Source organism: Marmota monax, unplaced genomic scaffold (genome assembly GCF_021218885.2).
Source record: "Marmota monax isolate L192 unplaced genomic scaffold, Marmota_monax_Labrador192_F-V1.1 WCK01_AAM20220418_F8-fsc00001, whole genome shotgun sequence".
Classification (NCBI taxonomy): Eukaryota; Metazoa; Chordata; class Mammalia; order Rodentia; family Sciuridae; genus Marmota; species Marmota monax.
In genome coordinates, this window is record NW_026693777.1 from 10,838,679 (window position 1) to 10,910,767 (window position 72,089).

Here is a 72,089-nt window from a genome sequence, read left to right on the forward strand (position 1 = left end):
TTGCCATTGTAGTGATGAGCTTGACTTGCAGGAGTAGCTGACATCCTTCATCATATTGCTGAAAACACAATGTCCCAGGAATCACTGAAGCTGAGAAAAAATGGCTAAGAGTTGAGAGAGTTGCCAATTGGCTGCTGATTTCCACCAACAAGGTGGGCTATGTGGTCCAAGTCAATGTATGTGAGTTGCAACATGACTTGACCCTACATCAATCTTCAAAGAATAATTATGGCTTCTGCTTTGCTTCTTCCTTCCAAAACTCACACAAAAATTCCATGTGGCCACTTCTAACAAAAAACCACAGGAAGAAACAGATTCTTGGATGCATAGTTCTGACTTAGCTAAATTGCCCATAATACAAAACCCCAAAGGAAGGAAACTGTGTAGAACCAGAGCTAGTGAAATTTTCTGGGCTGTTGCTGAGTGTGTCTCTGGAGAGGGCTACCATGTCTGAGGAGATGAACACTATCCATTTTAATTCTGATTGGTAATTGAATATTGGATTCAGTGTAATTGTTGAAGAAGCAGAGGCCTGCCTGATGGGTTGTTAATGGGATTTTACAAGCTGTGTCCTTAAACTTGATAGAATATAATAGTAAATTAATTAATTTGCTATTTATTAATAGTAAACATAGTAGAACTACATGGCATAGAATAATTTATGAAGCAGAGGAAATCTCCCAAAGTCAGTGGATAGGGATCTTTTCATGGGAAATATTTGGTTAGAATTTAGAAGCCTAAATTTGGGTATCAAGAAACATGAGTCTTTTTGTCTTCTATCCATTGGCTCTATGATCCTCACAAAACTTTGAGCTGCTCATTTTCTCAATGCCTGGATCTATCATAATGTAAATGAGGAAAACAAATACTGTTTAGTGTTTTTTTGCTGTAAGAATCAAATGAATACTCTGTACAAAGTACTTAGAACTGAGTTCCTGACCTCTGAAAGCAATACAATAGATTGAAATTTTCAGTTGCATTACTATTAAGACAGGAAACTAAATTTTAAAGAAGGGAATACAGAATGGGTGCATACAGAGTATGAAAACATTTAAAATGAAGTTTTATAAGATTTTTCTGGGTTTAGCTCAGAAACACATTAACACATCTCAGGCCTGAAGGGAATGAGAGAGACTTAAGAATTTTTGGCCTTTTTGAATATTTTGTGTAAAATGAGTATAATAATATCTGATTCTTGGTTTTGTTTGAGACACTAGAAATCAAAATACAATGTTTTTCCGTATCTTAGATATTTCTATAATTGTGACTTCTTTGTCATTAAATAATACTTGATAGAACAAATACTCAAGTTGAATTTTAAAAAATGGTTACTCATTCTTGAAGTCAGGAAGTTAATTTAAATAGCTTCTAGATCATATGATTTTACTTTAAAATATATTGTAAAATAGTTGCATTAAAATGTATGACTCTATTTTCACTTTTGTAATACTTTCTCTTTTGCCCTGAGGTATCCCGATGAACAGTTATTCAAATATGAAGGCAATTCTAGCAAATACTAGGAAAATTTATAAATTTGTTTGAACATATTTGAAAGATAATAAGAAGCAATACTAGATTTTAGTGTTATTTTTTAATTCTAGAGTTTTTTTCTTATGAAAGTGACTACTGAAATTGTGCTGTCACGTAAAGCTGCAAAATTCACATGTATCTGGTCGTCTTCAGAAAAAAAAAATTAGAATCTAAAAAGTTCACTTAGAAGAGTGACTATAATCATATACTGAACTACAACTATGAATGAAGAACTATGCTTGCCTTTGTTAGGATAGAGAATGGAGCTGAAATATTCTCTGTATTACAAATGATCTTCCAAGTGACTAACATTTTTTGGAAAAATATTAAAATTAGTATTTTCTAACCCAGAAACAATTAGTCTGTTTACTTATTGCAGCAGTTAATGTAAGTCTGCAATACTTAGTGAATCAAACTGTTCAAGTATCTAAAATATAGAAAACCTTATAATTTGTAAAGAGACTTGATTAAAAACTTAAATACCTTCACTTGGATTTATTAAAAGTATATTTATTGAAGAAAAATTGCCTTTCTTCTGTCAATAATTGATAATAAAATAATAAATAGTTGACTTTATGCATATCTTCAGATCAAAAAGGCAATTAAGAAAATGGCCTTAAAATGAATGGCATGATAATTACTTTTATGATTATCATAAATATTCTCTGATGATTGAATTTTATAGCATTATAATCATATTATAAATGAAGCTGATATTGGAATTAGAAATTGTATTTGTAACTAATTTTCTTTTTCTCAATACTACTGTTAACCCAATAAAACCATCATTAAACTTTTGACATAATTAATAAATGTAATCATCTTTATAAGAAGGAAAAAATGGTGTGTATTATGCAGAACCCAGCATTAAATTCCATGGGAATAGCTTAATTTTTTTTTAAGCTAAAACACTACCCAGAACACCCCAAATCCACTCTCCATGAACAGCTAGTGAGGTCACATGACTTACCTGTTTAAAATACTCTGACACTTTCCTCTTTCAAGTTTTATTCACTTTTAATATAATTTCACTTAGTTTATTTGTTAAATTCAGCAAAGTCATCAAATTAGATGCATGTGTTTCTTAGGGTTCTATGTTAAGACAAAAATAAAAAGCAATAATCAACCGGTTCAGCTATGCTCAATTTAGGTTTTCAAATCCACATCAAAGGAAGAGCATGGTCCTCAGGGCACGTTGCACACACACGTGCGCATGCTCTTTGACTCCCCTGTGGCCTGTATTTATTTCCCCTCTGTCTGGCTGCATCTCTGTGGATTGTGTTATCCTCAAAGGAGCTCTGCTGCTCTTCCTGCCTGGGCCTAAGCTGCTGTCGTCTGTCACTGCTGCTGCCAAATCACTGACTGCCAGCACTGCAGGCACAGACTAGCCTGTGCCAAGTCACAGTTGAGCATGTCTAATGCATCACTCTTGTGGCTTCTGGCATCCTGCAGGGGCCAGCGTATTCACCCTGCTTTGTAAAGCCTGGGAGAAATCCCTCACCCCTTTGTGTAGTGTTGCTGTCCCCTAATTTCCCAGGTAGAGCTGCTTGGGTTCTCACCATCTCACAGGGGTTTCTTTCATTATGTGGTTTGATTTTAATATCATATTGTGTGCATTTTAAAAGCCATTCTCCCTCTGATTTTTGTTGATAGTCTCTCTGAAGGATTCAGACATAAATTCATGACGGATGTGCCAGGTGGCAGAATAACTTGAGGGAGTCTCTTCTACTCTCTTTCCTTCAGGGATAATTCTAAACCAAATTTGTATGGTTGTTTGTTTTCCTTCCATTGAACCCCGTATCCAGTAAGACCCCAGGGCAGTCCAACTCAAACCAGAGCTCTGGTATCATTAATTCCTTAGGAACAAGATGATTTTGAATGCTGAGATAAAGGCTGCTTGATTTCAAATTGAGATTTTTGCTCTCTTCAAGGGGCTTATTTAGTTAAAACAAAGTTTTCTGTATTTTTTTTATCACTGCAATCCACTTTAAACACTTGCTTTATGACAAAACTTATAAATAGCATTCATTTAGGCAAGGGCCCTGCCCTCAGGGATATTTGCATTCATCCAGTCAATGAACGAATTAGGAAAAGAATTAAACATGTAGTTAATGTCATAAAGGAAATACACAAATTATATAATACTTTTTCACTTTGTTTAAGTTATATTTTATTCTGGGCCTGCGGATAAAGAAGTTTCTTTTAAGACATTTTGGGCTATCTTGTAATTTACTAGTCATATAAACTTCAACACTCTCTTAAATTCACTTATAACTAATATAAGATTCTCTTCTTGTATAGCGTAAGGCTATTTTGAGACTTAACAATTTTTTTAAAATCTATTTTTAAAGAACAATGCAAATTTTAGGTTTTATACATTATTTATCTTTTAGACCCAAAATTACAGAGATTTTCCTTTTTATTGGTGGACTACCCACACTTCTTAGAGTTCTCTGGTGAAGATTCTGAGGCTGAGAAGGGATCAATGGGGATGAGTGCCATTATTGATTAGTAATTATCTGACACTGATAAAAGAAGAGCACCAAGAAAAAGGGGGTTTGGCAATCCAAATAGCGTTATGAGAACAGTACATGCTATTCACAAGAGAAAACAGATTTCCTGCCATCAGTTTACAGTCTGATATGGCTAATTGGAAATACATCATGTGTGTCATGGATCGTTTTGGGGAATAGCCAAATAGCTTATAAGGATGTAGGAATAAACCAGACTATTTGGCCAAGAAAATGACTGGATTTACTTTATTATCTTTAATCATAAATTTGTTGTCATATGATTCAGTCCAAGTGAAGGGCCAATCAAAATTCAGTTTTCCAAAGCTTATTCATTGCTTCATTCCAATGCTTATTCATATCCCAGTTATCCCATCTCAGCAGGTTCTTCTCAGCTTGCTGCCAATCCTCATAGCAAAAACCAGTACAAATAGACAATATAAATTTAGGTCCTAATGAAATCTATAGTGCCCAGTTATAAAATCCTAAGTGACCTGTGCTTTTTGTCACTAACAGGCACATCTCATGCTTTCTAATATCTCAAGTTTTTTTTTTTTTTTTTTTTAAATTTTACTCTAAGAAAATGGTTTCCACAGGGAAGAGGAGGACAATTTTATACCCCGGAGGACATTAGGCAACATAGGGAGACATTTTGCATTGTTACAACTTAGGAGAAGTTTGAAAAGGGGTGATACTTGACTCTACAGAGGCCAAAAATGCTGTCAAACATTCTACAATGCATGGGGCAGTTCCAAAAACCTAAAAATTATCCAGTCCAAAGATGTTAACATTAAAAACCTAATTTTAGGGGGAAGTTTGCTTGAAAGCAAATTTGTTGAAATTCTGTTTACATTTCTTCTCCATTCCCCAATTACTGGTGAGTAGAAAAGAACAAAAAGAAGTCATGCAAGACTAGCCACATACATTCTTTTTTTTGCCTTAAGAATACTGGAAGAGGAACAGTGAATGTAAAGTTATCTATTTGAAATTATCTACAAATCTACTTTAATATTATTTCTCTGTATGTGCAATATCCGGCCACTATATGACTGTGAATTTAAGTGCTTTAATAAATGCAAAGCACATGGCAAGTCCAGTGATAGGTTGTATTCCTTCCACAATTCTGTGAATGGTCTTGACTCTTAATTCCAGTATTAAGTTTGAAAGATAGAAAACCTAAATATATTTTAATTTATAAAGACTTGACCCTTGCCTTTCCTCAAATTATTCCCTGTGTGATTTGGTTCTATAGTTATTTGCAAGTCAACCTTGGTGACCTCTCATTCCTGCATGATTAGAAATAAAAGTGATACAAGCTTATATGAATATCATTACATTCAAATTCTATGTGATAATTAAAATGTAATGAAAAGGATTTATTTTTCTTCAAATCACTGTGACATCTTGGTTCAAGAAAATGATTCTATAACATTTCTTAAGTTAGGCTAATAACACTCTTGTCACTGGGAACCAAAATAAGTATGACAATATTAGAGCATACAAATTTGTTTTTAATCAATATATAAAAGTGCATAAATATAAAAATATTCAACATGAATTATTATTTTTTAATTGATTTTAATTTAGTTCCTTATTTGAAGTAAATCAGCTCAGGATAAGGGTTTATTTATTTTCTTCTTGACTTTCTCTCTTTCTTTTTTTACAAAGTTCCAACTTGGTTTTATTATTTAGGGTTATTTAATGATTCCTTTCACATACCAAGATAAAAGTAGTGAAAAATTCAATACCTTTAACTTCGCCCTGATTATATTTCCTCCTTTTAAATAAATTATGTCTAGAATAAATGTTGAATTGTTTTTCTGATATATAAGTTTGATATTTTTTTCTATAAGATATCTATTTAAACACTAGTATTTTGAACCCTTGGATAGATTTCACCTGACATTCCTACAACTATTTATAAAGATTTTACTTAAAAAAAAATTATCAGTGAAGCAGTTGCTTTGTTTGATGACTGAGGAACCCAGAGAATTCCAAGGACCTTTCAAAAGTGCATAAATTCAAATGTACATATTCATAAAAGATCCATTAAAGAATAAGATATCCCATATTAATATATTTATTATCACCTTAAGTTAGATTACCCAATTGATTTGGAATATTTTCTCTCTTCTTCATTACCATACCTGCTGCTATTGTTAAACTTTCTGCCAGTTTAATAATTTTCTGATACTATTTTCTCAATATTCTTTAATTTCTCACTGATTGCCTCCTCAAACTCCAAACTATGAATAATGTGTTCAAGACTCTTTAGACATTTGCTAATACCATACTACAAGTGCAAATCCCTGTTTCAAAGCAATTACCACATTTTAAGTTTTTGTTATGACAACTCTAATTTTGTTTCCAAATCTTTTTTAGTTCTTTATTGTTGGGTAACAAATCACCCTAAACTTCATGGCTTTGAGCAGCAAATAAAAATAAAGCAAAAAATCTCACAGTGTTTCAGGAATTGTTCCTGAGGTCAGGGGCAAAGGGGCAATTTAGGAGGACCTAAAGAATCTTCCTGGCGCCTGGGTTGTGACTCAGTCGTATGGCGCTTGTCTAGCATGCATGAGGCCCTGGTTTCGATCCCTGGCACCATGTAAAAATAAAATTAAAGTATTATATCCATCTACAACTAAAAAGTATTTTAAAATAAAATAAAAGAATCTTCCTAAGAAATATAGGAGAACCTTAGCTGGATGCTAGTGTTCTAGTCTCTTATAAAATTGTTATAAAGATGTTGCCTGAGCTACTGTCATCTGAAAGTTAAATCATTCTGAGTGATCATTATCCAAGGTAACTCACCTAAGTCTGTTGGAAAATTGACTCAGATTCTTGCTATGTGGACCTTTCACTAGGCTGCCTGAGTTTCATCATGGTGTGACTGATAACCATAGTGCAGTAAATCATAGGATGAGTGATCCTAGATAGAGAGAGAAGAGACCAAGAGGGAGCTCAAGATGGAAGCCGCAATCTTTCATAATTTAATCCAGGAAATGGTACAGTATTACTTATTCCATGTCCTACTGGTCACACAGACCAAGTTGATAAATAGAGGAGGAGATTACACAAGAGTTTAAATACCTGAAGCAGGGATTTTTGAGGGCCATCTGGAGGCTGATTTCTTTGCAATTCAATTGCCCCTCTGCCTGACTCTAGGAACCACTGATTTACTTTCTATCAATACAAACTAGTTTGTACTTTTTAGCATTTTCTATAAATTGGTATGTATTATTTGGCATTTCGCTTCTGTTGCTTGGCAATATGATAAGATTTATCTATTTGATGAGTTTATCACTTATTTCCCCCTTTTTACTGCTAAAAGATTTCCATTGAACAATTGTTCAACATTTTGTTAATCTATTACGTTGTTTATTGGCATTAGAGCTATTTTTTTCTGACTTGCTCTTCTTTAGGATACTTATTTTTGTCAATTTCCAGGAGCTTTGGTCACTTAGTTAGCTGGTTAATTATGCTAGAAATACAGTGAAATTTATAATAGAGGTTGAGTCACCTTACGTCATGCCTCAGTTATGGCCAGCCCTCAATCCAGCCTAAAATAATTGGAAACTCAACTATGCTGATTCTTTCTTCTATGTTTGGACACCTCTGCAAAATCAGCCCTTTTTTTTATTGTCTAGAACCTCAGAACCTCTGATACTTTTCTTCTTCCATTTCATCTTTCTTCCTTTTTTTCTTTTTTATATTTTAGCCTGAGCTATATTTTTTTATCTACTGTAGGCTTTTCTTAGGGATATATACAATATAGGAAGCACAAATGCAACTCTTGCTTTGCACTTGAGCCTTTGATTGATTGATTGATTTACTTTGGCAGTGCTGGGGATTGAACCTATGGCCCTGTGCATGCAAGGCAGGCTCTCTACTCACTGAGCTATATCCCTAGCCCCTGAGACTTTGATTTAATAATGCATTTCTGGAAGATAATAAAATGAAAATTGAGGTTGGAAGACATTTTCTGCTTCTTAGTATTAGGAATTTAGGGGACTCAGTATCAAATACCACTTGAAATTTATATTTAAGATCTATGATCTTCTAAAATTCTTCCAAGATAAGTGGTTGAATAGATTTGAAGGTTGACTTGGGAATCCTGATTTAGTTTTGTGTCCTGTTATGAGTGAAATGTGTTTGTGTAGGTGTAGGTCCAGACACTCGGAGAAGGAGAAGCAAAGGAACAGAGTTACTTTATTGGAGAGGAGAGTATCTGAGAATTTTGACTATGACTCCAAGGCAACAGACAATGAGACTTAGGTGTAGTGTATGTAAGGCAATAATGATAATGGCAGGAGAAATAGCCGTAATATTTTAGGCTAATAATTTTGTCTTTTGTGCATCAGACATTGTGTGAGGTGATTTGTGTATTTTTTAAAAAAGATTACCATCACAAAAATGTCATAAGAAAAAGGTCTATCCTTATTTCAGTTTTACAAATGAGGAAACTCAGGTGTGGAGAGATAAACTAATTTACCTGTTATCTTAAAATTCATAGAGGGCAGGAATTTGAGCCCCATTTTGAGTTTTAATTATTTTTAAGTATTATTGCCATAGATCAGAGGTTTGACTCTGTACCTCCTTGCAGTGCTCACCCAACAAACCAATTTTCATGTATTTCTATTACTGGTATTTATCTAGATTGGTATTCCTCTATTTACTATTAGCCCGTATTGTCAGATAATACATTGTAATCATGTCTAAAAAGAAAGTTTAGTCATTCATTCATGGACACTTAAGATTTTTTTCAGGGTTTTTTTTTAATGTAATTCTCTGAAAACCTTGTCAATAAAAATAGCTATTTTTGTGTTAGCTCAAGTGCAAAATCTATGTGGTAGGTGTTGGCCTTGTTAAATTGCTGGTGAAAACATGTTTTTGTCAGCTTCTGGAGAAAACTTCTGAGGTGGTGCCTTTGGTTTGACAATTAACTTTAATGCTATAAATTGGTGTATAAAAGGAAAAACACACCATACAAAAGCAAGCTATGTTTTACAAATATTCAATGTGAAATAGCAGTACCAGGGTTTCTGAAAACAAAGAGTAAATAAATACTATGAATTAATTGATACAGTCCACTTTGAAAATTCAGACTTTTTAAAGAAAAAGAAAATGTAAGCTAGAGAACCACTGTTAGTAAATAAAGGTTTTTGAATAAATTTTTCTCCTTTTCTACTTTGCAAATTAGAGTTAATATGTCCACTGCACCTGAAGGTGACCTTGGTACTCACTGGTGTGTGAAATTCTCTTCTGCTCTTTTCTCAACTGCAAGTTCACCTTGTTTGTTTTTCCCTCTAGCATGAAGAATGTGTGACCAACTGCCAAAAAATTATTTTGGATGATTAAAAGAAATATTTTCTTTTTAAGAGGAAATATAATTTTTGTTGTTGCTATTGGCTTGTGTTTGGGCAATGCTTACAATTATTTTTATTATACATAGATCATTCTTTTTCCTTCATCTTTTTTGTTGGGATGAATATGGTATATTTCAAGAAACTGAATAATCTGTCTCAGAATAAAATGTTTAAAGTTATCTAACAATTTTAAGGACTCTTTCAAAAAAAAGCAAACAAAAAATGCTTTATACAGTGGATTTTTTAATTAGGCAGAATGTTGTTGCTTCTAAGTATCTATTTACATCATTGAAGAATAACACATAAAGATCTATTTAAGATTCTGAATGAAGAAAAAGCATTCTTTGCCTGTTATGATTTTTAGATTCTTTTCTCTGATAATATATTTGAAAAAGAGGCAGACTTTCAGATGGACACACATGAAAAATCCAATGCATTCATTTTCTGAACTTTTAAATTTGCATATGAGTAGGGGTTATTATTATGTGTGGCAAGTTGGAAGAAGGGGTGGTGAAAATACTTAAAGCAGTTTCTGTTGTCACAGTGAAGTCTGACTTACAGTTGTAAATCCCCAAGTTATGGAAAAGTGCTCTCTGAAGGATAACCTCAGCATTTGTTTCCTCCTGAGCAACTTAACTTCATGTGTAAGCTGAAAAGGAATAATCCATGCAGTGATGAAGTGTGCCCCCAAACAAAAGACTAAGGATATATAGCACTTTGATGACAATGAAATCAACTGGCAGGTTTGGGGGTCTAGAATTGACTACTAACTTTGTGACATCTTTGAGTCTGAGAATCTGCATCTGTAAAATGCAAGATGGTTTAATACAAATAATTGACTCATAGGATACTGTATTTCATTATATAGTCATCACAGATTTTATGTCAGTTTTTTTGCATAAAATTGGGGAGTGATCATTATATCAAAGTTGTTTTTTCTTTTAATTGTGCTATTTTACTTAAAAATCATTTATTACTAAATAGGGGCAAGATTAGAGTGAATGGAATACTTGCAACTATATTTTAAATTTGAATAGTCCAAATAGATGCACATAATTTCTTTGTGACAATTTAGCAAACATTTTTCCAGTCTGAAAAGGAAAAGTTAACACATTAGTTGTTATTGATTTGTGCATTATAGTCAAAATATAACACTGTTGAGATTAAAGAAGATAATTCATGTAAAATATTTGGACTACCACCTCACATTCGGTAAGCAGTTAGTAAATACTGACTGTTATAAATTCTGCACTGCTTTGTTTTCAGACTGAAGGTTCTTATATAAAATTCCAAATACCTGCAATATTTACCCAGGTTCTCAGAGTTACAGTCAGTGGAAAATGTGCTCCCCTCCAGTTGCTTCTCCCATAATCCAAATGCATAAAAGTTGCAAAACTGAGTGGATTGGAGGATTCCACTGTTGAGTTTAACAGGGTGTGCATTAGTTGGCATTTTGTTACTGTAAACAAAATATCTGATGAGAACAACTTGGAGGAGGAGAAATTCATTTTGAATAACAGTTTCAGAGGTAACAGTCAATGACTAGTCAACCCCATTGCTCTGAGCCTGTGGTGAAGCAGAATTTCATAGCAGAAATGTGTGACAAGGTGAAGAAAGCAACCTGGCTTATGGCAGCTGGAAAGCACAGAGAGGGATAGAAGGGGAAGAAAGAGGAGCCACAGACAGTGACAAGTTGTTGTCTCCATGCTCACATCCCCAGAGACCTATGCTTTTCAGTCACATCCATTTTTTTAGTTATCACCCAGTAGTCCAATTAATTATTAATCCATCCAATGAACTAACCCACCTATGAAATTATGGCTCTCATTATCAATCATTTCATCTCTGATCATTCCTGCCTTGCCTGAGACAAGCTTGGTCATGACATTCCTAGACCCAAATCATGACAGGGTGAGATGAGAATCTGGAGATTTAACGTGGCAACAGAAGACTACTTGACCAAGTAATAGAAACCTCCCGGGTAGAGAGAAGAGGAGAGGAACAAGGAAGAGGAGAAGAGGAGGGAAGGAGGGTCGAGATAAGAAAGGAAAGGAAAAGGAAAAGAGGAAAAGGCATTCTAGCAATGATTACTGGAATACTATAGGAAGCGAGATAGTCAAAATCTAGTGAGAATACAAATACTGTGGGAAAGAAAATATTTATGATACTGTTAAAATAAAATATCCAATATTAAACTTTTGGCAAGTAATAATGGCAAAACATTTCCTTCCTCTAAAAAATATCAGTACTCTAAATTTATATCACTGATATTAACAACAGATATGTCATAGAGCAGACATCTCTTGTCATTTGCATCATTTCAGAGATTTCAGTGGGGTTGACTAGTCATTGACTGTTACCTGTTACCTGTTACAGTGTTGATGTGTTTAACTATTGATTTCCTACTTCACTTTAAAACAGATAATTTTCATCAAAATAATTAAATTCAGTGAATATGGTTTTGTACAATTAAAAAAAGATTTCACTGAAATCAGTCTGTGATGGACCCAATATATTCTTTACTTAAAGACATACAGAGATGCTAGTATTCTTTTGCATCATGATTCAGAGACAGGGTTGTCTGTGTCCAAGTGAAAATTGTACCAGGTATAGTTAAACAGGCAAGGAAGGCTTTGCCCAGGCTATTGCAATGGGGGGGGGGAGAGAGAGAGAGAGAGAGAGAGAGATCAGGATGAAGTCTGAACTCACTCATGGGGACAAAGGGCTATGATTGATTTAGAGCTGGGGTTGGGGAGCAGTGTGGGCTATCTGTGTCTCTTTATTGCTCTTAAAAGAAACTTTCTGCTATAATTTATGACAGGAAGTAGTTTCAAAATTGTTAAAAGTTATATACTGAATTAGGCTGCTACCTTCCCACAGAAACTATGGGAAATGGGTGCAATCTTTCTTAATGACTACATTTCAAAGGGATGGTTCCTAGGTCCTTGAGAAAGGCTATTGTTGTAAAAGTTGTAAAAATGAGAAGAGGCTCTTTAAAACTATTTACATATAAAAGAGTCAGAGAAAGATTTATAATAACAAAATTTGTTTTAAGTAAAATGCACTAAGAAATAAGAGGAGGAAAACCTACATGGTTAGTCCATCTAGATTCTGTAAGGATCATGAGAGGAAGGCCAGAGGCCTTAAGGCCAGAAACCTCTCTACGATTTACTGGAACATTGAGTCTATCTTGTTCAGTAGAGAGGTATGGTGCTACCAAATGTTAAAAGGGAGGAGTAACAGAATTTCTGTAGAATCCAGAATATTAGGAGGTGAGGGGAAAGGGAAAAAAAAAAGAATATTAGGTCTTTGACATTATCTATATTTCTGTATTTAATTGACCTTAAAATATTCAGTCAAATATATTTTGAAAATTGTTAGACATTTTTTAAACATCAAATTCAAATTAATGTAAAATAGCAGATACGAAGAGTTCTAGAACATTAACTTAGAAGAATGGGGAATAAATGATGAATTAAAATATGTATTATTTAATTGCTTTGTGGAAAAAAATAATGCCCCAATAATAGAAAAAATCAAAATGAGTTCATATTCATAGGAACTTTCAGGTCTAATTATACAAAAAGGATTACATTTATATCTGTCAAATACAGTTACATATTTGCTCAGTCTGTTGCAGCGTCACTTCTCTCATCTCCCCCAGCATGTGCTACCTTTCCCTATACATCTTCCTGCTGACCCTCCTCTGTGTCATTCAGAGCTCCTTCCTCTGATGTGTGCTTTTTGTCTTAATGCTATGGAAGCCCCACCAAAACTGGAGCCTCAAATTCATCTGGTGTCCTGAGCCAACAATCCAGATTGCAATGGCATTCAGTATATATCTTGTGTACCTTTTAAGAACCAGAACTTGAATAGAGGACATCCTAGTTTTCTTTGCTTGGCGATCTCCTCATACATGACACACTATTTAGTTCCTTTTTTCTCTGATTAGTTAGTACAGAGACAGACCATCATGTTGCAACCCTCAAAAGATACCCAACATAGAACAAAATGCTACTTGCATTTTCTTTTAGGGATACATAATCTTTATAAGTGATTCTCTTGGAGTCTGCTTCTATTAGTTTTAGGAGTCTGGGATATAGCTATTAATTACAGAATTCTACCAAAAGTCAATATCATCCTTAATTTTCAGTCCTCTCCTTATATTGACTAGAATAATACTAGATAGGATGTACTACACTTCTGAGTTTAGTACTATTTTGAATAGTCCTGCTGGAATTTGGCTTATTTTGACTGAAAGTGTGGAGAAGGTGGTGCTTTTTTGTCTCATTTCAGGGTTTAGCTAAATTACTGAAAGGTAGGAGGAAAGGTCATGAGATATATGATTGCATGCAAAACATTTTCTCATGGCATTTTATTGAATGTATTAAATGAAATACTGTGTGTTAGGGCAGTATTTTGGAATATTCTAGACATTCAATGAAAGTTTCAATGATCATGTTTCCCTTTTCCATCTTTTTTTCACCCTTTTCTTCTAGAAATTATTTTTTTACTCTGGTTTTTGTCACATGGTCCTATTCATATTATTTTACTTATCTCAATTTTGCATTTACTATTTCCTCTGTCATCAATTTATAGATACGTACTAACATGTATGCCTTCATATGTCTTGTCTATAGATTTTGTAGGCCATTTCTTTCAAGCGCCCAGCTCATGTAGCAAACTGTCACTAGAGGATTTCTCTATGTCCCTAGAGGATTTCAGCCTGTTCTCATCTTCAAAACCCCATTTACAATCTAACCAGAACTATTTATTTTTCACCATGACTTCTATCATTTCTGTCTTTGACAATGTTTCATCTTTCTAATCACTTAAGAAAAAAGCTTTCCAAATTTTCTGTTAAACTTCCTCTTCTGTAAAGAATTTAGCCCCATAATGCATTTTATCAATTTTATTATGAAACAAATAAAACTCTTGATTATTTTTGCTTGTCCTTGCAAATGGCAAAGGCACCGTCTTGTAACCTGGTGGATGGCCATGGTGAAAACCCATGAACTACTTTCCCTTGGATAGATTATTCCCATCTCCAATTCATACTGTCCAATATGTCTCTAACAAATCTACATTTATTAATCACTGTTTTCACAAAACCGCTTTCTTATTAAAAAGGAAACTCCAATAACTCCTTTTTCTTTCAAAATAAGTTCAAACATCTTGGTACGACATTCATAGATTCAAATATCCCTAAGTAAGCCTCTAAAATCCCATCTGGAATTCTCTGCTTGAGCTAAACAGTTCTATTTAATTTCCAAAATGTAACTTGCTCATCTATATATATTCAAGAATATATTCTTGTTTTCCTTTTTGCTTAACTAAAGTCTATTATTTTAATAACTACCATGAATTTTATGTTTTCAGTGAAATGTTCTAGACAACACTATCCTTTAAATCCACACCATCCTTTATCTGATTTATTCCTTTTTTATTTAATAACATTGAAATTTCTGAGAGCTTATTATATTGTAGATTCTCATTATTTGTTTTGTATCCATTATTTCATTTAACACTTTCAAAGTTATTAAGGAAGGAGTATTACATCCACATTTTTCAGATGGAAACTTAGGCTTAAGGATGTTTCAAAATACATTCAAGTTTCTTTATATGGCAGTTTCAGGATCCAAACAATGAAGTACTGATTGCAAAATCCTTTTATTTTCATTGTCACATGTTGAGGTATTTGAAAGTTCTAAATTAATGGGGATGAAAAAAAGGAGTTTTGATTTCATGATTAAAACAATTTTTCAAAGGACTATTGAGAACTGAGGGCAGACTGAAAGTGCTAAGGAGTAAATGGGTACTAATAAAATAAGGTAATGAAGTTGCTTAATCATTTTTGTATTATTTCCTTTATAGAATTTTTTAAAAGACCTAAAAGACCTAAATGGTTTCCACGTAGTTGCCTAATGATTTAAAGGAAAAAGAAAAATAAAGAGTGGGAAAGGAAGGTGAAATAACTTTACAAATAAAATAAAACTATGATGAAAAGTCTTCTTTGGATAGCCATTTTCATGAAGGACGTTATATAGTTAAGATGTATTCTCATTGAGGTAGCATCAAATAGCTGCATGCTACAGATAATGTCACATATGTCCATAAAATTTTAAGCTAAAGATATGCTTATTTGTTATGACCTTTGTTTTACATTGTCTTTTTTTTGCCATAGAATCATTAATAAGTATGATGAAGAGGGAATTGAAATTCATGCAAGTGTGGCTAAATTATTTCTAGAAAATCAAAAAGTGCCACAGCCATTAGGGTTTAAAATTAATGTGTGCATTTTTCTTATTAATAATTATACCCATTTAAGACAACCATTACTCCCATAATGTGAATTTAATGAGGAAAATATATGAGAATATTATACATTTTCTTTTTGTTGAAATAACAAGCTCTTTTCCTGACATCTAATGTAGGTGTCATTAATAGGGAAAAATCAATTGAAGTCAAACACAAAATTAATGAAAACTGAAAAATAACACATACAGCAGAATATTAGAAAATAGACTATAGACTTCAAAATAGACTATAGGCTTCAAAATAGACCATAGGCATCTATAGTTTTGCATCTATTTCTATGCCATTTCCTAAAAAGCCAACAAACCATTAAGAAGCTATTGTTGAGCAATATTTTAGTTAGTTAAAATTTTGAAATAATAACAAAACAGAAAAACCATAAAGATAATACAAATAAGTCCTATGTAACTGTCATTCAGCTTCTCCAAGCATTAATATTTTAATACATTTACACTTTTATTCTCTCTCTCTATGCACATACAGTATTTTCTAAATGGATTTAGTAAATTACAGCCATAATACCCTTAACACCTCATTGTATATTATCTAATAATAAGATTATTCTTATACCCAATCAGGTTGCAAAATCAAAATCAGACTTCTGATATTATTATACAAAAATCAGACTCCTGATATTATTCCTGTTTTATCCAATATGCAAACATATTTTTATTTTGTCATTTTTTAATTTTTTGGTACCAGGGATTGAACCCTGGTGCACTTAACCAAACCACAGAGCCACATCACCAGCCCTTTTTGTATGTTATTTAGAGACAAGGTCTCACTGTGTTGCTTAGGACCTCTCTAAGATGTTGAAGCTGGCTTTGAACTTGCAATACTCCTGCTTCATCCTCCTGAGCAGCTGGGATTACAGGCATGCAAATTATCCTTAGCAATATTTTTAAGAAACAACATTGTATGTGATTTCATATATTTTTATGTTTCTGGGAAATTTTAAAGCATCAAAATTCCAGATTTTTAAAATTTTACTTTCATTTTACCTTCTTTTCTGAGAAGCTCTTAGAGTAAGCTCCTGAGAGTAATTTTAATTTTCTTTTTCCTGACTTATAGTTTGATTTATATAATTCATAATCCTGATTCCTATATAAGTCATTCATTCATGGTTCTTCCCCCAAATCCAGAGAACTTCCAAATGCAAAGATAGTGCCCTGAACATGCACATGCTGACATCTAAAAGCAAACAGGAATAAATAATGCATACATGCCAAGCATGTTTAATTTACAAAGTTAGGACTGTATTTGTTAGGTTGTGGGCCTGCTGACATTCCCACTACTAATTTTTAATGAGATGGTGAGAAGCCTGGAAACTACATCAGATTCCTGAGAACAGAGGTGCAAATGTAAGATGGAATATGTTCAATATAGCACATTATGTATTCTCAGAAGGCTTGCCCTGAAGTACTATAGACATGGAATACAGGATACATACTAAAGAAGAAAACCACATAGTGAAAGTGTTTTGCAGGAGTAAATTTCAGCAATTTTTTTTTAAAAAATAGGAAGAAAGGCATTTATATTTTAATATACTTTTACTGGGTACTTCTCAGAGACTGTGCAGCAATTAGAGCTTACTGTCTTAAAATACAGATAAATGTAGATACTCAGATGAAGAGAAAACTAATTTAATTGTTCTTTAATAGTCTGGGGGGGGACTTTCTAAAAAGCTTCAGTTTAAGTTACTTAAAGTAGATCTTTAAAAATAACAAGCGATAAAAATATCAAAAATACTTTTCATATTATATCTTTAAAAATCACCTGCATATTCCACATTTGAGGGAAATCTTTTAAAAATATTTGTTTTCATTAGTATGTACTACATAGTATATTTAATCTACTTAAAAACATGTATAAAGTAAAAAATGTGAATTATATTTAAATATATGCAATTTTATGTTAATATTGAACCATTCAGAGAGTATACAAATAAGTTATAAAATATACTCATTTTTTTGCAATTGCCAGGTTACTACATGATCGCAACAATCTTTTAAAGAAATTAAAATGATATATCTCAAACATTTTCTAGATCTACAGTTATTAAAACAGAAGTAATTGTTTTCAGGTCAAAACTTTTACAACTTTTTCAATGTAGAATACTCTTGACATAAAAAAAAAATGTTTTCTACCCCTTCTTAAGGAATCCATTTCTGTAGGTCTCTGTTGATTTTGAACTCTTTGGTGACTTACTTAAATGCAAGAAACATTTTTGTGTGTGTGCTGAGATTTGGAGGGTGGAAATAAAGTAGTAGTTATTGGGTTTACACTCAAAATGTTGAAGCAGGTGCCCCTGTGGCTCTCACACATTGAACTTGCCTGGGACAGCAGTGGGGCTGACCACTCCTCCACCTGCTGGTGGAGCTCCACTGATTTCTGGGTCAGGCTATGCTTAAGACTGTGTTGAAGGGCGGCAGCTTTTCTTGCAGGATACCTTTGATGTTTGTCTCCTATCATTCAAAATCTAGTTGCAAATTCACAAAGTACTCTAGGTATTGTCAGTAGAGATAATGTAGTACAGGGACTGGTTGAACGGGTGTTGAAATGCTGAAAACAAACTACAACACCGATTGAACTCAAAAAGTAGATGCTATTCTAAGTACAAAAATGTTTGCTTTATTTAGTGCCTCAGCAGATAAGAGGAGAAACCTTACAGATGAAGGACTCACTTATCTGAGATGCACACCTGGCTGGCTGGCCCTTATGGACTAAAATATTTTGTTAAAAATATTTTATATTATAACTTCATTTACCCTTTCACAAAATGTTTAATCGTAAGCTACAACAGATTTTCTTCATATCACATATAAATAGAGAATTACGATGTGACCTTTATTTAAATGGTTAACAAGACACAGTACTGGGATGAAGTAGAGTAGATTATCTTTGCCATATTGCATGTGACCATAATATATGATCTTAAGATTTAGTAATGATTTTTCCCTTCCAGATTCCATTGTCAGAATTTATGTATGTGCTGATTTTTTGTTCAGCCAGTGATTCACTTTTTAAATTTCTTGGTTGCCCTTTGTTCCAGCAGCATGAACATATGCCAGTGTTTACTCTTTCTTCACAATGATTGAAACTGAATAATTATTCAATCGGAAAGTTTTCTTTGAGAGTATTCCTCTCTAAATAAGTAAATTATTGCATAAAAATTTAAGTATGAGACTATAATAGCATTAATTTTCTACTAAGAAAACATCATTCAAAAGTCCAGATGACTTAAATTTCACACTGGATGATTATTTACCTTGTTGGAGCCAATTGCTATTTTTTTGTACTTGTTATTTCTAGCAGATATTTTTTCATGTGAAAAGTCTATATTTTAACACTTTTTCAAGGTATTATTTTATGAGTAGTTGCATCTGACCTTTGTGTCAAGTGACCTATTGGGATATCTAGGTGTGACATGCTATCTCTAGGATATTTATAAATCAGAGAGGGATAAATGTATTTTTTCATTGAATATTCACCTTTCTAGAAAGGAATTCTGATCACTTCAGCATATGTGTGTGCATATGTGTGTGTTTATAAAAGAAAGAAGGAAGGGTGGGGAGGAAGGGGGAAGGGGGAAGTGACTGTGGAAGTAAAAAGAAAATGTCAATTTACCCTGGGCCCTGAGAAACAATCTTTTAAAAATTCAAGCATGCCCATATTAAAAAGCATTGAATTTTAAATGGTATAGACTGTTAGTAATATATGTACACTTAATTCTGACTCTTTTTCTTGGTAATTAGATTTTAGGCTTGGGCTCATAAATGGTCAAAATCTTACAAATCAAATTCTTCCAATTGTGCATCTTGCTTCCTGGATTACAAAACTGTTCAAAGCTTTTCAAAAGATGTCTCAAAGAGGAAAGATCAATGTTTAAAGCAGCCATCGAAGTAAAAGAAAAGTTTCATAAAGAAATTCAGATAAGAAGTGCAGACCAGTTGGGCCTGAAGTTAGCTATTTAAATAGTTAATAATTCATTTGTCCCAGATTTATTTGTTCTCTCTCTCTCTCTCTCTCTCTCTCTCTGTGAGTATAAGAAACAGACAGTATCTACTGACATCTCCAACATTACATGGTCTTCAGTTCTCATAATTCCATAAGAGACTTTTACTCCTAACTCCCAACTAGTATATGTCAACTTTCAGTGAGGAACTAGGATTGGCTCTGTTTGGATCAAGTGACTTCTTCTTGGAGCAATCACTATTAACTTGGGAACAGACATTTTGTTTGGCAAAGTCTTCACTATGTATCTTCTCTGAGGTCAAAGTACATATAACCTCTCTATCCATATTGACTTTTCTAATGGGGCACAGATTTAATATTACCCACATAGCAACACATAGCTTTATATTGCCTTGAGTGACTGAGAAAAATAATCAACTTTTGTATTAATAAATGAAGTGAGTTAATTCACTTCATTTAATAAATGAATGAAGTGAGTTATTCCTTTGTTTTTTTTTTTTTTTTTTTTTTTTTTTTTTTGGTGGTACTGGGGATTGAACCCTAGGGTGCTTTACCACTGAATTACATCCCCTGCCTTTTTCCTTTTTTATTTTGAAACAGTCTCCTTAAGTTGCCCAAACTGGTTTTGAACTAGCAATCCTCCTGTTTCGGCCTCTGTGTGCTATCATGCAAAACTCAGTTATTATATTTAAAATGAATTGTCTCATTTTTCCCAAGTTTGTAGCTCTCATATAACAAACCTACTAAATCTGTGAGTAAAGGGTAATTCTGCTTAATGTTTCCATTTATACTAACTGAAATAATATTTTATAATTTTATAAAAAAGGCATGAGCTGATGAAGTGTAAGACTTCTAATACCTATTATTCCATTTTATGAATGTGACTGAACAATTTTGTGCTATACCTTCAGCATAGCCCAGCTGACACTCTTAACACATGATTCAGAACTTCACATAATCTAGATGGTCCCATTCATAAATTACTCATCTGGAAATATTTCACATAAGGAAAAATGAACCTATTTAAGTGATATGTAAGAGTCAGTGGAAATCCAGCCATATTATAAAGATTTTCAATCATTGAAGTTAGAAAAACAGTTATTGCCAACTCTAAATTCCTTCAGTACTTATCATGTGAACCATTGATTTAGTCTTAAAATAACTGTTATATATGTTATACACAGTAGCTTTATTTAAACTATAAAATTCCAAAATTGTGTATGTTTAAGTACTAACCATAGTAGGCCCTAACATATGTTAGTCAAATATTGTGGTTTTCACTGTCCTCTCTTGTACAGAATATGTTGGAGATGAGTTACATGCTTAACTCCATCACATTATCCCTATCTACTCCACCATTAGATGTTGTCTTTCACCCCTGGAAAATATTGAAGAGAGTTGCCATGTTTGTTCCATAGGTGATTGGAACACTCATCAACTGTTTTGTAGTCTTTTCACTTTTCACATAAGTGAGATTGACATCAAAGTCCTTAGGTACCAAAGACTTTGTCATTGGATAAACTGTGGGAGAGGATCTCTATATTTTCCAGGGGCAACTCCTATAGGTGTCAGAATATTTCAAGAATCTCATGTTCCACTTTGAAATTGTACAGTAGGGTTAGCATTCTATAATTCTCTTCAACAAAATCTTAAATGGCATACTAAATAGATTTTACAGTTACAAAGTTTAATGACATCAGTTGTAATATTTGACTTTATGATAGTTTTAAGGAATCTGGGTCACTGTTTATTGAATATATAGGAATATGGAATATTTTTTTCTCAAAACTAGGGTGAATTGCCCTTGTGTTTATGTTAGAGTGAGAGTCTGTATATATACCTGCAAAATACATTTATAAACTTACTTATTTTAATTCCAAATACAAAGTACTCAATGTATTATTCAATGTAATGATTTAAATAAAAATATTTCTATAAGGAATTAAAACAACCCTGTCATATCCCAAATTGATACTTTTATGAATTTGCTAACTTTCCTATATATTTCAAATAATGTAAAATTGAAAAAAAAATAAAAGAGCATTTGACATTTAATCAAATGCCGAAATACTCAAAACAGAAATAGCTACTAGAAAATCTATTATGTTCATTTCCGCATTGCAAAGAAAACTGTCCCTGATCTGAACCTTGAGTCCACTGCCAGAGATTTCCTCCAAATCAGTACATAACAAGTGGATTTATCTTTGCAAATGTTAAATCCCAACTCATTTTCTTTAGAATCAACCAGCCTCACAGCTTTTCCTCTCTTGATGTCAATGGTAGGGTTGTGAAAGCAAACAGCTGTCCCTCTATTGCTTTTTTTTCATTACATGCTACAGACTGTCAGTAGCTCTTATAAATTCAGATTGAACTGAACAGGCTGAAGAAGTTCAGTTCGGGGTCAAGTTCCCTGAAATAGCATGAAATTGTGTGTGGCTGGAAATAGAGGGTTTAATCTTTGTGGCAAGGGTTGTGAAATAGGATCATCTGTTCTTTTAACCATTACTCTTCTTGGACTTTTTGTAACTTTTGCTGATTGAAAGTAGAAACCACCAATTGGTTAAGAGATAGGGGGATGCTATAACCTACCTATGGATGTGGGCCTGACTGAAGTTCTGCTTCACTGATATATTCAATAAATTATAATTAGTCTTCATAGACTTAATATTCTCAAATCCAGGGTTACTGGATTGTGCTGTGGAAGATTCATTCATGCAAACTAGGGCAATATATTGATGCACATTTGGTACACACTTTAGTGAAATTATTTCTGTTTGATTTGCTGTTCCTTCTGTACATCAATATTTCAGAAAATCTAAAAATGTCCTCTTTGTAATTAACAACATAAAAACTCTTTTGCAATATCAAGCATAAATGCAACAATGTATGCTTCAAGATAACCAAGAAGATATTGTGAAACTAAATTACACTACCGTAACTTTTGACAGACTTTGTAGATGGTGGTAATTTATAATTATTTATTCATTCAGCAAGCATTCTTAAGGGACTGGTTAGAACTTTCCATATCCAAACAAAGTCATGTCCAATTAATTTATTTTTGAAGTAACTAGGAGAAAATAATATACATTATGCAAGGAAGGTGAGGCATATAGAATTGCTCTAGATGCTGATAACATTTTAAAAACTATTTTAAACTGTACCATTTGGCATTCTTCTAAAGAAGTGTCACTCTAAAAATTAAAAGCTCATCTGTTTTCTATTTAAGTGATTGCATGTAATCACCCCAAAACTGTGATTTTTAAGAACATATTAGTCCCCTATGACATTGAAAGGGAAATTAAAATTTTCTTGGTAAGGAGAGCTACTGTGACAATTTAGATGCTAATCAGTGAATTTTTTCTTTAGTATTCCTAGAGTTGCTGATACTCATTCTGTATAAATACTAACAAAAACAAACTGATCTAGTATCAAGCAAACAAAATAATATATGATGAGTTGCTTATTATGACTGCAAGTTTATTTCTTTGCTAGATCACTATATGTAAAAATTTGCTTAAATTTGGATTTTATAATTCTAAGTTTTTAGAAATAAAATCCTTAGATGTAAGATGTAAATATCTTTAAACTAAATAAGTTGAAGAGTTTATCAATTAAATTGGAAGGTTCTAATTTCAGTTATACATACACTATGAAGTAATTTTAGCTGTTGCTTGACTGTTCTGGGATAGTTCAAATGGACTAATGATATTCATTATAGAATCTTGATCCAAAGTTTATCTTCATGGAGTTCCAAGTTCATATCATTCCTTCTGAAATACTCTCCCAAATTCCCCACAGAAATCTGGATAAATTTATAGGTTACCCACTAGTTTCCTGCGCTGTTTTTTTATTGTGCTTTATTTTATTCTCTATAAAGGCACACAATATATATAAGTTGTTTATAATTAAATCTCATATAGTTTTTGAGGAAAATGTGATAATCAAATATTACATTTTATATTTAAATTTATATTCTTTAATAACACTGAGTTACAGGACTTCTCATTTTTTATAAAAGTTTCATTTGATTATAAATTAATGAAATACTCTAATGCTATTTAATGTACACCTAATTATATGCAATGAACTTTACAAAATTAAAATTTGTTATACTTTACATACAGCATAAAGATCCCTAAAAGCAATAAGGATATTGACAGGGAAAGTTACTTTACAAATACAGCACTATTCAGTTTTCATTCTTTTATGGATTATTCCTGTTTAAAAATATTGGCATTTATAGATGCTGTATTATATTAAAATAAATCTTAAAATGCCAGGAGTCTCAAATAATTATATACTATGCAAAACCAAAGACCAAATCCCATGCAGAAAAGTATTCAGAAAGATTGAGTATGGCCTGGTATCATAGCATGTCTGTAATTCCAGTGGCTCAGGAGGCTGAGGCAGGAGGATCCAAGTTTAAGGCAGCCTAAGCAACTTTGTGAGGCCCTTAGCAACTCAGGGAGACTCTGAATCAAAACAACAACAACAAAAAGTTTAAAAAGGCTGAGGATGTGGTTCACTGGTTAAGCACCCCTGGGTTCAATCCTTGGAACAAGAACAACAACAACAAAAAATAGTATATAAACCCATGTTAATAAATATCTGGATCTTCAATAAAGAAAAGCTCTGTGAAGAGATTCTAGGCATCTGGATCAGACAATAAGGGTTCGCTGCAGTCAGTAGATAGGTGACTGACTCCAGATCAGCAAGGGTAGAATGAAGAACAGGTATGTTTATGATGAAATTCTAGAGATTCAGAACCACTCCTATGTTAAACAGACAACAATCCACTCATCACTAACTTTGATAATTGTGATTGCCATTATGGAATACGATTAGCACATTGATTATTATTATTATGCAGTTCAGCAAAGTCTCTTTCAAATCCACCTGCTTCTTCCTTGTGTACATCTGTAGCCAGACTTTCTGGGTTTGTAATCAGACTTGAACCCTTACTGTATGACATTAAACTCACTATGCTCAATGTCCTTTTCTATAAAACAACAACAACAAAAAAGTCATAAGGATAGTATCAATACCTTAGGTTTATAATGAATATTAAATGAATTTATTTAAGTAAAGCTCTTATAAGAAGGAAGCCTGGCAGGTAGAAAATACAGTGTTATTTCCCCACTGGAAGTGCCTTAGTTTAACTTTGTAGACTCTACAAGGCCTGCTTCGGAGGATTTGTGCTTTAGTACATGCATGACATACATATGCACACGATCTTAGAGTTACAATTTTAAATGTCTAGAATGGCATGTGTTTCCTATCATTTTTTTTAGCAACAAGGGATTTTTGTAATGTGTTAATAGCCTAATTCTTTCTCAGAGAAATATCTGGGAGTATATTAACAAAATCTAGAAATTTTATTTGTTGATATCTTTAATGTAATGTTGCCTCCATTTTGGTACACAAATCACATTTTCTTGCATATTTGATACACACTGTTTGTTTGTCAGCAGCAGCAGAAGAATTCTGACACATGTTTGAACTGAGAAATGATTGAATACCATTAATGATAAACTTCCTGTTACTGAAACAAACAAAAAATGATCCCTTTCAAAAAACTATATAATGGAGTCACCATGGGTGACAGTATCACAATGCCAGGTCCACATTTATTTCCCATATCATATTCTGGGTAACAAAAGATTGAATTTTCATAACTGCATTGTAATTTTAAGAATAGTAACACAAAATAAAATGAAAAGCTGAAGGAGTTACCTGGATCCTTCTACTGAGAATAGATGTTTAGTTATAAGAATCTTTTTTTAGAGTTAGTAATTTCCTCCTAGCTAAATTTTGCCATCAACAAACCATAAGTAAAAATGATCCAAGAGTTTTGAAGGCAGGGAATGTATCCAAGTAAATTCTGAAGCTAATTGATTAGCATCCATCCTCCAAAGAATAGCATTATCCCATGACTGTATCATTAAAATAATATTATCTGTCTTACTACCTGTAACATTTGAACATTATTCCTTTACTTTTCCTTTGGGATATTTAAAAACTTTCAGAAGTCTGTAACCTAAAGGAAATTTGTAAAAACAGTACAGTTTTAAATATCTACATTCTCTTCACCTGGATCCACCAGTCAAAAATATTTAATGAATCAATCTCTCTCCCCTCACCCCTCTCTCTTTCTGTATTTTCTAAATTATTTGGTATTTAGTTGCACACTTAGTGAAAATTCTCCCATAAAAAATCATTTTTAAAAGAATTAGATATTCTCTTGTTTAACTACAATACAGTTATCATTCACCAATAAAATATTATCTGATATTTAGTTCATATTTATATTTCCCCAGTTGTCATATTTTTTATAGTAGCATTCTATCCTTCTACTAGATGTAGTCAAGAAAAAACTATGGGTTTTGTTTTAATGTTTTCAACTACATCATTCTCATGTCTGCTAGAGAAATCTTTTTTGAAGCCTGAAATTCATGATGTTATCCACTTGAATCTGTCTTACAATGAAATACAAAACTCTCCTTTGCTTTCAAGTTCCATACCACTTCAAATTATTTTTCAATAATATTGAATTAAATTATTTTTTTCAAAAATCATTATGACTTCTCATATGCATAGCTTTGTGAACAATTTTCCTTTATTAAAATATTCTTCAGCCTTAATTTTTGAGGATTCTTAATTCCTCTCTTCACTGGCTAACTCAGCTGCCTTCTGTAGATCACAACTAAGGCATCAGTGCCAATGAAAAACCTCATCTGCTAATTTCAGGTAAAAATCCTCTGCTGGCTGTTTCTAGAGGGTATAACACTGAATTGTATTTACCTGTTTACTTCCTTGAATCCATATCTGTACTAATAGGTTTCTTAAAAAGGAACGTACATCTTGCTCACCATTGTATTCCTTCATTCTGTTTAGTGTTTTTCACATAGTTGGTTTGGTGAATGCTGAGAAATAGGACACATTAAATCATAACTGCTACTTTAAATCCTGGGGCTCACTATATAATTATGATTGAGTGATCTGTGTGGGTCTTGGGCTATTTCCAAGTTAGAGACAGGTAGCAAAATTCCTATTATTTGGGCTCTGAAATTATTTTCACAATTCAGTTTATTTCCCTTTTAAATGATTATTTGTGTGTTGCATTTATTGTTACCCTAAACTATAAGGGACTTGGGGAGGTTAATCAATACATATAAAATTGTACCTAGATAGGAAGAACAAGTTCTGGTGGTCTGTTGTATAGTGGGGTAACCATAATAATAATAATCAATATTTCAAAATAAAGGAAAGGATTTTAAATATTCTTATGATGAAGAAAAGATAAATATTTGTAGTTAATAATGTGCTAATTGGCTGGATTTGATCATTATATCATGCATACCTGTATTAAAACATCACAGTGTACACCATAAACATGTAAAATTACTATGTTATTAAAAGTACAATAAAACTTATAATAATAATTGAAGTCTACAGTTCAGGATATGAAGTCTCTCTTGAATTTTCCAACTATCAGAATTTCAAATTAGGATTGAATGATTAATTTTAGAATGAAAACTTATCACCAAAGTAAAATATTTCTAGAAAAATATGTTATCATTACTGGTAACATTGGCGTGTGGCCAAAAACTCCATTTAGTTGCTGTTTCTAGTTTATGGTTTTTCTAATAAAATGATTCTTTTCTAAACATTTATCCAATATATTAGTAACTACTACAGAAAACCTGTAGCTCTACCCTCAAAGGTAAGCAATTCTAAAAATTTTTATCTTTCTACTTTTTTAGCAAAAATATTCAGATTCATAAGATCTGTAAAAACCTTAAAACACATTCTACTCCTCCATTTCCTCTCCAATAAGGTCCATGTATGCAGTGTTTCAGATACTAATTTTTACTATGTTATTAAGAAACACAGGAAGGAAGGCTTCCTCTAGCCCGCCATCTTGAGTCTCCAAAACACAGAATTGAGAGAAACAATTATTTTTTACTGTTATTGTTGCATCACAGACCCATAACTATTTGTATTACAGGATCTCATATCTGTAAGGAATTCAGAAGATTATGATTAAAGAAATTTGATGACTCCAATCACTTTGGTCTATATAGAAAAATGAGATTTTATCCCTTCAAGGTTGATGCAAATTAAGTGAAATAGTATTGTACCTCCCCCATCCTTGGCTATGACAATGACGATATACACAGAGAGAGACTGAAAAATAGCAAACAACTACAACTTTGATTTTAGATGGACTTATACTGTCATTTGCCAATTAAAGAACATAACAGAAAAACTGAAAATTAAGTATCACTGTTGGAAGATTGACCTGTACAATTCACAGACTCTCTATGATTTGGGATAGCAACAAACACATCTGGAACATGAAAACATTCTCAAAAAAATCTGTACATGGATATAAAATGGCTTTTAGCACTATCTATACATATTCCCCTAGGTTACTATAGAAAACAATATAAGAGATTACATGGTTTCAATAATTCATACTGAAAAAAATTGCTGTAGTATGTACTAATCTACTTCATTATTTTATTTATTTATCTGTTATGCATTCAGTGTTGTGTAGTAGTACAGAATAGAAAATCAATAACTAATTTTGGATTAGTAAGTAAATAATGGAAAAACTTTTATCAAATACTTATATCAATGTGAAGTAATTGGTGCTATTTTGCAAAAATAAACACAAAAATGTTTCTAACTTTGAGGAGCTTATAGTTTAGTTTATAAGATAGGCAACGAAAAAATATAAAAAGTATAAATAGGACTGTGTACAATGTGCTATGTATCACAGAAGTAAAAAGTAGCCTGGAGATTCTCATCTAATGTTTACAGGGTAAGTGGGGGTTAATGGGTCACCTTCCAGTAAGATAACTATATATCATTCTCATGAGTGCAAGCTTTAAAGTCGCTTCACCTTTGGAAATGCTTTTGAGGTGAGGTGACCAGATTAAAGAGCTCATTTATTGACCCTGTATATCCAGGAAAGATCCCAGATGTCACTGAATAGCCAAAGACAAATTCTTTTTAACAGAGCAAACAGAACTGCTGTTGATGCCTAGTCTACCTTCCAGGGACATATTCATAAGTGAAATGGCAATAAGAACTTTTAGTCCTCTATTCTGGTTTCTTATTAGTTTGCCCAGATACAGGTTAAAAGGGCAAAGGAGAGGAGGGATGTCTGCAGAATAGGAAATCCCAGGTCTTAAGTTCCCCACCTTAGCAATACCAATTAACAAAGATACATGGACAAAATACTGTTTGGAGATCTCCAGAAACCAGTTAAGAGGCTGTGGTGCCATGGGCGAATACAATGCCAAGAAGGAACATCACTGGAAAGGGTAAGAAAGGTAATTTCACTTTACACACATTTTCTCTTCCTTCAATCCTGCAACAAGGAATAGAGAAGACCCCAGACCAATACCTCCCCATAGGACATGGGGTGAAGAAGAGAAGAAGCATGCAACCAAGATTCTAGATTTTCAGAGTGCTGTCCAAGGGATTGGTTTCTATTTCACCTCACCTGGAATATTGATGAAACAAGCAGAGTTTGGAAGCTACTGAAACAAAGAGAAATTGGGGGAGTGTGGCTTGCTGTGGCTGCTGTGGCTCAATGCAATCATGAGAAGAAGTACAACTCAAAGCTTCTACCCCAGAAAGGAGGAAGAGGAGTGGAATGTGAATGAAGTGTTATGGCTTTTTTGGAGAGCTGCCAGAGAGACTGGTATCTGTCTTACCCGACTCAGCATTGGCAGGGATCTAACTCACTTCATATGCACAGAAACCATGAAGGAGACACAGAAACCACAGAGAATAAGAGAGAGAAATTTGTCGCATATTTAGGAACTCTAATCCTGGTCCTACTCCCTTACTAGTACTATGAAATTCCAAGCCAGCCCCTTCTCCCATTCCTGTTCTTTCAAGCCATTTTCCTACCTCTCTGGGAAGCTGCCCTGCCCCACTAGATGGCTTCCTTAGGTAAATAATAAATCTTTTCATACACTCTTGGTGCACGTTTGGCATCATAAGTCTTGACATTGAAGCCAAAATTTCATGGAGATCTACAATATTTTGCTAAGTGATTTTAATGTTTGTTCTTTCATTTTCCAATCCTGGTTCCATTTTAGAACAGTTTCATGATCTGTGTTTTCTCTCAGATAGAGCAATAGCTCTGAACTAAGCTGTCTACTCCTGGCACCACCTTCTCAGTTGTTTTGTTGGTTCTTATTAAGAACTTACCATTTTTGATTAAAGGGTGTTAAAAATTCATATTAAAATGTCCTGTATTACTGCACAATTACTACTTAATATGAAATTTAGATACAGAAATTCTCACAACCAAGAAAATTTATTTAAAAGATTATGAACATTCAATAAACTCCTGTGTTAAAACATGAATTATGAGAAAGTAATTTCTTGAATAGGTTATGATACAGAGCAGGTAGTTTTTTTATGATTTCTGTTCATTCAATGACAAAATCCATACCAGATGATCATAAAGAGATTTTTAACTAATGCTTTTAAGAAAATATGAATCAAATAACATGTGGCAAATAAATTGTTACAAACACCTTCTGTAACAATAATCCTATTGAAATTCCATCATTTTCTATACTTATATGGTTAGTATTGATTGCTATGGAATGTCTTGAATCCTCAAGTATCTTCTTTATTAACAATATACCCCTTGCTTAATTTAGTAATAGTGGTGTTTCTCAATTACTTATTTTAATTAATCAGCATGAAACTATATACATCTATGTTGTAAGAATCATTTATCAATTCTTTATTTCCATTATTAGTATATAATTATTTTATTTGATATTAATCTATTACTATTTATTAATTTAACTAGTATTGATTTGTTTATTATACAAAGCAATATGAGTATGAAATTAAACACTACAAATTTTGCAAAGCAATCTAGATGTAAAAGATAGAAAATTAGACTCGTAATTATTTTGTGGCATAGGTCGCCTCTCATGGATGTATTTTTTTAAATTTATTTTGGAATAGATTTTTGAGTTTTATTGAAATTTTATATGAACAAGAAATTGGAAATTCAATCACGTTAAAAAGCAAATTGTCATGGCTTCGACATTTAAGCCAAACAAATTTTGTAGGGCAGATGTCAAAACTTGTGAGGATATAACAATTTAAAAATGCAGGTAACCTATAACAATTTAAAAATGCAAAACATAAAATCATAGGTTATTTTCAATTTAAGTTTTCTTATATGTTAGGCTATATGTTACGTGTCATTATATTTATAGTCCATAGTTGATGAATCATTGTTGGGCAATGTTTAACTAAGACTATTTAACTAAGACAATGTTTAACTAAGACTATTCAATTTCTTTTCCTTCTATTTCTTTCCATTCATTTCATCTGTGGTCTTTTTAGCAGTTCCTCATTCTTCAAAATGAACAAATGCATAATCTTTCATCTTCTTTACTCTTTCAAGTTCCCCAGATTCAAAAAATGACTTTTGCAATACTTCTTCTGTCACAGTAGAAGCCAAATTTCTTACAAATAAAACTCTCCATGACTTCTGGATCTGCTTCTTCCACAGTGTCAACCCATTCAATTATAACTACGTTTCCCCCATACTTTTACTTTTCCACTCGTCTGCCAGAGTCTGGCTTGTGCTGCTGACTGTGATTCTCAATTCAAGGAAGCTGAACCCCCAATTGTTCTTTTTGTCATTGGGTTGATGATAGAGAATAATGTCCACCAAACCCTCTATGACTTTACTGAACTCTTCCAGGATGTTTTCTTTATTCTTTGGGATGGATCAGACAAAAAGTCTGTTGTTTGACACAGAAATGCATACTGCAAGGTGTTTACAAGGGCAAATTTTATAGCTCTCACACAGTTTAACAGTTTCCTGTGCAGTTTCTTTTCCACAGAAGGTGACAAATGCATACCCCCTGTTCTGACCAGACAGTGTGGATCTATCATAAGACCTAGATCCCAAATAGGTCCAGTCTTCTCAAACAGAGGCACGAACTCATCCTTATACAAATCTCTTGGTGTTTTACCTACAAAGAATTCTTTTTCCAATGCCAGGCTGCATACCAGATTATACACTGTCTGGTGGAGGACTGCCATAATGCTTCTGTCCAGTGGTTATATCCAGAGTACAACCAGTCCTCTCCAGGAAGGCCTTGATTTTGGTTTCATCAGATTCCTCTGTGGATTCTTGCAGCTTGATGCCCTGTTTCCCTCTTTGCCTATTGGTCTTTATAACTCCACATAAAAATGCACTTTTATTCTGAACATGTGACAAGTCACTTTTCTTAAAGTGTATTGTAGTACAGACAAAGCTTCTTCTTCATTAAATTGCCTGAAAGCATCAATTGCTCTTTCATCAAGATCAACATAAGCTACCAATCGAGGGCAAAACAGGGGTTAGCAGCTATGCCTGTGAGAATAAGCGCAAGGATGTTTGAAAACTACTAGAAATGGCACATGTGCTACCCCTTTCCCCTACCCATGGACAGAGACGTTATAGATATATATTTTGTATCAATTCAACTTTTATGAACAATTGTAGATAATTTCATAAATAATGGCAAATCTATGTACTCTTTTCCAGAAATATGAAGCCTATCTGAAATGTGACAAGAAATCTGAATGCAAAGATAAACTAAATTATGAAAATTAATAAAAAGAAAATAATGTGAACAGGTGTATTATATACACAGATAGCATATAAACACCTTTTACTAATGAGCTGACACCATGAAATACCCCTTTTGGTTGTTGTTATGCATGATTTCTACATTTTCTAGGAATCTGAGGCATCCATTTGTTCATTCCCTATCAACTCTGCCTTAAACTATTTATTCTTTCTCTTCATTAACACTGTTCTCCTCATTAGTAAATGGGTATAATCATCACATTTTAATTTTTAGTGATACAGTTCCCAAATGATGCATAACCCTCACAAAAGTTTCTCAATGTCTTTAGAGGGAGAGCACTTCCTACGATTTCTGAAATTCACTAATTTGCAAAGGGGAAAAAAAGAAGCACAGTATATTGTAGAAAAGTCAATATTTAAAACGTCAGCAAATAATTTTACTAGCTCAATAAAACTATGAGGAGAGAAACTACATTTGGGAAGTAGTTTATTAGACATTTTATAGGAAAGAATAGACATCTGTATTCAGAAAAAATGTTCATGATCATCCCAACAGCTAGGAAACAAGGGGTTTTGCTCCTGCTTGCTAGTGGGGTGAGCATGTTAAGAGACTTTTATGAAATGCTCAAATACCCACCAAGTTAATCTGTATCCAAACCCTGAGGACATTGAATGAAACTATATATTCTGTCCTCCCTGAATTCCTAGTTTGATACTCTTGAAAAGATGTTGAAATTCTACAGTATGGATAGCAATACTTTCACAATGCCTAAAATGTTGGAAAGTCTTCTTAAAACTTTTATGTCTGAATATAAGAGAATATGTGCAATAATTTCTATTGTATATAGAATAGTTTCTGTAATAATTTCTATTGTATCTTGTCTCAAAGATAAGTGAGAATCATGAGAAATTTCAACTGAAAACTTCATGCTCGGCTTAACTGTAAATTAAAATCTGTTGTACCTTTGATTTTTTATACCCATTTTTTCAAGTGAAGTAAATACAAGTCATTAACTTAATTTAATAATAAGTTTAATAATATGACAATAATATTAGTAGTATAAATCAATGCATGCATACCTCCAATATTGTTTTTCTAATTTCTCATTAGTTACATGGTTAGCCAAAAATATGAAAACTATATATTTTCACAGCAATAATAAACTTCATATTGATTTTGATAAAAGTTCATCCAAATTAGTTAAAATAATGCCTTAAGTGAAAAAAGATTGAGTACTGAAAGTGGGAAATTTTTATTCACATCTCTGAGTTCAGTTTCACTGAAATTCACTCTTTTAAAGGAATATTTGCAATTTTTTTTTGCAGTTTGAGAAATCCTGGGTATTTATGATGCACATCAGAGCACACACTTTGATTTTTAAAAGTAAGCACTTGTTATGGTTTAGATATGAGGTCCTGTCCCTAAAAAGCTCATGTGTAAGACAATGCAAGGAAATTTAGAGAATGTAGAATGTAGAAAAGTCAATTAAAATGTCAGCAAATAATTTTACTAGCTCAATAAAACTATGAGGAGAGAAACTACATTTGGGAAGTGGTTTATTAGACATTTTATAGGAAAGAATAGACATCTGTATTCAGAAAAAAAAGTTCATGATCATCCCAACAGCTAGGAAACAAGGGGTTTTGCTCCTGCTTGCTAGTGGGGTGAGCATGTTAAGAGACTTTTATGAAATGCTCAAATACCCACCAAGTCAATCTGTATCCAAACCCAAAATCATGAAATGTTTGGGTTATGAGAGCCTTAACCTAATCAGATTGTTAATTCCCTTATATAGATTAAGTGGGTGATAATTGTAGGCAAGTAGGGTGTGACTAGAGAATGTGGGTTCATGGAAATAGACCCTTGGGATTTATATTTTGTCTGTGAGTGTAGTTGGCTCTCTGTCTCTGCTTCCTGATGCTATGTACCCAGGTGCTTTTCTCTGCCGCACCCTTCTGCCATGATGTTCTTCCTAATCGCAGGCCCCAAGGAATGGAGTCAGAAAGTATGAACCGAGACCTCTGAAACTGTGAGCCCCCAGATAAACTTTCCCTCCTCTAAAATTGATCTTGTCAAGTCTTTTGGTCATGGTAGTGAAAAGCTGACTAAAAAAAGCAATGTGATGAGTTCATGTTTTTTTTTTTTTATTTTAAAACTTTGTTCAATCTATAGCAAAAGAGTTATTAAAGGATATTTTCCTAGTGTATCATTTATAAATAATAATTTTGATAAACTTAATAGCCTTCAAAAATTATTTTAATTGCCATAGGTATATTTTCAAATAAACACTCGGTAAAATAGAATTTAAAAATCTGTTGACTTTGGAAAAATATCTAGTGTTAAATTTTTTTTCCTCAAATAAATATAGAAAGTACATACCACAGATTGAGTTGCCAATGTATTTATTGTCGATGTAATCTTAAATTAATTTTTTTATTTTATGATGTTTCTGTTTGACATTCACACCTGGTATAACAAATAGTATATCATTTGAAAACAACACTTGTATTTAATTAAAATACTAATATATAATTAAGTAGTCTATGAAGCAAGGTAAAATTTTCATCTTGTACACATAAGTAGATTTATAAGTCCTTTGTATGTGATAAATGTATGCTAGTTATCCTACTTCAATGATTCAATAATTAACAGATTATCTTATTGATTCCTCAAAAGAAAATGTTATAAAAGAAAACTGTTTTTAAAAACTCCACCCTTGTTTCTTGGTTTCTTTTCTTAACTAGGTGTCATTCATAGATACTAGCTGTCCACTATGGTTTAACAAAATCATTTAGGTAATGAATTGATAAATGCTTTTAAAGTATAAATGTGTATCCAGATATGATCTCCAATAAATTTTGAGTCTGTTTAAATGTTTACACACAGATTTTTTTCAAGAACCCAGTTATATATCCCATAAATTATAGAAGATAGAATTTTAGTATAAAAGCTTTAAGGGACAGTGTTCCCAGTTATCTCTGATCCCTAAGAACCTATAAGGAAACCTGATAAGTTTCAGTTTTGATCTTTTACCCTAAAAGAGAGGGTGAATTTTAAAGTGAAGAACTAAGTTAGAACTAAATGGAGGTGATTTTTGATTTGGGGAATCAAACTGGTTCATTAGTAACCTGTAAACATCTAGTTGAGTTTGGCATCCTGTGCTCATTTATTTCCCTTATAATGAAGCTTCAAATTATTTTATAAAATAAGAAATCATAAAAGCACAAATTATACAAAAATGCAAACATGATAAAAAGAGACTATCAAAATAATATGACAATTTTATTCAGGAGGAGGAAAGATATATTCAAAAAGAGCAATGTGACCTTCCATCCAAATCTGCCTGAACTCAAACCTAGACCTGCTTCTGAGATATATATCTTTCCACCTACAAAATATTTCCATCTGGTTGCTTCTTGTGTAGTTCAGTTTTTCTTATGTCCCAAAGTAAAGTGTTGCAGTTTCTTATGAAAGCTTTCCTCAGGGAATTTTAAGAGCATTCATCTGGCTTAGAATTTCCTGAATTCAGAGAAACACCAGTATTTTTAAAAAGTGTTATATTTTTCCATGAGGAAAGAGGCTTATCATGGTTATTTATTAAGAAATTGTGAGAAGGTAACAACATATATTTGGAAAAATTGTTCTACTTAATAAGTTAACAAAATCCCTGCCCTAATGAACTCTAAAAAAAAAAAAAAAAAAGAAAGAAAGGATCCTACTGAGAAAAGGGGACAGTAAGAAGGGTAAGTCATTGGATGCCCAGTCCGCAGGTAGACCTAGTGTGATTGCAAGAGACAAATGGGCTTGTTTGCACTTTTAGGATAAAAAATGATATTGATTTATAAATTATAATCTGTATATGACAATGACATAACCTGCCTCTATCATCCCTTTATTAAAACCTATTGCCATGAATATACTGTATTATATACTTAAAACTGTTCAAGATAGTAAGCTTTAAAGAGTTTGTATTAAGAAATTGTTTTGTTGCCCAAAGGACCCTATGGAGACACCTCTTCTATGACAAAATCTTTTTGACATGGATAAAATCTTATGTTTCTCCTAACCATGTGTCCATGTGCACACACACACACACACACACAGAGCATATCAGTTTATTCACTATATAAACATGAGTCGAGGAAGTGGTAAAAATGCTTTCTCACTTTCAGTTTTGTCTTCAGGCATTTCTGTTTGCTAGTGAGTGTGTCAGTAGCTCATCTTCTGCTAACATGCCTTTCTGTATTAAATGACTGAGTAGCTTCAGGGTCGGATGGGTGTCCAGATTTTTCCTGAATTATAAGAATCCTTGGCTCCCATAGTCATGAATAAAATACTATGGAATATAGTAACAACTTAAATATAGAACATATCTATCACATTCTGAGTATATGTATAAGAAAATACCAATTGTTATAAGCCTGTCTATCTGGAATTTTGGGTAGCAGTTCTAGACTGCTGAAGTGAAGCAAATTTCTAAGATAGTTATTAAAATCTATAGACAAGTAGCAGCAGCAGCACTTAGAAACTTGTCAAAAATGAAAACTTTTTACTTCTATCCTAGATATACAAAATAAAAAATTCTGAAGTTGGGGTACAGGAATCTATATTTTTAGGAAGCCCTCAAGTCTTTCTGAGGCACTCTAAAACATTGCTTTACAACGAAGAAGACTGATTGAGTTACCCTGAAAGAAATAAATCCTGAGTGAGGGAAAGGATGGGAGGAGAAGGAAGAGTAAGCTAAGTCCCTTATAGAGGTACTTTATGTATTTCATAATTTTTCAAGATCCAGTTACTCCCTCTGAAAATCAAGAAAATATTTTTAGATATACTATTTTTGAGTGGGAAAAATGAAAATAGTTAAATACCATTATAATTAAGAGGGAAGAAAAATGAGATTGGAAACTAATCTATGCCAGTTTTATTTGGTACATCCTTTAATTTACTTTGTTTTTTTTTCTTTTTTAAAATATATAAGTCAGGGAAAAATGAAATAACCATTGCAGTCAAAGTTGTGATTGAACATCTATCAACTGTAGGGATAAAAGACAAAAATGAATGGAATGATATTTGACCATTGAATTGCTCACTGGGGGTGTTGGCACATTGAACCTCAAACTTGATTGGATGTGATGGGTCAGTGTGTGATATGGGAAGGCAGTTTTGGAACATAATACAACTTTGTAATCTTGTTGAGGAAACTTGTTACATATGCACTATGAACTACTGCTATTTTCATCGTATCAACCCATCATTTTCAAGGTTTAACTAAATTGAAGTTTCTATTAAGATGTGCAAGTAAAGGGGAAAGTTACAAAATTTGAAAATTTAAAATATATTTCAGAGTCTGAAAAATTACAAATTCCAAGAGATTAATGTTAGTGTTGTAAATAGTTCTTATAAAATTTAGGTTAAAAATTTAAGTGTGGAGGTTTTGACATTTTAGCAGAGAAACTCTTAATGTAACAAATGTGGAAAGAACTCTTTCTAAACTGAACAGTACATTCTATAATTTTTCTTAGTTGACAATTTGATCTTGTATGTCAGTTAGTGTGATATTCTATAATAGATAATTGAAATGGATTTGCAAATAGTACAAATAAATTACCTCTTTGTTTGTTAATGCCTCTATGAACATGTGCATTTTCACATGCATTTGGAATAAAATATAACCAAGGTAATGTAAAAAGGTGAATTTTGGTTTAATGGTAAAGAGTCCCTGGAACCATACTGCCTGGTTTTGATTCTGAAGTTTTCAAGCTGTGGAGTCTTGTAAAAGTTATTGTTTCTCTGTGTTCTCATTTTTATTGTGAATTCAATGGTCATAATAATGGTATCTAACTCACTGTATTGTTCTCTTATGCTTGTGTTATATTGTTAGAGTTATGTAAGAATTGCAAGTATTGAGTCTGTCCATTGTTAAAGTGATGAATATATCTTTCTCAAAAGTAAGGTCTCTTCCTTCAGGGGATCACATATTTACTGTATTGTATATCATGAGGAATGGAAACTGCTGCTATATACATGTTGGAAGTAAATCAGTGCTAGTTAAGTATGTGAATCACTCATTTATCCACCCATTTATCTTTTGTAGGATAAGTTTACACCATATATAAAAGGTAATGTAGTTCCATAAAGCACAGGACAATCCTCTAGGAAAACATGTCAGGAAAATTTTGCATATGAGGACAGATATTCTCCATTCTCAAAGGCTGGTGTCAGAGATCAGGAGAAGGAAACTAAGAAAGAAAACCTACTGAACTTTAGCCACCTTGTTCCTCTAGGTATGTTATGAAAAAAAATTGTGTTTGTGTGTGTGTGTGTGTGTGTGTGTAAACTAAAATAGTTGTGTAACCAAAGAACAGTTAACACAGGGGTCTAGATTCCCATTAGTAATGTACGAACTTCACCAAAGGAGAGAAAATTCTCCTGGTGAGAGAAACTGCTGCCCATTCAGTGATTGAGAAGACCACTTTTTGACCACAGTGTTTTCCTTCAGGGTGTAGGGGATCATGAGATATGAGATCATGTTGTGTTGCTGAGTTTCCAGATTTGGCTCTCTACATATCATCCGATGGTGGGAAAGTTAACATTCATGAGGATGCATTATCTGTATGTATTAGTTTTCTTTCACTGTTATAACAAAAAAAGTTACCTTTAAAATAATACATGTATTGACACATGCTTTCTGTAGGTCAAAAGTCTGGCATGGTTCAACTGGATTCCCTGTTTTAGTTGGTTTCACAAGACTGAAAGTTTTAAGTAGATGAACTCCTTGGAAGCCTCTGGGAAGGATGTGCTTACAAGATTGTCAAGTTATTGACAATATCTAGCTCCTTGTGGTTGCAGGATAAATGAGTTCATTTCCTCCCTGGCTGTTAGTTGCTGGATACCCTTTACTCCCAGGAGTCTCTATCCCATACTTAGATTGATCCCTTTATTCCATAGTCAGAAAATGTACATGAAATCCTTTTTCACTTGGAGTCTCTCTGACTTCCTCTTCTGTTGCTATTCTCTTGCCTCCTCTTCCACTATATTTCTCCAATATCATCAACTAGACACAGTTCTTTCCTTTTAAGGGATCATAAAGACTAGATTGGGTTCACAAAGGTAACCCAGATCCATAATCTTGATTATGTTTGCAAAATACTTTTTGACACTTACTATTCCTACGTTCCAGGCATTAGGATATGGACATCTTTGGAGAGCCATTATGTCATCACACTGTTTTAATAGAAACTCTTGAGAATTTTTTTTGTTTCCTCTAATCAAGTCATTAGCAACTAGAAATGACTCTGAAGAATAACTTCCTCAGAGAGTGAGAATGTTTATTCAGTAAAGGAAGAAAACTGAACTTTTGGCTCAGAATTATTCACTTTAATCACTGTTTTAGTCAGCTTTTTTGCACTGTTAGAAAAACACCTGAAAAGAAAAATTTCAGAAAAAAAAGTTTATTTGGGGCTCACAGTTTCAGAGGTCTCAGTCCATAGATGGCCAACTTCATTGTTCTGGGCCCAAGGTGAGGTATGATATCAAGGGAGAAGGGTTTGGTGGAGGAAAGTAGCTCAGGACATGGAAAGAGAGTTCCACTCACCAGGAACAAACTATAAACTCCAAAGACATGCCCCCAGTATCCCGTCTCCTCCAGCCACACTCTACATACCTAGTTGCCACCCAGGCAATCCTGATTGTGGAATTAAGGCACTGATTAAGATAAAGCTCTCATAACCCAATCATTTCACCTTTCAACTTTCTTACTTTGTCCAATACATAACTTAGAGATCAAAACAAAACAAAAAGTTTTACTTTAAATTCCTCTTGATATTTTAGAGGAAATCGTATATATGTAAGGTTCTGTGCTGAGCATTCATAGAATAATGCACCTTAGGTGAATGTCTGCTTTTACCCCACTGCAGTGATTTAAACACATATACTCTCTTATCATTTTTTTCTCTGGAGCCAGATCATATTCAATTATTAGGCATATGTGAACTTTGGGGGATATTTTTTTTCAGTATAGCATCAGAAGACTCAACCTATAATGTGCTGCAATGTGCAGGAAAAGTATAGTAAGCAAATCTGAGTTGCTTTCTGAGACTAATGGTGAAAGAAAATTGAAGCCCATACACTGAGGAGAATGAAGCTATGCAGCAGAGCACCAAAAGAGCATTTCTAGGAACTTAGGTGTTGGTGTTAAATGGACATTCATATTTGTTCTTGACTTTCCTATGAATAAGGGAAAACAGAAAAGGGTTCAATAAAAAATAGTCTTCAAGTACTGTTGTTTAACTTATTAATAGATGTTCAAAGATTTTTTTTCCCTGATGCTACTGGGCCACAGGTAGAAAACATTGGCTCAATTAATTTTTATATATACTCTCTTGGTTTTTACTGGATTCAGAAGCCTTCCAAAGATTTTAAGGGCCTGAAGTTTAGAATACATTTTTGCTGTTAATAGTACTCTACATTAGAGAAAAAGATACTGAAAAATATTTCTGCTGAAAAAGAGCACGATATGAATTATTTTGTATATTTGAGGTTAATGAAGTTATATCAATCACATATTTCTATTTTATAGCAGGTTAGTCCTATTAATAATTAAGTATTTTTTGGAGTTAAACTTGATCAGAGAGAATTAGTCTGACAGAGAATCAGAGGGAGGCAGACACAGTGTTATGCAAATTAGTCAATATGTGAAGAGATTAAACAGTACTTATATGAAATTATGCACTAGAGCTGAATTAATTCAAAGGACTATTTCAATGTAAATGAGTACAGGTGATCTTTTCTTTGATCAATTCTGGATAAGATTGTCCTAAAAGTTCATGTTTTATTGAGAAACAAACAATTTTGCTTCATGTTATTTATATAATACTAGTGATAATGGGAGTAACAGAAGAGAAATATTGTGGCAAAATAGTCTTCCATAAATAATAAATAGATACCATTATATTATCATTGATCCTTTTGGTGTGTCTTTTCCAAAATAGGCATACATTCAATGGAATGAATATACATGTATTTTCCACAGTGTGAATATATAGCAGGTTATTTGACTAATATCTTTTATGGTCATTTCTCTGTTACCAATATTTTTACAAGTCAAAATAATACCAAATTAATAACACTATGCTGATTTATTTTTTCTATATTATTGGAAATTTACCTTCATGATAGATTTTTATGTGGTAAGGTCAAAAGGGTCTATGTGAAATTCAACATCAAATGTTTTGCAATATTTTGTAGTTTTGCTAGTATTCAGATTAAACAGCAAACATTAAAATTAGATGCACAAGTAATTCACATAATGGAATTAAAGGAGTAAAGTCTAAAACAATTATCCTTAAAATTTTACAAAATAATAGAAAAAATAATCTCAAGAACAAAAGTGATAAAATAAAGGGAGTTAAGACAATATAGACAAGATACAAAAAAAATAACTTAGTAGTAAAAAATCATTAGAAATAAAACTCTGTTGGTTAAACTGCAGATTAGAAAGATTTGAAAAAGTCATGAGTAAACTAGCTGGAGGATCATCTTGAAAAAATTCATGCCAAAGTAACTCATAGAGGTAAAGCGAAGAAATGTAAAACAGACTTGAAAAGACTCAAGAGAATGAAATAACAAGATTGAACATGCATTTAAGTTGACTTTAAGAGGAAGGAGTAGGTAAAAATGAAAAGGCTGATATTTAAAGATAATGGCTAAGAAAGAGTTAAGAACTGGTGAAAAGAATGAGTTACAGGTAGATAAATAATAATAGAACTATATCTTGACATTTACTGAATACCTAAGACAGGAAAGACTCTTGATGGCATCCAGGGGAAAGTTTACCAACAAAGGCATAATTAATAGATTTCTCAAAAGTCACAATAAGAGTCCTATAATGGTTGCTTCCCGGAAAGTGATGTCATGGCACTCTCTTAGCCTCAGCATCCAGAGCTCCCAAAAGGGAATATTTCAAGTCAGATTTTTGTATATACCATTTTGTTGGAACCTTTAGCCTTCAAGATTCCAACATTATGACCTCAGTTTTAACACAATTGCTCTTCATCATCATTTCACTGCTTCTGTTTCTGCCAGTTGTTGAAGCAGTAGAAGCCAAAGATGCAATCTTGTTTGGTGTGGTTCTAAGCATTACAGGCATTTGTGCTTGCGTTGGTGTGTATGCATGAAACCAGAATGAACAGATGTAACTTTCAAACTTCACCTTGAAAACTTTTCTGTTATTGAGGTTAAACCTGGGTTTTATTTTGTAATTTTCCCAATGAACAGTAATGATTTCATATTCTAAGTTGTTTCCCATGAAATGGGAACAAATAGATGTTCATTAAATGGGAAAAAATGTTTCTTTATAACAAATAATGCAGTGAAGGGCTGGGGATGTGGCTCAAGCGGTAGCACGCTCGCCTGGCAAGCCCGGGTTTGATCCTCTGCACCACATAAAAAGATGTGTCCGCCGAAAACTAAAAAAAAATGTTTAAAAATTCTCTCTCTCTCTCTCTCTCTCTCTCTCTCTCTCTCTCTCTCTCTCTCAAAATATAATAATAATGCAGTGAAAACTGCAGCCTATAAATTGTATTTGCTGCTTAGAAAAAGGGTCAAAGATGTGGGATAGCATAAATTTACAGAAGTACTAGTTAATAGTTTCAAAATTCTCAAAGCATGTGAAATATGAGGAGAAATCTCTTGTCCAGAATCTAGAAAATCTCCACTGTTGAGAGTTATCATACTGCCTCCTGAAACCTTAAGGAGTCTTTTTCCCCATGTTTTTATTATGTTTGTTTTATCTCCCAAGTTAATATTGTACTTAGATATCAAATAGCCAAAATTGAAATGTTTATTTCTAGGGAATGAAATGTTTGAAAAAAATGTATTCAATGTATCTAATATTGAAAATTAATGTTAAAAATTTTATTGACATTGGAAGAGATTCAATGTAAGCAAAACAAACTTTGTATTGAGTAACATCCCCATATTGAGAAGTACTGTATTAAATATAAACTCATTCTGTTTTTTTTTAAGTCACAATAAAAAAGAAAGTCACAAATAACTAAAACTTTCACCTTAAATTCAGCTAAAATAAGATGTAAATAATAAATTTATAGGAAACAGAAACTTAAGAGTTTACTACATAGTTTACTAAGGGTTTTTGTTGTTGGTTATACTTCATGATAAAAGAAATAGGACTTACAAGGTAGGACTGAAATTTGAGGAATAGTAGGGAAAATTTGGCAAATAACTATTTCTCACTCAGGAAACAATGACTTTATATAAAACAACAACAACAACAACAAAACGTGTTTGAAATATCAAGAAACAAAAATTTCTCAATACTTTATTAGGGATAATCAATCAAAATGAGGTTTAAAGTTCTGATATTTTGTTTATGAAAAATGCAAAAATAAACTTTAGACTTTTTTGAATCAAGTACACAGGTAAAAATATTGTGTAACAAAATAGTGGAAACAGAAATTTTGAATCAAAGGCAAAGAAAATGAAGATTATAATAATTGGACTAATCCAATTGAAGACAGGAAAGATGGAGGAGAGGCAAAGGCAAAGCAAGATAAATAGAAAATGTAAAGATGTGAGACACTGACTTAAAAGGAATTAATGCAGCATTTTATGAAAACATTATTAAGTATATGTTTACACCGCAAAATGTTTGGCATTGTAAATGGTAACATTTTAAAGATTTTTTTAAAGACATTTATTTTTTATAAACATGCATTAATTACAAATTAATGGGTTTCATGTTGACATTTTCATACACATTTATCATGAGCTGATCATGTCCACCTTCCTTTCTGCCCCCCTTCTTCCCCTCCCCAACCCCTTCCCAGTCCTTAATAGTCCCTTTTGTACTTGGATAAGAGTAAATGTGCAATACTTGTCTTTCTGTTTCTGGCTTATTTCACTTAACATGATTTTTATATTATCATTTAAGATGTCATCTAACATAAAAATACACAATCTCAAAGTGGACTGATAAAAACAGGGTGGACTATATATTTTGCCTGTTAATTTAGGTATATGCAGGTAGTATAAAGGGAAGTATGAGTATAGAAGAAATAAGATAGCTATTTTTAAGATTTCTAGAGAGGAAAGTTGAAGAGGTTATTTCCTTTTGGGATGACAAATTGCCTAAATTTGACGGGTAGTGAAAAAAGAAGTAATCATAATGTGACCTCCTGAGCTCTCAGTGATTTTTTTTCCTCTTTAAACAGTCCCTCCAGAATACATGTTTTCCAGGAAGGATGTGTGATTACTCTCCACTATTTTGAGCTTGACCCTCCTGCAATACTGCTTATTACATTGATTCAGTCCATAGTGTTTTCTGATGTGAACGATGCAATTTGCTTACTTAGAGTTTCAAATAGATGATATGAGACAGAACAGATGCACATTGTATTTATTTCAAACAACCTTCATAGACGTTAACCCTCAGGAGTTCTTTCTTATATTCTATTTCCATAAGCAAAACCAAAAACAGATCTCAAAAATCTAAATGCAAAGGAAACATGATGTACATTATTGAGAAATGAGAACATTTGGAATTCACTATCTGAGAAGTTGCTGAATATTTTTTTATATTAGACAGCAAAAACAATACAGAAAAGTAAAGGAATAACTTTGTATAAAGGGAGGTGCTCAAAATAGAAACAAATTAACTTGCTGTGTTCATACTCATTTCCATCTATTTTGAATGAAGCAGATATTTGAAGACTCCTGCTCATTTCTTAAAGTCTCCTCTTTCATTGTTTTATCTTGCAGCATTCATAAATTTAAATGCAAAGGGTTCATTTCACTTAAAGAAATATGTCATGCTTAATTTGAGTTTCTTATTAAATATGCCCATCTGTCTACTAAATGAATACATTTTTAAAGTAAAACCATGGGTCATTTTGTAGTAAGTTCCATATATTTAATAATTAGTAAAGTAATGAAAGAAGAATGGCAGGGGCTGGGATTGTGGCTCAGCAGTAGAGCGCTCGCCTAACACATGCAAGGCCCTGGGTTTTATCCTCAGCACCACATAAAATTAAATAAATAAATAAAATAAAGATATTGTGTCCAACTACAACTAAAAAATAAATATTAAAGAAGAAGAATGGCAGAAATAAAGTTAATAAATAAATTTTAATCACCCATTTAAATACTATGGGAAATGCATGTCCTTGACCTTAGTGAACTTTAGAAACTTGGTGATGTAGAGATTAAAGTATTTTGTGATCAAATAATCTGTTTATGATTAGTTCATGAATCATTGTGTTTTGGCTATGTGTAGATATTGGAAAGGTTATGTTTCCAAGTTTGTTTTTAAACTTTTAACATTTAATATGCATGTTTACTTTGCTCAAAAACAAAGAGATAAAAAACTAACATCAGGGCAGAAAGAATGGCTGGCATAATTAATTTTGTGCCTTCATTTGCCATGAAGATATATAGACACCAGAAAAAATACCACGTGCAAGCTACATTTGATTATCACCTTAAAAGAGTATGGTCACTACCTGTTAGAATTGAAGAATGTATGTTTTAATTAGTTATGGAATTATACACTTTTCTAAAGGGCTTAACACAGAACTGTAGGCCAGTGTATCAGGACTAGAAAGATGCTGAGAGTAGAAAACATGTTCAATATAGCATGTGATATTATTTAACAGACATCAAGAAAGATTAAACTGAGACTAAGCTGTAATTTTTGTTTGTTGTTTTTAGATATACATGACAGTAGGGAATATTTTGACATATTCTATATACATGGAGTGCAACCCAATCGGATTTTGATCCCATTCTTGTGGTTGAACAAGATGTGGAGTTACACTGGTCATGTATTCATATGTGAGAATAGGAAAGTTGTGTCTGGTTCTTTTTTCTTTCTTATTCCCATTCCTCCTCCCTTCCCTTTGTCTAATACAATGAATTTCTATACTTCACCTTCCTAGCCTCCCTTGTTATAGGTTAGCATCCACATATCAGAGAGAACATTTGGCCTTTGGTTTGGGAGACTGGCTTATTTCACTTAGCATGATATTATCCAGCTCCATCCATTTACTGGGAAATGCCATAATTTCATTCTTCTTTATGGCTGAATAATATCCCATTGTGCATATGTACCATATTTTCTTTATCCATTCATCTGTTGAAGGATGTTTAGGTTAGTTTCATAGCTTGGCTATTGTGAATTGAGCTGCTATAAACATTGATGTATCTGCGTCACTGTAGTATGCTGATTTTAATCTTTTGGGTATAAACTGAGGAGTAGGATAACTGCATCAAATGGTGGCTCCACTCCAAATTTTCTGAGGAATCTCCATACTGCTTTCCAGTGCTTGCACCAGTTTGAGATAATTGCCATTCTAACTGGAGTGAGATGGAATGTCAGCATGATTTTAATTTGCCTTTCTCTAATTGCTAGAGATGTTGAACATTTTTTTATATTTTTGACCATTTCTTCTTCTGTAAAGTGCCTGTTCAGTTTCTTTGCCCATTTATTGACTGGATTATTTGGAGTTTTTGTTTTTGTTTTGGGTGTTAAGATTTTTGATTTTTTTACATATCCTGCAGATTAATGCTCTGAGGTGCATATGGTAAAGATTTTCTCCCATTCTGTAGGTTCTCTGTTCATGTTTTTGATCATTTGTTTGCTATGAAAAAACTTTTTGTTTTATACCATCCCATTTATTAATTCTTGATTTTACTTTTTGTGCTTTATGAGTCTTACTGAAGAAGTCCATTCTTGAGCCGACGTGATAGAGAGTTGGGCCTATTTTTAATTCTAGTAGGTACAGAGTCTCTCATCTAATGCCTAGGTCCTTGATCAGCTTTGAATTTTGGGCAGGGTGAGATATATGGGTTCAATTTCAGGCTACTACAAATGTATTTCCCGTTTTCCAGCACCATTTCTTGAAGAGGTTATCTTTTCTCCAATGTATGTTAATGACACCTTCGTCTAGTATGAGATAACTGTATTTTTGTGGTTTTGTCTCTGTGTCTTCAATTCTATTCCATTGGTCTTTAATTCTATTTGTGCTAACATCATGTCATTTTTGTTACTATAGCTCTATAGAATAATTTAAGGTCTGGTATTGTGATGCCTTCTACTTTACTTTTCTTGCTAAGGATTGCTTTGGCTATTCTGGGTCTCTTATTTTTCCAAATGAATTTCATGACTTCTTTTTCTATTTCTATGAATAATGTCATTAGAATTTTAATGGGAATTACAATAAATCTGTATAGTGTTCTTGGTAGTATGTCTATTTTGACAATAATAAGTCTACCTATCTAAGAACATGGGAGATCTTTTCATTTCCTGAGGTCTTCTGCAATTTCTTTCTTTAGTGTTCTGTAATTTTCATGCTAGAGGTCTTTCACCTCTTTTATTTGAGTGATTCCCAAGTTTGTTTGTTTGTTTGTTTGTTTTTTGAGGCTATTGTGAATGGAATAGTTTTCCTGATTTCTCAGGAATGCAATTGATTTATGGATGTTACTTTTATATTCTGCTACTTTGCTGAATTCATTTATGAGTTCAAGAAGCTTTTTGGTGGAGTTTTTTTTTTTTTGTGGGGATCTTCTAAATATAGAATTATGTCATTGGAAAATAGGTATAATTTGAATTCAAATGCTGTACCTGACTTGAAATTAACCTAATGACTTGTATATAAATATAATGAATGTTTTTGATTTTCCTTCCATTTGAACTCACAACAATAAAAGAATAAAGCAGGCTTAATGAAATATGCAACTGTGATATTGGTGCTCCTAAGACTGTTTATCTGAGAGAACAAATTTTGTTCCCCTCAATTATAAACTTTCATGAAAACTGTCACTACAAGGTTAATGTGAAATCAATGAAGCAAACAGAGACACTCATGAATGCTATGTTAATATTTATCAACAAAATTTAAAAAAAAATAATAGTACAAAATATTTTAGTATCCTTGCTTTCTGTCATTTACTCTTAATAACCTTATATTTTTGTAGCCCTTTATGGTTTATAGAATACTTTTAACTTGCTTTTATTTCTGGAATATAGTGTTTGCTCATGTCAATGATCAAAAATTGTTGGCAATGCCCATTTTCATTAATTTTCTGCATACTGTTTTTAAATGTCTATATCTAGCTCTAATCAATATGGATAAATCCTTTGAAGTCTGGAATATTCAGAACTTTAGAATTTAATTAGAAAAAAATAATATATTAAAATTCAAGATATATGCTTGTATATTTTTATTATATTTAACAGATTAATTGTACCAATTAGTGAGTTTGACTGTGACATCTCCATATATGCATATACCATGCTTTGATTGGATCCATCCTCCCTAATGCCCTCCCTCATCCTCCATTTGTACCTCCTCCTCCCAGATTATTCCTCTTCCCTAAGCTCCCTTTTCTACTTTGAGATCATCTGTTTATTTGTTTGTTTGTTTGTTTGTTTAGTATTCAAAAATATGGGAGAAGGCATGCAATACTTGTCTTTATGTGGCTGCCTTATTTCACTTAACATGACGACCTCCACACCATTTGTTTTCTTGCAAATGACAAGATTTTCTTATTCATTATGGCTGAATACTCCATTGTGTATATATACAATATTTTCTTTCCATTTTTAAGAATACTTTATATGATTTCACTTGAAAAATCCATATGTTTTTTATATGTGTGATACTATAAATTTTTCTTTAGTCATCTGTTGACAGGCACCTAGGCTGATCACATATATTTGCTATTCTGAATAGTGCTCCAATAAAATAAATAAATAAATAGGTGTCTGTATAGTATGCTGACTTTAATACTTAGGAATAATATACCTGGGTCATATAGTAGTTCTTTTAGATTGTTGAGAAATCTCTTTTGTCCTAGTGGTTGTACTAATTTACATTTCCACCAACAGTATATAAGGGTTCCTTTCCCCCTTATCCTTACCAGCATATGTTTTTATAATAGCCATACTGACTGGGGTGAGATAGAATGCCAGAAACACAGGGCTTAATGCATGCTAGGCAAGTGCTATACCACTGAGCCATATTCCCAACCCGAATGTCATTGAAGTTTGATTTGCATTTCCCTGATAGCTAAAGATGTTTGTGCATTTTTCATGTGTTTATTGGTCATTTATAATTTATACTTCTTTTGAGAATTGTTTAGATCATTTACCCAGTTATTGATTGGATTATTTGTCATTTTGTTGCTAGATTTTTTTTTTTAGTTCTTTGTTTATTCTGGATAGTAATCCTTTCAGATGAATAGCTGGCAAAGATTTTCTCCCATTCTGTAGGCTGACTATTCACTCTGTTGATTGGTCCCTTTGGTGCTGTGCTCAGATATTTTTATTCTGCTACACACTTGACATTTCTAACAACATATTATTTAATAATTCATTTAAACTCTCCAGGATTTACATCCCAGCTAATTCAATATTTTTTCCTGGTAAACTCCTCATTTAACAATATGCATTCTGTTTAGAATAGTTTTTCTATTTATAAAAGTGTAAAATACAGTACACAGTTCCCACACACTTCTTTTTCTCAACTGTTAACACCTTACCTCAGTATGTCATGTTTGTTGTCACTAATTAACTCTACTACTGATATATTGATATTAAACAACCCTCAATATTACATTTTACCCAGTGTTGTTTTTTTCTGTTCCAGGATCACATCCAGGATGCCATGTTACAGCTCTAGTCATGATGTGTTAGCTCCTCTAGATTCTGATAGCTTGCCCTACTTTCCTTATTTCTGAAAAACTCAACAATTTTGAGGAGTACTGGTCAGATATTTTGGATCTGTCCCTCAGTTGGAAGCTAACCCTCAATAGGAATTTATTTATTTATTTATTTACTTACTTACTTACTTACTTACTTATTTTAAGTTGAATGGAATGAAGAGCTTAGGGTCAAACACCACAAGTGTTAAAAGAAATGCATACTATTGATGTGACTTACTACTATCAATTTTGCCCTAGATTGCCTGGCTGAGATAGTATTTTTTAGGATTCTCCACTGACAGGTTATTCTCTTTCGCCGTCTTTCCCTACTGAACTCTTTGCAAGGAAGTCATTCGTCACAGTTCACTTTAAGGAATGAGAGTTATACTCTTCCTTCTTCATGGCATAGTATGTATATAAACTATTTGGAATTCTTCTAAATGGAAGATTTGCTTGTTATCTCTCATTTGCTTATTTATTCAATCGTTTATTTATGTCTGTATGTACTCATGGCTATTCATTTAATACTTCAGATTATAGCTAATACTACATGGTTTTGTTGCTCAAATTGTCCTGGATTTAGCCATTGAAAGCTCTTTCAGTTGGATCCTGGGTCTATTTGACATACCCCATCTGTGTATGTGCATGTGTGCATGTGGGTTTATGCACACACATGTGTTTACTTTCTTTGCTTTTTCTGCACTTCAAAGTGTTCCAGATAAATCTTTTAGATTCTCTGTCACAGTCCCATAATTAGCCATTTCTCCAAGAAAACCTGGTTCCTTCTAATATGTTGGGGAATGGAATTAAAAAAACAAGATCTGGTACTATATAATCATTGCTACTAGGTGTCATTGCTTCTATACTTTTTAATTCACAGGGCAAAGAAATATGTGTATATATGAACATATGCACATACATGAACATGTATAAATATTTATATAAATATCTATATTAAGTGAAATATGACTTCATGTGGGTAATTTTAACTCTATTGTTTCATACTAACACCATAATACTAGTTTTGAGGACCCACCCTAATACCTTTACATTTAATTGGATTCAATTTTGACTCTGACATTAACTGTGTTTCTGCATCACACTCCCTCTCCTTCTGTTATTTTGATGACAATGTTAGACATTTTGTATTATTCCACTCTTCCATGAGGTTCTGTTCCTTTTTAAAAAGTTTTTCTTCCTCTCATTCATTTGGAGTGGATAATTTCTTCAAGCTCATTTTTTCTCCACTGTGTTATTGAGCCCATTAAAAATGATTTTTATTTGTTGGTTTTTGCTATTGTATTTTTTTAGTTCTAAAATCTTTATGAACTTTATTTTTCTGTCTTTGCTGAGACTTTCAAATGGCTTTTTTTTTTTTTGCTTTGGGAATTTTGCTTAGTTCATGCTGCATTTTTAATAATACCTGCTTGAAGTCTTTACATGGTTATTCCAACATTTCCATCCTGTCAGCATTGGTGTATGTTGATTTTTTGGGTATATTAGTATTTTTCTTGTTCTTTTTATGTAAAGTTATTTTTCATTATATCCTGAACATTTTGAATATGTTTTTCTTTAAATATTCTTTTAGTTGTAGATGGACACAATACCTTTATTTTATTTGCTTATTTTTTTATATGGTGCCTGAGATCAAACCCAATGCCTCACGCATGCTTGGCAAGCGCTCTACCACTGAGCCACAACCCCAGCCCCTTGAATGTTTTGAGATGACAAATATTGCTTAAATGCTATGGAAAATAAATTTCTTGTTTGTTTTTTAGCAGTTCACCTGATTAGGTGCAGGCTGCAAGTCACTACCAGTAGTTTATGAGTTTTTATTTCAGTAGGTTCCATTTTAAACCATTTGTAGTATCCTTCAGATCTGCCATTTAATGTACCACTCAATGGTCTTTTTGTGTAATGGAGGGAAGTCTATTTTATTATTCTGGTTTTCAAAACAAAAGGCTATGCCCTTTTTCACCCTAATTTCTGCTACTGTACTTATCTCTGTGGCTAAGAGATACGAGGGAAAAGAAAGAGGTTCACCCTACCCTTATGAAACCATGGTGCATCTGCTACAGAGCTCACACTTTAAGCTGCAGTGGGCCCTCACTGCTATTATGTCAACACACCACCACATATTGCTTGGGAATTGGGATGCAAGATGGTTAAATAGAAAGAGAGGGGATATAGGAGTGTTCCCCTCATTTTCTCTTTGAGGCATTGACAGATGGGTTTCAGAGTTCTCTGTATCTGTGCCAACACCCACTTTAAGATTTCTTGCTGCACTGAATCCAGACCTAGGGGCATCAGGAAAACACGATAAACTCAAAACAGATTCAGTGGTAACCTGAGTTCTTGTTTTCTTTCTCAATTCACCTGTTCATACTTATTTTACAGAATCATCAAATAGCTAACCCTTGCATTCTGTTCAGGTTTTTTTTTTCTTTCTTTCTTTTTTTTTTTTTTTTTACCTACAATAGAATGAGGTATGCTTACTGCATATTATCTAGAACCAGAATCTTTGAATAGCTATTTGTGAAGATTGTAAGTGACTTTTTTTTTTTTTTTGGTACAGGGATTGAACCAAGGTGCCTCATCACTGAGCCACATCCCCAGTCCATTTTATTTTTTTTTTTTTCAAGATAGGGTCTCACTAAGTTGCTCAAGGTTTCACTATGTTGCTGAGGCTGGCCTTGAACTTGCAATCCTACTGCTTCAGTCTCCAGAATCACTGGGATTAGAGGTGTGTGCCACCATTCTGGCAAGCTTCTAGGTGATTTTAATTGCAGCCACCACTGAGAGTCACTAATATATGGGAAGATGTTAGGCTTCAGACCAGAGTATGCCATATTTTAAATTGTACTCAGCTACTTACCTCTCTAGAAATGTCTGTTTTCAAGTGATAAAAAGTAAATGATAATATATGCCATCTAAGAGGGTTATGGAAATTTGGAAGATCGTACCTAAATTTCCATATATATAGTGAGTTCTGTATATATTAAACACATCATTATTAAATATTTGAGTATTCCTTACAATTAACTTTCTTCCTTTAGTCTTAATTAAATCTTAATATTTATTTGCCTTTTCTTTGTTTCCCTTTCCATTTTTCCTTCAGATTGCTCCTTTGAATTCTAGCTCCTAGGTCCAAATGTCTATTTGAAATTTCCACATGACTTTCTAAAATTTACTTAAAAACTCAATATGAGCAAAATAAAACTCATGACTTTTGTCAGGTTTTTAAATTTGTACATTTTAGACAGACATAATAATGGAGTTCATTTTGACAAATTCATTAATGCATATCATATAATTCTCTCCATTTCGACCCTTAACAATAACCCCTTCCTTCCTTTCTTCATCCCACCCAGGCCACTTCTTCTCCTCTATTGGTATTCTTTTTTTGAATTTTTATTATTGATTGTTCAAAACATTACAAAGCTTTTGACATATCATATTTCATACATTTGATTCAAGTGGGTTATGAACTCCCATTTTTACCCCGTATACAGATTGCAGAATCACATCACTTACACACCCACTGTTTTACATATTGCCATACTAGTGTCTGTTGTATTCTGCTGCCTTTCCTATCCTCTACTATCCGCCCTCCCCTCCCCTCCCATCTTCTCTCTCTACCTCATCTACTGTAATTCATTTCTCCCCCTTGTTTTTTTCCCTTTCCCCTCACTTCCTCTTATATGTAATTTTGTATAACAATGAGGGTCTCCTTCCATTTCCATGAAATTTCCCTTCTCTCTCCCTTTCCCTCCCACCTCTCGTCCCTGTTTAATATTAATCTTCTTCTCATACTCTTCCTCCCTGCTCTGTTCTTAGTTGTTCTCCTTATATCAAAGAAGATATTTGGCATTTGTTTTTTAGGGATTGGCTAGCTTCACTTAGCATAGTCTGCTCTAATGCCATCCATTTCCCTGAAAATGCCATGATTTTGTCATTTTTTTAGTGCAGAGTAATACTCCATTGTGTATAAATGCCACATTTTTTTTTTATCCATTCATCTATTGAAGGGCATCTAGGTTGGTTCCACAGTCTAGCTATTGTGAATTGTGCTGCTATGAACATCAATGTAGCAGTATCCCTATAGTATGCTCTTTTAAGGTCTTCAGGGAATAGTCCGAGAAGAGGAATAGCTGGGTCAAATGGTGGTTCCATTCCCAGCTTTCCAAGGAATCTCCATACTGCTTTCCAAATTGGCCGCACCAGTTTGCAGTCCCACCAGCAGTGTACAAGTGTACCCTTTTCCCCACATCCTCGCCAGCACTTGTTGTTGTTTGACTTCATAATGGCTGCCAATCTTACTGGAGTGAGATGGTATCTTAGGGTGGTTTTGATTTGCATTTCTCTGACTGCTAGAGATGGTGAGCATTTTTTCATGTACTTGTTGATTGATTGTATGTCCTCCTCTGAGAAGTGTCTGTTCAGGTCCTTGGCCCATTTGTTGATTGGGTTGTTTGTTCTCTTATTGTCTAATTTTTTGAGTTCTTTGTATACTCTGGATATTAGGGCTCTATCTGAAGTGTGAGGAGTAAAAATTTATTCCCAGGATGTAGGCTCCCTATTTACCTCTCTTATTGTTTCTCTTGCTGAGAAAAAACTTTTTAGTTTGAGTAAGTCCCATTTGTTGATTCTAGTTATTAACTCTTGTGCTATGGGTGTCCTATTAAGGAATTTGGAGCCCGACCCCACAATATGTAGATTGGAGCCAACTTTTTCTTCTATCAGACGCAGAGTCTCTGATTTGATATCAAGCTCCTTGATCCATTTTGAGTTAACTTTTGTGCATGGTGAGAGAAAGGGATTCAGTTTCATATTGTTGCATATGGATTTCCAATTTTCCCAGCACCATTTGTTGAAGATGCTATCCTTCCTCCATTGCATGCTTTTAGCTCCTTTATCAAATATAAGATAGTTGTAGCTTTGTGGATTGGTCTCTGTGTCCTCTATTCTGTACCATTGGTCCACCCGCCTGTTTTGGTACCAGTACCATGCTGTTTTTGTTACTATTGCTCTGTAGTATAGTTTGAAGTCTGATATCGCTATACCGCCTGATTCACACTTCCTGTTTAGAATTGTTTTTGTTATTCTGGGTCTTTATTCTTCCATATGAATTTCATGATTGCTTTATCTATTTCTACAAGAAATGCTGTTGGGATTTTGATTGGCATTGCATTAAACCTATAGAGAACTTTTGGTAATATCGCCATTTTGATGATGTTAGTTCTGCCTATCCAAGAACAGGGTATATTTTTCCATCTTCTAAGATCTTCTATTTCTCTCTTTAGGGTTCTGTAGTTTTCGTTGTATAAGTCTTTCACCTCTTTTGTTAGGTTGATTGCCAAGTATTTTATTTTATTTTATTTTTTTTGAGGATATTGTGAATGAGGTGGTTGTCCTCATTTCCATTTCGGGAGATTTGTCGCTGATATACAGGAATGCCTTTGATTTATGCGTGTTGATTTTATATCCTGCCACTTTGCTGAATTCATTTATTAGCTCTAGTAGTTTCTTTGTAGACCCTTTTGGGTCTGCTAGGTATAGAATTATGTCATAGGCAAATAGTGATAATTTAAGTTCTTCTTTTCCTATTTTTATGCCTTTAATTTCTTTCGTCTGTCAAATTGCTCTGGCCAGTGTTTCGAGAACTATGTTGAACAGAAGTGGTGAGAGAGGATATCCCTGTCTTGTTCCAGATTATAGAGGGAATGCCTTCAATTTTTCTCCATTCAGAGTGATGCTAGCCTGAGGCTTAGCATAGATAGCTTTTACAATATTGAGGTATGTTCCTGTTATCCCTAGTTTTTCTAGAGTTTTAAACATAAAGGGATGCTGTACTTTGTTGAATGCTTTTTCTGCATCTATCGAGATGATCATATTGGTATTCTTTCTATTTATTTTGTTATTTGTAGTTGATGCATTTTAGTTACATATAAAATTGAAGTGCATTGTGGTACTTTCATATGTGAACATAGTGGTTCAACTTTATTCCCCAGTTCTTTCCCTTTGCCTAAACTTCACCCTCACACATAGTCTTCTGCTTGTACTCTGCTTCTCTTCCTTCTATTTTTGCAAGATGCCCATTTTTATTAATTTTTTCATATATTTGTTGGCATTTGTATTTATTTTTTTTGAGAAATGTCTCTTTGATCATTCACCATTTATTGATTGGGTTATTAGATTTTGTGTTAATTATTTTGATTTCCTTATATATTCTGATTATTGATCACCTATCAGAAGATTAGATGGCAAAGGATTCTCCACCATTCTCTAGACTGTCTCTTCAAATTCTTAACTGTTTTCTTTGCTGTGCAAAACTTTTTTATTTAATACTATCTCATTTATTATTGGTTCTATTTCTTGAGCTTTCGAAGTCATTAAGGAAGTCAGTGCCTATACAAATATTTTATAACATTGCCCCTATGTTTTCTTCTAATATCTTTACTGTTATGGCCCAATTCCTAGGTCTTTGATCCACTTTGAGTTGATTTTTGTGCAGGGAGACTTGGGAGAGAATTTCATTCTTCTACGTGTAGATATCCAGTTTTTCTAGCAACATTTTTCAAAGAATCTATCTTTTTTCCAACATATGTTTTTTGCTTTTGACATGTTTATCAATAATCAGATTACTATATTTATGTGTATTTGTCTCTGTGTTTTCTATTCTATTACTTTTGTATTCATATCTGCTTTTATGGCAATACCAGGCTGTTGTTTTGTTTTGTTTATTTTTGTTTTACTATGTATAATTTGAGATAAGGCATTGTGATGCTTGTAGCCTTGCTCTATTGCTCAAGAAACTTTGGCTATTCTTTTATTTTTCCACATATTTTAGACTGTTTTTTTCTAATTCTGTGAAGAATGTCATCAATATTTTGAAGGGTATTGCATTGAATCTGGAGATTGCTTTTGTAGGATGGCAATTTTTTAAAACTTTATTTTATTTATTTTTATGTGTTGCTGAGGATCAAACCCAGGGCCTTGCTTGTGCGAGGCCAGCACTCTACCACTCAGCCATAACCCCAGCCCCAAGATGGCAATTTTGATGATGTTAATTCTTTCTGTCCATAAACATGGTAGATCATTCTATCGTCTAAGTTTATCTTCAAACTTTTCAATACTGTATAATTTTTATAGAAGTCTTTTATCTCTTTAGTTAGATTTATTCACAAGTATTTTATTTAATTTTTGAAACTATTGTGAATGGAATAGTCTTGATTTCTTTCTTAGCAGATCCATTATTAGAGTATAGAATAATTATTTATTTTCATGTGTTGATCTTTTATCCTGCAACTTCTCTGAATTTTTTTATCAGTTTTAGAAGTCTTCTGAAGGAGTTATTTTTTTTTTGCAAAAATCTTTAATGAAATATTAGCCAACTGCATGGAAAAACATATTAAGAGGATTATACACCATGACCAAGTTGATTTCATTCCAGAAACAAAAGATAAGTTCAAAATATGTCAATCAATAAATGCAATTTATCACATAAATAGAACCAAGGACAAGAATCATGCGATCATCTCAATAGATGCAGAGAAAGTCTTTGACAGAAGCCAGCACCCATTCATGTTAAAAGCAATGAAGAAACTAGGTATAGAAGGAACATAGCTGAAAACCATAAAGGCTATACATCAAAATGCTTAGCCAACATAATACTTATCAAAACAAAACAAACAAACAAACAAACAAAAAACCTAAAAGCATTTCCTCTAAAATCAGGACTAAAACAAAGATGCCTACTCTCACTATTCCTCTTTAGCATAGTAATAGAAACTCCAGCCAAAGTAATCAGGCAGGAGAAGGAGATTAAAGGGCTACAAATAGGAAAAGAAGTGAAATGATCTGTGTTTATTGAGGATATGATCCTATTCTTAGAAGACCTTAAGAATTCATGACATTCTCCTCATACAACTGCCCTTCTTGCCTTCTATGTGTCAAAGAATGCCATTACTATTATTCCAGTTATGAAAGTAAAAATCCTAACACTAATTTTTAATAGCATCTTCTCTTTTACCACTGCTTTATCTTATGTGAAACCATAACAATACTCTGATGATTATACCTCTCAAATATTTCCTGATCTCCCCTACTTCCATTCCAACTCAAGGTACTTGTTTCTCTCCACTAAACCACTATAATAGCTTCCCAAATAGTCTCACAATTCCACTTTTTATTGGGCCATCTGACTCATTTTTCACATTACATATAGGGTGTTCTTTTCAATATTGAATTCTGATCACAGTTTTCTTTTGCTTAAAATATTCAATAAACATCTATCACTCTGAAAAAAAGGCACACACACACAGAGGTTCTCTGCCTGAAATACTTCCTCTGTTTCATATTATTACCTAAGCATACTCATACTGAAGCTCAGCTAAACTTTAGGGTTTTCAGAAAGTAGTACTTGAATTCTACAAAATAAGGAAAGTCCTCTATTATATATTTCATTACACCATGAAACTCTCTTCCATAACATTCTCACAAGCTCTTTGTGGTCTAAAACATTCCTATTCAGAGTTATCTACAGATCAGCATCACCACCATCAACTAGGAACTGAAAATGCAAAATTTCTATTCTCACCTTAGACTTCCTGAATCAGAATTCCCTTTATTTTTTTAATTAAAACCCCAGGTACTTGTGTGCACATGAGTGTTTGAGAAATGCTGGTGCAGAACACATCACTATTTATTCAGTTGTTGAATTTGTTGAAATTAGATTTTTCTGACTTTGGTGATACTGTTTTTTTTTTGTAATTTACTATTTTAAATCAAAAAGAGCTCTCACCTTAAGTTATACTAAGAAAATAAAAATTGAGTAACTATTGTATTCTGTATTACTTTACATTACGTATGTTTACACATCAACTCTAATACACCCACTAGATTATTGAGTTATCATAAGGATCTAAGAGCAGATTTGAATATATATATATATATATATATATATATATATATATATATATATGTGTGTATGTATAGTGAATTGTCACTTAAGCATTTAAAACCAGAAATTGGCTCTGTTGAGAGAGAAGTTGACAATTAATCCTGGGGTACTGGGCTACCTGGAAAATAAGAGGTTAAATGGCAAAGAAGTAACTTTTTTTTTTAAGGTGTTATGCTTGCAGTGTAAAAAACAGGATTAAAAATATTTTTGAGAAGTGGCTTAAAATGATATTAAATATATTTTTAATGATGGCTTAGAAAAAACAAAACAAAACTCAATTGTTTGACTTTATTTTTAAAGGTTTCTTATGTGGGGACAAAACACAAATTTGCTTTCCTAGAGTCTTATCCAATAGAAACTTTCACATTAGCCTCTTGTTTTTATTTTAAGATTAACTGCCTTGAAAATAAAATTCTTAACCTGGATATTTGAGATAAAAATTACTAAATGATAGAATAAAGACTTACATTTCACAAATTGTATTCTCTTAATGCTTTATTCCTTTTTTATCTCTACTGTTTAAGAGCTATCAGCATTAGTTCATGTATGGCCTGAGCACAATAAGAAAATCACTACGAAAAATGAGTATTATCATTAAAAATTATCAAGGGTTTTCAAGTTTTTCTTTTAACGATGTGTACTTTGATCTTTTTTATTTCATCTAAACCAAAATTAATTTGACATTTGTGTTAGTCTGACATTTCTGTAATTTGGATATTTAATTTGGACATAAACCTTTATTATTTTTTCTGTGAGAACTTCTCATGTGGCAATTCTAAGATTGACATGTCTGCTACAGTTGATCAGCTTTCCATATATATCTCCTGAAAGTGAATCAGCCCTTTCTTGCTGTCTGCTCCAGGTAGGCAGGTTGCTCAAGTCTGGTAGGTGAGTCAGCTTGGCTTCTATTAATCTGGGGAACTGAGAGTCCTTTTATTGTTGATCACTGGTCTACTCTAAAACGGGCAGAGTTAGTACCCCTGTGCTTATTTATGCTCTTGGCCAAATAAAAGCTTTAGAATTAGGATCTGGGTAAGCAGGTTGCAGAAAGGGAGAGGTTCCAGGGTGTTTCAAGGTATAGGAAGCTATTGGAGTGCTTTTCTCTTCAGGTAAACACAGGCAGGTCAAGGAAGCAGACTAAGAATACACAGAGGAACTTTGTAGTCACTTCTCTTTGCCAGCCTTTCCTAATGATGATCCCAATACTTATTTAGAACTATGACATTTAAAAAGCCAAAATATTTTTACTCTGTTATGATAGGTATCATGGTTAGTTTGTACGTTAATGTGACTAAACAGTTATTTAAACAAGCACTATTCTAATGTTGATCGTGAAGGTATTTTGTAGATGTGGTTAATATATACAGTCAGTTGAGTTTCTGTCAAGAAGGTTATCTTCGATAAATGTTCATGGGCCTCGTTTAATCAATTAAACACCTCAAAAGCAAAAGTTGAGGTTTCCTAGGGAAGAAGAAGTTTTACCTCAAGACCGCAGTTATTAGCAACTGCCAGAGTTTACAGCCTGCCAGGCTACTTGATGAATTTCAAACTTGCCAATCCCCACAATTGCTTCAGACATTTCTCTGGAGAACCCTAATGCGGTAGGCATGACTTATTTTGTACTTTCTACCTTTTCTATTATTCATATATTCATCCAACAAATCCTTAACTAAGTATAAAAAATTGATCATACTTTTTGTGGGAATAAGATAATGAATAACTCAAGATTTCTTCTCTCAATGGCATTTCAATGTGATAAGGCAGGTGGGGACAAGTGTGTGTGTGTGTGTGTGTGTGTGTGTGTGTGTGTGTATAAAATAAGGCACATTAAACCACCATGAATGCTTAATAAACTAAATATTTTAAGATTCCAGGGAGTACATAAAACTCTAAGAGGCACTTAAAAAGTAGCAGAGATAAAGGAGAGGAACAAAAAACTTGTTGAAGGAAAAAAAAAAAAGGATCACATGGTACTTGACAAAACTTTTGCTTCATGGAGGGAATAGGAATCAGGTTTAAAAAGCAAGAAAATACATCTGAAAAAAGTTGAATGGATTCAGTGATAAAACTTTAATATCATTATGTGAAGTTGTACATTTTTCTGTATTCATTGGGCACTATTTTGGTCAATGGTAATGTTTGTGCTTAAAATGATAAATGTATTATCTCCAATAAATCAGAATGGAGAAAGAGACACATTTATCATTTACAGAAAAGTACATGGTAATTTGAAAAGATATGCCATTTAAGATAATTTTGATAACACATTTGAATTCTATCAGGAATACAAAGATGGAAATTATTATCTGCTCGTGGCTTTTGAAACAAAATACTTTACAAATATGTCACAATGAAAACGACTGTTCTCTGTAATTAAAGTGTACTAGTGAAAAATGAAAAAAAAATTGGAAGATTGGTTATTTTTTTCTGAGTTCAGTATTTAAATGTATTCTGAAATATTTAATAATGGTAATATATAGATATGCTACAGCAGAAATCTGTGCCATTAGACACAAAGGTATGATTGGACATTAGGTCAATAAGGATCAATGATGAAACTAAGGGAGAACCCTGGAAATGAATCTGGGCCCCATCTGAAGAAAAGTCTTTGATTGTTAACCATTTTTATAGAGCGTTTCTTGTCTAGTTTTTTGCTGAGGCACTATGTAATCAGGATGTATGGACAAAGGACAAGATTTTAGCAACTTAAAATGTACTGAAAATATTTTGTGCTATAGTTTACTTATTTCTAAAATTAGGAGAATACATATATCTTAATAGTACCTAGTAGATGTCTATACATTTCATAAGGGGAGTATTTGAATAGTCATTGGATTGGGAATATTTGAGAGCTGTATAATTGATCATTAATAAATTAAGTATTTTAAGATTCCAGAGAGTACATAAAATTCTTATATATCCCTAAAGCACTGTGACTATCTTTTATCAAGATAGGCAGATATTTATGAATGCAATCAATTTGTAATATTATGAACAACTGGTGACTTATTGCTTTGTCTTCAGTTGTTAGTCACCTTTTATCTGTCATTCTTAACTCAAATTCCATTTATATATTGTCATAGGTTAAGAATCAACCTGCACAATAAATAAAAAAGTGAAATATGGCACTTATTTTATTTTTGTGTATAATTAGTATTTCATATCAACAAACCAAGTCTCTTTGCTTCAGTATATGAAATTAGACTTTTTTAAAAGATCGTCTTTTTGAACAGGATAATGTGCTCAAATTGATTCAGAAGGAGTGTATGAGGAAAGTCTTGGAAGCTCACCATCTGTTTGGGGCTCACCAATCACAGCCTCAGTGAGAACATTCTGAAGAGAAATGGATTCTTCTTTCCCAACTGTTCACACAGTTTCTAGTGCCTGGAAAAACATATGCAATTCTCTGATTTTTTTTCCACTTAAGATAATGATTTAGGTAATGTAAGATATATTTTATCTACAGAGATAAAAATTAACTATTTTCTGGCTCTTGTTAGCTGTTTGGATGCTTCTGAAAGAGTTCAAACAATTGGAAGTCATTTCAGGTTCAAGTTTAGCTAATTTTAAAAGTAGCTAACCAAAGAAGTCTTAAAAGTCTACTCGGAAAATCATGGACTTTGGAGCTGGACATGACTGATTCAGAATCCTGGAGGGAGTCCTTTTAGACTTGGGCAAGTCGTTCAGCTTCTGGCTTCAATTTGCTCATCTTAAACTGATCAAAACAATGTGATGATTAAACATTCTGCACATGAAATGCTAGCAGAGAGTTTTATATGGTACACATTTAGTTTGCTATTCCCATTAACTATGAAAATTAAAGTAATGAAGAAGTCCAAAACCTAAAGAAATTCAGCAGAGTAAACTAGGTAATCAAGCAAAAATGGTGAAAATCTTAGTTTTAAATATTTATTCATGAAATTAATGATCTTGATATTTTCATTACTTAGCTAATTTATTACTTTATCTTGTGCTTCTAATTAAGCAGGACAATAAGCTTTGTTTACTATCTCTTGGCCCTATTTTTAATGCAATATTTTATAAACCTAATTTAATAATATCAATTGTATAACATCCCTAAAGATTATGACAAATTCTTAGTCAACAAAATCACATGAAATCTCTTTATGAGTCTCTTCTGTTTATGTATATTTCTTGAAACATAAATACTTTTCACTGGATTAACAAGTTTTATTTTTATTGAAATTAAATTTAGATCTATGTCCATTTTGTAGAGTTACCTAGAGTCAATGTACATTTAAATATAATCAGTAAAATGAAAATTGTCAGAGTTTTTTTTTTAACAACTTCCAAGTTCTGAACCACAAAATAAAACAACAAAGAAACTGTCATTTTTTCAGATTTCAATACATATGTAGTATGTACTGTTGCCCTTTCTCAAATACTGACATTAATTCTTGTTGCTCGATGAAGACAGCAGAAAAATATTTTCATGAAATCACATGCTAATAGTTACTTTATTATTACAGTAATAGTGTTTATATGATTTTTAAATTTAAGAGCTTTTCAAGTGTTTTTCATGTTTAATTCAAAGATATCATTAAAAGAATGTAATCATATTCTTTCCTTGATGAGGAAATTGAGGCACAGAGACATTTAATAACTTGTCTAACATCATACAATTATTTAATGGCAAGAAAAATACAACCTAAGAATTTTAATTCCATGTCCATCTAATTCCCACTCACTTCACTAAACTATTTAATCCTATAAATCTTTAACTTTGACATAATCTTATTTTTGCCACAAGGAGAAATACTTTAAAACACTGTGTGACTACTGTGAGAATTAAGGGCAATGATGTTTTGACATGCAGGGAAGATTTTGACTTAGACTTCAGTAAGAGGTCTGCAAATGATATTTCCTGATTAATGTAACAGGACATTTATAGATACAGAAGAGGAAGGTTCACTTATCAGAAATAATTTGGAAAAGAACGAGCTACTTTGGAAAACACTGTCATAGTACATTTTTTAAAAATTCAGATTTCTGAAAGCTGCTTCTAATATGAATGACCAAGCTCTCATTGAACTCCCAAAGTCATCAAGAATAACCCCTGAACAAACAAACAAACAAAAATCTAAACCAAACCAAATAAAAACAAATGTTAAACTAAACTGAAAAAAAATTATCTGAGAGTGAACAAAAGCACACAGGTTGTACATGGAAACCAGTGTTTGGAAACGGGGAACAGAAAATAGTGAAATTTCAATTTGCATAGCCTCTTAGACTGTAGGAAGGCTCCAGTTGACCCTATGGAGTTTGTTTAAAACTCTAAAACAAGAACTAAAGAATAGACATTGGAGCAACCTCTGCTGCTGGGAAGTAAGGCAGTGGGGATCTGGAATCTGAGTTGACTAACAGATTCTGGAAAGGAGAGAAGTAGAGGCATATACCATACATATAAACTGTGCTCAAGTTTCTGGTTGACCCCTGAACCACATATGATCAAAAACTTCTAAGTAGCCTAACTAAAAAATTAAAGAATTGAACTGAAAATTTTAGCTGCTCTCAAAGAGCAGCTAAATAACTTGTGTTTAACCAAGTTATTTGCTTTCTGAAATAAAAATAAATGATGATTTCTTTCAAGGAAATAGAATAGTATCCTGATCTTCTAAAATGCAACATTCACAATGTCACAAATACAATTAACAATTATCTGTGTTAACATAACCAGAAAAGTGTATTTTGAAGAGAAAAAAATATCAATGGAAAATTTTGATAAAACTGAGTTGATGGAAATTTTCAGAAAAAGAAGTTTATAGCAGATGAGCATGGTGGCACATGGTTGTAAACTCAGTGGCTCAGGAGGCTGAGTCAGGAGATACAACCTAAGAATTTTAATTCCATGTCCACCTAATTCCCACTCACTTCACTAAACTCTTTCATCTATAAATCTTGAACTTAGATATTAAACTTATTTTTGCCAACAGGAGAAATTCTTTAATGTTTAAAGTCAGCCTCAGCAACTTAGGGAGGCCCTCAGCAACCTAGAAAAACACTTTCTTAAAATAAATAAATAAATAAATAAATAAATAAATAAATAAATAAATAGGCTGAGGATGTGGCTGAGTAGTTAAGTGGCCCTGGGTTCAATCTCTGGTACCAAAAACCAAAATTTAAAGCAGCTCTAGCAGCTCTGCATCAATACACAATGATATAATGAATGAACAGATAGAAAATATTAATAGAGTAATGGAAACAATAAAGATTTCACTTAATAGCCTCAACAGAAGAATGGAAACAATAAAGGAAATGTCAGTGAACTGGAAGATAGGTCAATAGGAATTACCCCATATGAAGAACAGAAGGAAAAAAAAAAGAAGATTAAGAAAGAAACCTCAATGGATTTTACCATATTTTAACTTTACATTAGAAGATGTATGAGAAATACAGTAGAACAGAAAAAAAAAAAAATCTTTAAAGTCATGTCTTAAAAATTCACAGAGAAAGACAATGCATTAGTACAAGAAAACAATAATTTAAATTAGTGACTGCTTCTTATCAGAAATTATGGAGACAAGAATACTATGGAACTAATGTCTAAGGATTAGTTGGAAAAACTCGAACACAAAAACACCAAAATAACCTGTTCGAACAAACTTCTATGCTGTGCAAAATTATCCTTCAGATATGAAAGTGAAATAAAGACTATTTTAAAATATTTATTTATTTTTAGGTGTAGATGGACACAACACAATGCCTTATATTTATGTGGTGCTGAGGATAGAACCTGGGTCCTGCCCGTACTAGGCAAGTGCTCTACGCTGAGCCACAATCCCAGCCCAAGACTCTTTTGTAATTAAACAAAAACAAGAAGAAAAACAAAACGCTAAGAGGATTTTTAGCAGAAATCTTACATTACAAAAATTTAAAAGGAAATTATTCAATGTGAAGAAAATTGATACCAGTGAAAACCCAGGCATTCTGGAAAGAATAAACTGTTCCAGAAATGATAAATATACAGAAATAGATAAATATAAAAAACAACCTCCTTTAATTTCTTTAAGATACATATTATGTTTTGAAGAAAAATATTAAAAGATTTTCTTGCAAGATTTATGCAATATGTAAAAGCAGTGCACATTAAAACGATAGTGTATGATATAAAGCAAGAATTTATATCATGGCAGATTAGGGTCTATTTTTGTAGGTATTATTTTATTAGACTGCATGCCGTATTTATTTCTGCCTAAACTACCTGTGACTGCTTTTGTGCAACAATGATAGAAATTGTTTGATTTGAAAAGAGTAACTAAAAGGAGGAATATTTCTATATAACTGCAATATTTCTATATTTTAGAAGTGGTGTAATTTTAGTCTAAATAGTCTAAGAAAATAGGAGGCACATTGTTATCACAGGAACAAACATTTTACAAGTTGGAGATACAGTTAAAAATACAAGAACTTATATAGGAATTCTAAAAGATAATTGTTAATCTAAAAAATTCATAAGAGGTAGAATAGAGGAAAATGAAAGAGAAGACAGAGAGGAATAATAAAAGAGTAGATAAGAACCCTTCTTATGAAAACAGAAAAAAGATTGTCAGAACAGAATAAAAAAGACCCAACTTTATGGCATCTACAAAATGCACATTTCACATATAAAGAAACTGATTGATAGGTTGAAAGTACATGAAAGAAAAACAATATGCATCTAATTTTCATTATTCATAGACTTCACATTTGCAAATTTAGCTACTTGCAAAAATTTAAGTGCAATCTTAGAAGTGATACTTACAGAGATTTCACAATTATTCATAGACATAAACAGATTAGTGAAAAAATTCACTTACCTAAGCATGCAGATACCCAGCTGAGGAGGAGCAAAATAGAACTCTGCCCTCTATTTCAGCTCTGAGTCTGTGAAAAAAAATGTTCTTTTGTGGTCTATTTAGGGCCATGTTTTTCAAATATTTTTTGTTCATCACTTTGCTGTTTAAAATGTCTCCCAAACACAGTGCTGAAGTGTTTTCTAGTATTCTCTAAGTGCAAAAAAATGCTGTGGTATGCCCAAGGAAGAAAATATTTGTGTTAGATAAGCTTCCTCCAAGCATGATTTATAATGCTGTTTGTCCTCAATGAAAGGAATAGAAAGTTATAAAGGCTGAGTTTAAAGCAACAGAATTAAAAGAAAACTGGAAGCAGATACAATAATAAAGCACCATGTGTATTTGAATTCGCAAAAAACTCTCCCATCCATCGTTATCTAACAAAACTACTAAGTTGCAAACCAAATCACAATTATAACAGGTGTCATTGAATGTGAGAGATGAATGAGAGAAGATGACAAATATAGGGAACAGAAAGTGCAAGCATAAATGAAGAAATGAAGTAAAGGCTGTTCTCAAGGAAGAAACCACAAACAATTGAATAAATTATCAGCCATTTTTTAAAAATTGTTCCCAGTACAAAACAGTCGCAGGTTAAAATTTTGTTTTTTATAAGAAAAATGAATCAGTATATTTTGAAAGATTAAAAATAAAAATCTACCAATATGGGGGCTGGGGTTGTGGCTCAGTGGTAGAGCTCTCACCTAGTATGTGCGAGGCACTGGGTTCAATCCTCAGCAACACATAAAAATAAATAAGTAAAATAAAGGTATTGTGTTCAACTACAACTAATTTTTTTTAAAAAAGATCTACCAGTATGTAGTAAGTAGGAAATAATCACCTTTCAAATATTGAAAGGATAACTGGATATTATGAATGCTGAAGGAAAATGCACTGACAGAGTTTTGTACAGAAAAAAGCTGTGACTCGAGATTTTTACACTCAGCCATCTTATGTTTCTATATAAAATTTCTGAAAAGTCCCTTCAAAAGATCACAGGTGAGAACATGCATAAAACTTACTCTTTGTCACCCCAAAAAGTAAAGTATTTACAAGCACTTTATTAGTAATATCAAAATACACTAGAACCAGATACAACACTTACATTTGAGGAAGCTATTGGGAAAGAAAAAAAAAGAATATTAATGTACTATATATAAATATTTGAAAATTATAATTAAAACAGAAAAGTAGATAAATATTTTCTATCACTCTACCAAATAAACTTTCATGAGGACAAAATTTAAAATGTGGATGGGATATGACTTGAAAGTCAGTAAGATATTAAAGATAATTAAATTCAGTCATTATTATGCATTTCCGAATGTTCTGTTGGTGGAACAACAATATTTAGATGGGCATTAAATACATGAATAATTCATGTTATCATTTATTCCATTATTTTAATAAAACCAAGATGCTTCTGTAGTTAAGAATGTCAATATTTGTGGCCCACTAACAGTGATGTGATAAAGATTTTAAAAATTAAATGTAATTTATTTACAGTATTTGAAACATATGTCTTTTCATTAAAATATAAAGCAATGAGACATTTTAAATATTTAAATTATTTTATTACCACAAGATTGTTTTCTTCTAAAATATTTAAAACTATTAAAATAGTTAAATACATTTATTAACTTATCTTAGATATCAATGACCCTGAAGATTTACATATTTTTGAGAAATTATAAAAAACATTTGCAATTTTAGCATTTTAAGTCCATAAAATTTCCAATGCACTAATAAGTCTAAAGCTACATATATATAATTTGAAGAATAATGCATTCAATATTTCACTATATTACAGTATTCACTTTCCAGGTGTATCTGTGGTGATTGTAAACTAAATACACTAATTGTAATTATAATGAATAATTGCACAATAAATATGGCATAAAAAGCAGCAAGACAATGTATGCTCAGAACTTCCAAGAAATATAAGGTTTTTTATATATGAATCAGTTGTATTCATCTCTCAGAAATAGAGGAATTTTTAAAATAATTGATTTTTCTTTCTCTTATTTAAGCACTCTCTTTGGTTCAATCTCCAGCACAAGTTAGAGTTTGTTATTGTGTAGAATGTTGCCCCATCAAACTCTTAGTCCTCAGACAAGTTGGTTGATTTTGTCCCAAGGACAGAGAACAAAACATGTGAAGCATTTTTGTGTGGTCAAATGATGTTAATTAGGAGGCGGTTAGGGTTATATTGTTTTAGTGCTTAATATTGGGCATACAACAGAGGAATCAGGTATTCTTGTACTGTTTTGTGTTTTTTTTTTTTTTTTTCGGGGGTCGCTGGCAGTTACTGCAGATTGAACCCAGGGGCACTAACACTGAGCTACTTTGTAAGTTGTTGATGAGGCTAGCCTTCAACTCGAGTTCCTCCTGCTCAGCCTCCTGAGTCATTGGTATTACAGGTATGAGCCACCATGCCAGAGATATATGTGCAAAAGCAATCTTGTCATTGGAAAACAGATAGATTGATTGAAACCAGGCAATGTGCATTTGGGGTACTGAAGGAGTTTGGGGGAGGGAAGCTACTCAGAACCTAGCGATTGTGGGGCCAGGGGATTTTGCAGTACCCCTGCCAGCAGGAAGCAGCCTCTGCCCACTGGAAGTTGACTTCATGTGCAGACCCTCTCACTGGGGATAAGGAGTCTTCATTCATAGTTTTCTTGATGAATAGGAAACTACATATGAGTTCTTGTCTTCATTTTTGGATAATTCCACTTTTGGACCATAGCTTGCTTCTGTAACTCATTTTCCAGTACTAAAACAAGGGGTTTTCATTCTCATCATTTATTTACTGATCAGGTGGAATCTTTTATGCCATTCAAGGATACTTCGGGTTTTCAAACAAAGAAGTTTTGAGGGGATAATAAACTCTTAGAATTAGAAAACTTTTTTAAGTTTTTCTACAAAGCAGGTTCATTTTAAATCTAAAGGATGTTGTTATAATTGGAAGAATCTAAAAATATAGTCAGTGGACAGAAAACAGTTTCATCTTCATAGCTTCCTTATGACTGATGGACACTCATGAACTAAATATATTTTTTAAAAAATTAATGAATTTTAGAACAATTCCCAACAGAAACAAAACGGTATGACAAATGACATAATGTTTCCTATGGAGAGTGGAATGTGAAGGGTACAAAAATAACATGGATAATACTACATTTTTCCAAAATAAATGTATATTAAAGGATAAATGCATAATAAAATATTAGTAGCAGTTATTTCCAGGTATCAGAATTGTAAATATTATTTATCCCCTATTTCAGTATTTAAACATATATCATTTTATTTTATTTTATTTTTATAGTACTGGGGATTGAATCCAGAGTGCTTTACCAGTGAGTTATATACCACATACAATCCTCCTGCCTCAGCCTCCTGAGTCACTAGGATTATAGGTATGTGCCACCACACCCAGCCTTATTTTAAAAATTGAGATGTGTGGGTGTAGTGTGTATGTAAACATATGAAATCCCCCACACTTTTAAAAGGAAACTATATGTATTATATGAAGGCCCGTATAATCTTGTAAGGGATATAGAATGTATACATAAATATCCATGCTAAATGTAGAAAAATAAGGACATCTACAGATGTAGTACCATGAGTAGTTAACAGGGGAAGATAAGATGTTAGGTTTTTTTCTCTTGGCCTTTGGATTTCCTTGCAAAACTATTTTATTTACTCTGGGACACACATATTTTTTTCAATTAAATGTATCAGCTCTAACTTTTTGACATGACTATCCCTGATTATTCCTTCATATTAATTGCTATAACACAACTAAATTGAATAGGGTTTTGAGTCTGAAAAATAGAATTAGAAATTCACATTAAATAATTTTGGTCATTATATGGAACCTCATTATTATATGGAGACCCTCATATATAGAATATATTAAAATTAAAATCACCATATAATACTAAATAATATTTTATTGCATACTAGTTTCCATTTATTTTCCAACTTTCCTTGCAATTTTATATTATTGCTTTTGTACTTATATAGTGGAAATACTATTAAGCGTCGTTGATATCCTCTTTATACAGGTGCAATTCTGCTTTTTCAAAGAACACAACTATTGCCAGGCATGGTGGCGCGCACCTGTAATCCCAACAGCTCGGGAGCTTCAGGAAGGAGGATCACAAGTTCAAAGCCCTCCTCAGCAAAAGCAAGGTGCTAAGCAATTCAGTGAGACCCTGTCTCTAATAAAGTACAAAAAAAGGGCTGGGGATGTGGCTCAGTGGTCGAGTGCCCCAAGTTCAATCCTTGGTACCCCAAGAAAGAAGAACACTACTACTTTATTTGATTTTTTCAGTATAACTCTTTCAGTATATTATAGTGATTATACAAAGTGTGTTCTACCAAATTTCTTGACAAATATTTGACACTGAATTTCATAGTCAAGTACACTTGAGAAACATAATTTATTTCTATTAACAAATCAAAGGAAATTAAATTGCTTTTTAAAATCAAATCAGTCTAACATGTAAAATAGGTTAGCTCCCAAAATATTGTATCTTTCATATTTTCAAAGTTTTCATTATTATGGTTTAAGTTTTTAATTTAATGAATGTGGATGTTATCAGTGGGTAGAATTAAAATTTGAGCAACAAGAAATCATTGAGTTATATGTAGGAAAATTGTTGAAAATGGCCTGTGGATGGCAGTATTTTTCATTCCAGAAGATAACATCTAGCGTTGTTTTCCTTTCGATGATTCATGTTTATATCTTGACTCTGAATCATATATGAAAACAACCAGCTGAGTGTATATTGTCAGCTGGTAAGCACTTTTTAATGAACCAGACCTCACTTTTGTTTGAACATGAATCAATGTTTATGGTTTTATTTCAGAACAGCACCAGAATAAGGATCATTTTGGCCAAGAGAAAATTAAATCAGTCACTGATGAGAACTTATGAACAAGAACAGGCATCTCTAATGGTTCTGTAGCTATTTTGTCTGTTGTTCTATTTCTCTTCTGTGCAGTTTGTTGTGGAGTGTATGATTTATTCATAGAAGGCACTGTCATTACTGCATGATTTTGCTCAGAACAACTGGGAAGTCATGACAAAACCCATTAAAGGAAGGGAATGATAATCAAAGTATCAACTGTTTACAGACCAAGTTTTATTTGTTTCATTGACTACATCCTACTGATCATTAAAGTTGAACCATTTGATAATGCCAAAGTTCAACCATTTT

At 32.8% G+C, this 72,089-nt stretch overlaps 1 protein-coding gene and 1 pseudogene across 1 annotated transcript; one reads left to right on the plus strand and one right to left on the minus strand.

Moving 5' to 3' along the window:
* Positions 1-30,954: 30,954 nt before the first annotated feature.
* On the minus strand, positions 30,955-32,089 carry LOC124104554 (heterogeneous nuclear ribonucleoprotein R-like; annotated as a pseudogene).
* A 10,055-nt stretch (positions 32,090-42,144) lies between these two features.
* Positions 42,145-42,646, plus strand: LOC124104528 (small integral membrane protein 30-like). Its single transcript, XM_058584512.1, has one exon. It carries the CDS (start codon positions 42,354-42,356, stop codon positions 42,504-42,506), a length of 153 nt encoding a protein of 50 aa, XP_058440495.1. The 5' UTR covers positions 42,145-42,353; the 3' UTR covers positions 42,507-42,646.
* Positions 42,647-72,089: the final 29,443 nt, after the last annotated feature.

Coding starts and splice junctions, on each gene's coding strand:
- LOC124104528 (XM_058584512.1), top strand. CDS start 42,354: ATGACCTCAGTTTTAACACAATTGCTCTTCATCATCATTTCACTGCTT.